Here is a 72,089-nt window from a genome sequence, read left to right as displayed (position 1 = left end):
TGCTACATTTTCTCAGTTTAAACATTTGATATGTCATCTATGTTGTATTCTGAATAAAATATTTAAATTTGAAACTTCCACATCATTGATCATTGCATTCTGTTTTTATTTACTAACTTTTTTGTAATTGGGTTTGTAGTAAGTATACAAATATCAGTATACTAGTAGTATACTTGTAGTTGTATTTTTTGGGAGTAAATTGGCCCACTTTCTAGTATATAAAAGTATACTTTTAAGTACATTTTAAGGTATAACAGTAGTAAACTTTAAGTACACAACTAGTTTACATTTATTTATTTTTAGTTTATACTGCAACTATACTAATAGGGAACTTCTAGGTATAGGGATTTTTTACTAATTAAATTATTTTTATTTTTAGTACACTTTTAAGTATAGTCTCAGTAAACTACAAATTTAGTATTTTATACTGCAAGTATACTGCAAGTTTTCTTTAAGTAAACTTTACATCATGCTTTAGGTTTACTACTATGTCCCTATTTGTATATATTTTCTTATATGAATATTTGAACATACAATCATCAAAAGAAAAGCAGGATATCTGCTTGTAAACAAATAAATTTTATTCTAGCTTCATGCATTCTTTTTTATAAAAACAAGAATATGGCTAAGTTTTATTAATAAAAAAATTAAGAAATAAACAACATTTTGAACAAAAAGCTGAGAAGACTATGAATTGGATTCATAATGATAATCAAAACGTAGATGTAGTTGAACCCCAAAGCTCTTCATGGGTCAACACTTTATTCAATAATGTTTATGTCTCATAGTCATGTTAGATTACATGCAGAAACATCTGTTGTTTTTGGTTTCTTCTTCTTGTGTTTTGGAAATTCTGTACAGAAGCGCCCCCTACAGTATAACAATGAAAACATAAATTCCTGGAGCATAAGTATACTGTAGCTCAAATATATTTAGAGTTGAATGTTATTTTGAGTATATTTCTGACTAGTATATAAAGCTATTTTTTTTAAAGTACATAAAAAGTAGACTAAAAGTATACTTTCCTATTTTTAAATAAATATAAAAAAATACTAACAGCACACTTGAATAAACTTATTTTTCGTAAGGGCATGTGTGCTATTACTTGAAAATTGTTAAATCGATAAAGTGTTTAAACAATACCTTTTCAACGAAAAGCAAAACAAAAACTAATACTTTTTTATGTGTTTTTGCCAATCATTTATGATAATTTCGGACCTGAAAACACAAACTTTTAAAAACGGGTTTCAACGTACAAGTTTTTGAAAACAAAATACTGTTGTTGTCTCGGTGAAAACTACAAAAACAAAAAATTGTGAAAGTGGAGACATCATGCAAACATATTATAAGTTCAACCAACTGCTGTTCTAACATGCAAATTTTAAAAAGCATTTTTAGCTGGTTTTTAGTTTTAGAACGTAGATTGTTTTGACATTTTAGTCATGTAAACATACCCTTACCTAAGAAGTAAAATTTAACAAAATGAAGTTTTTACGTTTAAAACAAGTTTTTCCTTTGAATTAAGTTTATTTTTCTTACCTCACTTAATTTTCTTTAACTATTAGATTTTTTTCAGAAAGCTTCTCATGCAAATGTATCTTGATTTAAGAATGTTTAGTTCTATTATTATTTAGGAATACTAAATAATAATAATAATAATAATAATAGTTTAGTACTTTTATTATTTAAGAATGTTTAGTGCAATATTACTTGTACTGGAAAGCAAGAATAAAATACTGAAAAACAAAACACACACACACACAAATAAATAAATAAATAAATAAATAAATAAACTTTTATTTGTGCAGTGTATTCCAAGTAACCTTACTTATTTATTTTGTATTTTTTTCCCCTTGTGGACCATAAAAAAGTTGAAATAGATTAAAATTGATGGATGTTGTCCTTTGCTGTCATGGAGGACACATGAAATGTATGTGGTCATATGCTTTTCTGATTCCCCCAAATGTGAATGAGTGATCAGATCACAAAACACATTATTTACACCTATATTTGCTACTTAAACACTCAGAAAACCATGACACAAATTTGTTGATTTGTTTGTTAATATGTTTGAATTTGCCTTTCTGTTTATTTCTGTTAATCATTCATATATTCATCTATTTCTGAAATACTAGAGATATAGTCAATTATTTTGTCTGGATGAGACTGATAAGATCAGAGATCTTGTCGGACACTTCAGGGTGGCAGCTACTCCACACGAACAGCACAAGCTTTGACATTGCATTTTACTCTTATTGCTGGTTCTCCTTCTGCTATTTTGCAATAAGAGTATCTCCACTACTTCCTCTGCATTTCTGCACCTCACCGCGACAGGATGGACCAATGCATAAATGTGAAGATTCTGAATGAGCCTTTTTAATAAATAGTCTTTCTGGGCAAAGGCTTGAAAGTTGCTCTCATCTTGAAAGATTTAGAAAACTTTCTTTTCTATTCAGTTCTGTTAACTCTTCAATATGAAATAATTAAATGAAAGGGCAAAGTCTGAGCAGCAGTATATTTTACTAGGAGTCCTAATGACGGATTCCATCAGTTCTGTGGATTTTCATTAGCTCCATGTCTCATCTGTTTGTGGGTTTACCCTACTTTCTATTGCCCTGAAGGTTTGAGTGATTATCTCTGTAGCAGCTAGTGACTAAATGCAAACCTGCTAACTCTAATTACTGTAATCCCACAGACAAAGGGATCACCTTCTCTCTCTCTTCCTATACTACACCCCAGTCTGTTCATACACAACAATAAGAAAACACTCAAAGCAGGTCTGAGACACATTGTTTGTCTTCTTGCAGCACCATACCTTTCTCAAAACCTCATCTTACCTTCATTTTTTCTTATATTCATAACATTTATTTTCCACATGAGGCAGATCAACGTTTTTACAATAAAGCCATGTTCTCCCACATGAAAGTTTCATGTTATGTGTGAGATGTGTGTGATGGTAACACAGAATTTTTGTTGGAAATTAAACTGCTGAAACTAAAGTTCCCCATGGATCAATAGTTGGACCATTTATGTTCAATCCTACTAGGCCAAATGATGGTAAACACCAACATTTTTGTCAAAACTATGCAAATGGGACCCAAACTAATTACCTATTTGTGTCATCAAGCAATTACAGTCCCGTTTCACCTGGCATTAACATCAGTCTTGAATGATCTGAAAGCGTTTACACTACAACTGCAAGGAAATGTTGACAACCTCTGTAAAATATATATATTCTTAAATTATTTCAAAACCCTACAGAGGACAAATAACCTGGAGAATGGGTGGATTTAAAAACTGATTTTATTTTTTTTACAGTATATCTTGGCTTTGTAGAGTGCTTTGAATTAAATTTGCGAATAAAATTTGCCATATAAATAGACCTGCATTGCCTAGACATTGTCATTTCCAAACAAAGATGTATATCATGGAAACTACAGTTTTTCTCTAAATATCATTTGTTGCATTATAAAATTAACTTTTTAAATAGAAACTTTCTTTTGAACATCTTGGTAGAAATCAGATAACCTTCTAAAACTGAATGAGTTTCACAGACATGAATGTACTATATATCTATTGTGCTGAATATTGATACATATACACATTGTGTTTTTGTTGTGTTTGAATGGTCCAGACTTTCATTATCGGTTCTGCATACCATTCAAAAGTTTTGTTTTTTTTTGGTTAAAAAAAAAAAAAAGAATCCTTTTATTCAGCAAGGATGCATTACATTTACCAAAAGTGAGAGTAAAGAATTCAAATACATTTCTTTTTAAAATAAACATTCATATTCATAAAAGAATACAAAAACAACAACAAACAATTATCATGGTTTCCACAAAGATATGAAACAACAGAACTGTTTTCATTAACTATTTCGTTTAGGGACCAATTCTCAATATGAACTTGTTGCTTATTAGCATGCACATTATTAGCATATTGGCTTTTTATTACTACTTATAAAACATATATTTATGCCTTTTCTGCATTGCCATATTCTACATCCTTAATATACCCCAATCTACCAAGGTGTAATCCTACCCCATACATAAACTTAAAAACTACCATACTAACTATTAATAAGCAGGAATTATGAGTTTATTGAGGTAAAAGTTTAACTTAATAGATAATAGTGAAAAATTAACCTTAAAAAAATCAACATATTAAGTTCGTTTTCGTTCTTCATTTGGGGGCAAAAATATGTTTAAAAAAGCTGAGCGACTGTGTACTGTTTTTGAACATTCTGACACACCCGCGCTGCTGGAGTCCCCCTAAACACAACAACGATGAAATGATGAAGTGTAGACAATCTAGGTGTGAGACTGGCACCAATGATCAGAATATTATAGACAAAAGAATAAAGATTAGCAGCAGTTCATAGTTAAGTATCACCTTTCCAATACAAAAGAATCATTCCATAATCAGTCCTTTATGAGAAGTGTGAATGGCTCATATAGTCTTAAAACTTTAGCATGATGTGGGGAAAAAATCAGTTTGTTCCTTTATTTTATTAGTATTCATTTATTATATTTAACTGGATACATTGTTACACCTTTTTATATTTTATGTGGTGTAATGATTTACTTTTGATATAAAAAAAAGGTTTATTATGGTGTGTTCGTTTGGCAATTCATTTATTGTAAATTTGCTTATTGAAAGAACAACAGCAGCAGCAGTATGGTGTAAAATGTATTTGAAACACATGTATTTGGTACTTGCTACCTTATATCTTTACTCTTTCCTTTCTTTCTTTTCATGGCTTTGGAAAACTTGTCTCAGGTGTTTCTCTGCATTGCTTTTTGCATAACTCCCGGTCATCGACACCAAGCTTCGTTGCTATTTCTTTCTAGGAACTAATGCTTTCTCTGAATCTTTAAAGTCTCTCCGCGAGTGATCGTACAGGTGCGGATATTTGTGCCAGCTCATCTATTCGACACTCCAGAGTATTAATGTTGCTAGTGACTAGGCCGGAGATATTGTTCTCTCTTGCCTGACCTCCGTTGAATGAGAAACGAACTGGGGGAAAATATTGCACGTCACGGGCCAATAGAAACTCAAAGGTGTTTAGGAGCTAAACAAACTCCCCCTGAAAGTTTGCTTTGTCAGGTGTTTCGAACTGCCGAAACGAACTCAGTTTTGGCCTGATTTTGATCAAAATTATGTCATATCAGTTGAATTTTCGATCTAGTTTGAAGTATATCGGGGCCTTTAGAATGATTTCTGCATATAAGCTCTCTTCTGCCTATAAACGTACATATGTGATTTACTGTGTGTGTACATTACTGTAAAGGTGCGGTTTATGATGTGAGTTTGTTTTGACGAGGCTGATGGTGAATTTTCTTTGGTGTCAGCAGCGGTGCGGTGAGTTAATGGATGTGGAGGTAATTCCTCGCCACCAACACTGGGACGGGGGCTTTACTCTGGGAAACAGGGTCACTTTCCTTCAGCATTTCTCCAGTTCAATAAACCTCTCTATTTGGAAAAAATGCCTCATGGAAATGAAAGGGAAAATGTCCCATGGAATAGCCGGCGGCTCTCCAGTCCACAGTTGGAAAACACATTAGGTGATGAAGGGAATGTCTTTGACGACAGTACACATACTCTCTATACCTAACCTAACGGTCGAGAATCGAGTAATAGTTCATATCACCTGGTAAACGATTCAAGTCCACCACATTGTGGGCCAGTAGAATCAAGATCAGTTTCTACCCCAGCGTCAAATGGGAGCTGAACACTTCCAGGCAGACACAAACTGAAGGAATGCACCAATCAGGTCTGGCGTTTATACCTCAAGCGATACAGGTTTACATTCTCTGTATACGTTTACACTCTATATTACTCCGTGTGCTTACATTTCATTGCACTTTACTACTCTCCCATAGTGTGCAATACCTTATGCAGTACATGTGAAAGATCTGTGAAATACTTGACTGTTCACTACTAGTGCCATTGGTATACAAAACAACGCAACGTTTACTACTCTTCTGTTATATGACACAACTGTGCAATACAATACTCAATACTCCATATGGCTCTTGTATTTTATCCAACGCTATCTCACGACCAATTTGTATGTATTTTACGAGGTGGATAATTTGTATGGATTTGTACGATTTTTCTAGGCCGCAGTGACGGGTCGGTTTAGGGGCGGGGTTAAGTGTAGGTCATTCGTATAAATTCATATGAATTGTGCAACTCGTAAAATACATACAATTTAGCACAAATCATATGAATTTGTATGAATGAGGTCATACAAATTAGCCACCTTGTAAAATATGTACGAATTGCCGTGAGATCAGGCTGATTTTTCCCAGCACTATGCAGTAACTGGCTCATTTTGCACTATTGTCTTGACTGTACCTGTTTTGTTTGCATTGTTTAAGGTAATCTTACTTAGACTGTATATATTTAAATTAATTCCTTAAATTGTCTGTTTAGCTTGCCCTAAATTATATGTAAATGCACCCTAAGGCTGCTGTAATTTAACTGTACTCTGCAAAGTGAGAGACAATACAGACTCTTGAATAATAAAGAATTTTGAATGCCTTGCAAAAACCTAATTGAAAATAATCTTGGATAGAAGGATGCTTAGAAGGTGGCTGCCTATGTAGGCAATGAACAGAGCTAGTGTTTCCATCAGCACATGTCAACACTGAGACTACTGACCTGTACATAACCTGTACAAGAGCTGTGACGTTACATTTGACAAAATGATAGTTCCCTGCTCCTCAATCAGGCAGAAATACTCAGCAAGAGCGGCTCTATTTTTAGCAGACTCTAAAGGTTGACCCGTCTAAAGGTCTGGTTGCCCTAGGTGACTGCTGATGTCATATCCATGTCCAGCAGACTGTGGCTTTACACAAATGTCATCTCACACACACTCATATATGTTTATTGCTCACTGAGTGTGGTTGCTGTCGAGGCCTGACCTCCTGTAAAACCAGTGGAAATCACACACTGTGACCGTTCTGACGCAGTTCATCCCAAACTTTTCACTTTTCATTGACCGGTAAGTGTTCAAAATGTGTCATCCAGCCATAAGAAAACTCGGAAAACTGCAGGGTTTTTTCATTGCGGGTCTTAAGTCCCTATGTTTGATTCTGCCGAAGACGTTTTAATGCTGAACAGCATCCATTGGTAATATATTATGCATCGTCTTCTTAACATCGTTAGAATAAATCTATTGGTGGAGTTTATAATAAAATCAAGAGAAACCCTACTGGTGTATGTAATAATACATATTTTACACTTATTTTTATTTTATTTTATTATTATTTAACTATTAGTTGTTCCATATAGTTAAACCAAATAGTACACCAGTTATCCACGACATCTTTTTTTGGCATTTTTATTGGATGCTGAAATGGACTTGCAATGTTGGCTATCAGTATTTATGTTTGTTTGTCCAAGGGAGTCTATATTTGGCACAAGTAAATATTGTCACGTTCTTTACTTAGCCTATGTTTCATATATATATATATATATATATATATATATATATATATATATGTTTGGCAATGGGATTCTGTTTTTGGCACATGTAAACTTTGTCACATACTGTACCTTACTTCCATAATAATAATAATAATAATAATAATAATAATAATAATAATAATAATAAAAAGATTAACTGGGGGAGAAAAAAGATGCAGAAAGTGGTGCAGATATCATATAAAAAAATAAATACAAAAATAAAACAATTAGATAATACAGTATCCTTTTAAAGGCAGTTTTGGCACAATTTATTGGACAAAAGTGGCTTTGTTTTTTTGGTCCATGCAAGTCCCACACATTTCTCCTCTCTTGACTCTTTGATCAAACTCTCTAATGTTATGTGCTGGAAACTGGGTCCAAAGGCAGAGAGGTGTTCAGAAAATAAAGACATTCTGCATTCAGTACATTTCTTTCTTTTTCTTATTTTCCCTTTTTTTTATTGAGGACAACATGTCAATTCTTTGTTCAACTGAACACAAATTTATGCACAAAAGCAGCAGCTAAAAAAAAATAACGACATGTAGCAGCTTGAACAACGAACGAGAATGCTGAATGACAATTAAATTCACTAATACAATAAGAAAAGCAAGCATAATGTGTGTTTGTCCTAAAAATATGTTTTTACAAGATATTTGAACATTAAGTGTTTGGCATCATTCGAAAAATACCAAGATAGGAGCTCAGACTTCACAGAGCGAGTCACATCACGCTGCCAAAAAATCCACAGGATACCGTCAAAATGTTAAGACAAACTAGAGTGTGAGTGAGAACCACAGACATATAAAATACTGAAAGAAAGGAGACCTGTGAGAACATCATGATCAGTACAGAATCGTTAAAAACTAACGTTACTGCAAATTCTGCTTGATGTCAATCACTTCAACAACCATGTTTTATAGCAGTAATGAATTTATTAGAATTGTATCCACTGATGTTTTTAAAGGGGTCATATTATGAAGAGTCACCTTCTGCTTTATTTTTTTAGATAACACATTTTGATGTATTTTCTCAGGATTTCCAAAAATTGTGTTTGTGAGAAGCTAAAAAAAAAACTAACTCATTAAATTGCTGAATCAAAATAAATTATTAACTAGTAAGTCATAAAATTTTGGAAATTTAGGAATACAATTAAGCAAATATGAATCTCACACAGTGTTATAGCTTGTTAATCATATTTTAATATAACTATTCAGTCATGCAAGCTTGATTTATGGAAAACAATGCCTGATCGAGGTCACATGACTGAAATGCTGTATTTAAATATTATTCACAAGCTATAGCAATGTATGCCATTCATCTATTTTTGTTCAAATAAAAATAAAGCACTTCAAAAAAAGATTTGTTTGTTTACCTGCATTTAACGAAACGCATAACTGAGAACCGTGAACATGCAAATGTTTTATTATTATTATTGTAATCATTTAAAAATATTACCTTAAAATCTCAGAAATTTACTTCAAGTAAATATTTTAGGTAAAAGGAGTTTGGCTGACAAATATGTTTGGGAATTCCTGCACTATATAAACAAACGTAAACTTTTAGAAATCCAGGCTTGCTTCCCAGTCCAAAAATAACATTCATTTAAACTAAACATCCATGACTTTCTGAAAGCACACAGAAGAAACATTATTTACACATCAATGAAGTCCTCAAACTCACAAAAAGTATGTCATTAAAATAATCGGCTGTTAAATTTTTATTGGACCTGACAGCAAACCCAAACTCTTTAGAGGTCCTTTACATCTAAAGATCAGAGAGAGACTAAAAATGGTGCTGAAAGTTCAATTTGAAACTAAAACATTATGAGTTGATGTAAAAAAAAGTATGATATGACCCCCTTAAAATCTCATTCATGCTTTGCAAATGCAATCTTATTTCTGCTTATTTAATCTTCATAATCCCCGACTGTCTACAGCTGAGTGCACCTTCAGTTGCATGCTGTGATATGAGCAATACTGGAAACTCATCTGCAAAGTTTGCATTCCAGTAAAGCAAACTGATCTGTGCTTCTCTGTCCTATAAAAACCTTGTGTCTGTTCAGCCAAATTGCCCAAGTAATGAAATAAGCTGTACTGATTAAAAGACATTTGTAGAAGTAGATAAACCCCTTCACCAGCTGCACCCATCTCTCCAGCCCTCCCTCTTTCCCTCGCTCTCGTCTGCGTCTCGCTTTCCTCTTCCCTCTCCTCTCAAGTCTCTTTGTCAAGGCTAAACATATATGCCATGGGCCCTCCTGCTTCCTTCCGCAGGGCTATTAATCAAGAACAGGTTAACACTCTGTTGACACTTGGGTGAACGCGGGGTCAGGTTCAGCCGGCGGAGCGCAGGAACACAGCGGCTTTTACTTCGGCAGGAGCTGATGAATTCCCTGCTTGGATGTTACAGCAAACAGCGTCCCACCATCAGAGGTTTCTGCAAATACCTTTCCTCTAGAAAGTCTTTGTTCTTGTCCGCAAAACAGGTCTTTTCTTAGTTTGTGGGCCGTATGCTGACACGCATGTGCCCTCAACTCTCACCTGGATCATGTGGTCTGCTGGAAAGCCTGTGCAAAAGTCAACCTAACTAAAAGATGGCTTCTCAAAGCTGTGGATTCTGCTCAGAAACAATAAATTAAGTGTTCAATTAATAGACAGAGACTGAACTGCAAGCAGACGTGACACTTACATTGGTTGTAAATCAGCACACATCATGTACATTCACAAGCTTTAAATTCCCTTTGTCGTGTTTCGTGATTTTGAGGTTGCTTTGCTCACCTCAGTGTACTGCATTGACGTTAGGCACTTCGAATGCATTCACGTACAAATATAGACAGCACTATCACATCAGCTGATAGTCTGGATATATATATATAAAAAAATCTATCTAAATATCTTTGGTTCGTACAAACTGTAAGGGTTGTAGATTTTGACTTTTCCCCTCACTCAGGGAGTCTTCGTAAAAGGTTCTTAGCGATACACTGGTTTCCATTTGGACTAAAGGGTGCAACTGCAGCTTTCCTAAACCTTGCACTTCCCTTCTCATGCATCTAATGACTGGGATTCAACATGTCAACCAGTCAGAAACACACTTGAGAATGATAAGTAAGTGTAAAACCTCACGATCAGTCGAGAATTAGGCCAGGCAGTGCAGAAGTTGCCTTCCAAACTCATTTGAGAAAACAGACAAACCCCATTCATTTCACTCAAGCAGAGTTGCACATTGGGGAAGTGGACAGTCACACTCAGGGTCAATTGTGAAACAAATTCAACAATGCAATGATTCAGCTCATCTTATTGGCGTTCAGTTGCACGGTAGCCATGTGGAGTAGGTTTGCTGATGGCAGGTAAAGACTGGCTGGACTTGGGCAATGTAATAATTGCTAAAGTTACCATCTGCTACATAAGGAGCAGGCTGGTAATAGCAAGTGACGTTGGCCACGTTGGGTATGACGTTCTGCTCGGCCAACACGCGCACCGCTAGCATGGCGATCAGCCCAAGGGCCTGCCTCCGCTCGTGTCCCATCAGACACACCGTGCTCTCGTTCACCACCCCGTGCAGCGTCGTCAGATAATCGTACTTGCGGTCCTCCAAGCCCACAAAGTGGTTCTGGAGATAAGACTCCAGCTTGCGCTGCTGTTCGCTGATGTCCGAGAAGTCGATGAAGAAGCGGGAGCACATGTAGCGCTGGAGAGACTTCATCTCCGACTCGGAGGCGGCTCGGAAACCCCTGACCAGAAGATGGCAGTATTTCAGGAGGCCGCCTCCTCGGATCTCCTCTGGGTTCCTCGTGCAGATCACCTTGTTGCGCAAATGGTCCAGCGCCGTGGCGAAGTCTCCGTACACGCTCTCGCCGATGATGGTGGGGTGAAACGTTTCGGCCATGGGGTTCTCAGAGCACTCGTAGAAAAGCAGCAGAGAGTCCAGCTTAATCTGGAAAGAATCGACGCTAAACTCGAACTGCCGGCGCAAGGAGTCCACGAACTTGAGCTCCACGTTTTTGCCCCGGTTGTTGGAGAGAGAGATGAGACTCCAGCGGTCCGCATCATTGCACACTTTCACCATCTTCTGCACATATGCTTCCTGCAAAATAACACAAGGGACTGTTTCAGCATTTCATTAAAATAAAAATGCTTTCAAATGCATATCTGTTTGCCATATCAGTTCTCCATCATTACCTGTCGCAGGAGATCTAAGAGGCTGAGAACGCTCGATCGGCTTTAATCTGCTTTAGAGCAATCCTCTTAACTGACAGAAAACCAACATTTCACCAGCCTATCAGTTAACTACTCTAACTGCATTTCTACTGAATGTCACTGGAGGCTAAAGGAAAGATCTTCAATAACACACTGATTGAGAAATCACAAATAAACACATGGCATGTTAAGTCAAGCAGTGGCAGCTGTGTCCTCCAGTGTGACATGCTGTACTTCATATTTACTAAGTATTTTAATAAACACCACTTTCTTATGAATTACTGTTAAATATTCAGTTTAAACTGGTTATTCATAGGTCTTCTGATAAATAATAAATGTTGGCCTCTCGAAACTGATGTAAAGTCGCTGTTTACTATTCTGCTTGCAGAAATACAAACCATTAATGTGTGTACAAATGTAAAATATTAAACCTTACAATTAGAAACAGAATAAAATATGAAAATAATTTTGATTATTAAGATGGCAAAAAAAAAAAAACTTTGCATAAATATAACATGAATAAGACTATTCCATTATTTATAAGGCATGTTATGTTTAGTGTTGCACTGATTTTTTATTCATTACTGTACAAGAAGAGCATAACTTAATTCTATATAGAAAACATTGTAAAAATAAACATTTGGCACTCTTATGAGACTCAATATCTCACTGTAAATGTGATTAAATCCGCAAAGAAAACAGTTTGAACCTGTAAAGTCCACTACCCTCGTGAATCTCAGCACTCACCTTCAGGGTCAGTGGGGTGATTTTCTCTTTATTGACCCCATCAGGTAAGAAGTCCAGCAGACAGTCCAGCACGATGTTCTTGACGATCTGGAACTCCGTCTCTCCCTTCAGGTCCACGCGGAATATGAGGTCCAGGTCCTTATAGCCGAGCCCGCTGTCCCCGTGCAGGACGTGACTGGCGGCGGATCCGTTGAGACGCACGTCCCGCACATGGATGCGCTGCTCCCGCATGCGGCTCCGCACCGCCGTCACGATCCGCCGGGGCTTCATCTGCAGCGTCGGGAAGTTTCCTCGGCCGTGGATCGGGATGCTCTCGGTCAGGATGAGGTCCAGCCGCTGGACCTGCTCCCAGCTCAGCACGCTGAAGTTCGCGCTGTCCGTGTTTGAGTCTGAAACTCGTCTGATCGCGCGGTCCTCTTCAGCCATGGTCGCGTCTGCTGGAGGAGTCGGAGGGACGAGCACATGCACGCGCGAGCGAGCGAGAGATCTACTGCCTGGAGATGTTTCGAGGAGAGCTGAGGAGACGCATAATGCGCTTCACACGCAGTGTTAATTTCGTTGACGAAGACTATGACGAAAAATATTCGTCAACTAACCTTTTTCACGGACGAAAACTAAATAAAAACTAAATAAAAAGTCAGATATGATGACGAAAAACGTGACGAAATATAACTGACACTTTAGTCAACGAATAAAAATGAGACGAAAATATATGGGAGGGACGAATGGAGAAGAGATCCAATCAGAGCGAATCTTTGAGGGTAGGTTGATCTATGCAGAAGCAGCCGAGCCATTTTAAAAAGCCGCGGCAAATGCAAGCGCAACAGCTAAACAAAGCAGCAGTTACACAGAAAAGAGAACAAAGATGAGTTTGCAGAAATTAGCACAGTTTCGAGGACATTTTCATAACAGTTAAGTTGTTTACACAGGGAACTACACTGCAACCTTTTGAAATGCCATTGCGACCCAAATTTTTATGGGGTCGTAAATGTATCACTGATTATTTTTGTACCTACTTATGTGTAATGCTATGTTTTAATATGAGCATTTATTAAAACAGAAATGTGTATTTTAAGAATACGTTTTATAACGTGCTCCAACCAAGCATTCAACACATCAAGTTGGCTTCAGCCCCGCGATGCGGGAAAGTTGAACTGAGCAGCTGGTTACTCGCGCAACACTGAACCGAGCTCTCATTCAGGACGTTTGCGTCCTCCTGCACCTGAACGAACAAATACAAATCGCATTTTAAATAAACATAAGAAAAAGAGCGAAAAGTGAAAGAGCTCAATTCAGCAGCGTGGTGTTCTGGTGTTCAGGGAGCAAGCAGAGACGCGTCTCAAAGTCTTCTTGCTTTTGGACCGACAACAAATACATACTAAATATGTCGAAATACCCGTCTTGGAAAGTGTGTTCGAAAAAGTCGGTAGTTATGTCTTCAGTGAAAGTAAAGCGTTGGAAAGAAATCGGATGCGTATCTTTATAATAGATGCATTTGTCTCTTAAAGTGACCGCGCCTAATTTACTAGCTCTGCTGTCAGTGTCTTTAATGTATGAAAATGAAAGTAAATCACTCACTGCTCTTGATTGAATTACTTTGTAGTTTTAACAAGAATTTATCCAAAGTCAATCCGAAAATCAGATAGAATAGATTATATTGTTTTACTAGTGACTAAAAAAAAAAAAAAAAAAAATTATTAGGGACCTGAGCATGTTTTGCTTAAGTGTTTCTTTCTTTCATTTCTAATGCAACCTTTTCACACCACAGACTGAACCAAATTAAGCATTGCATCAGACATTATCAAGATGAATTTGTTGTTCTGACACAGTTTAACCCTGAGTTATTGTCATATTTTATTACCAATTTCTAAACTACAGCAAATAAACTGTGATATTGAAGAAACGTTGAAGGTGTCTGAATACATTTTGGTTTGATTGTGTATTTTATTTTACAGTGAAGACTATGCAGTGCTATTTTAAATGAACAAACACAAACTTAAAAAAAATGTAAACTTTGTGTAAATAGCACAAATAAAGAAATAGAATGAACATACAATACAAATATAATATAGGTGGTTGTCTATTTCAATAATACTGTACTTCATCTTGAAAGAATGTCATATGCATTGCATATCATTCAGGACGAATGCATATCTTTTTCAGAGAGCATGTATATTTTTCATTGAGAGCAGGCCTTATGTTTATTTTATAAATACCATTCCATAACAGACTGATGGAAACATTTAGTCAAGTCAACTAAGTTGACTTTGTTCTACTAAAAAAAAACTAGACTAAGACTAAAACTCTTATGATATTTAGTCGACTAAAACTAGACTAAGACTAAAACATTTCAGATGACTAAAATGTGACTAAAACTAAATGGTGTGTTATTCAAAAGACTAAGACTAAGACTAAATCCGAATTTGCTGTCAAAATTAACACTGGGTACACGGGGCCAGTGAACTGGAGACTCACTGAGGTCTGAGCTGACTCTGTCTGTCTGTCTGAGGACCGGACCGTCATCCGTCCGTGCGCGCACGCAGTGCTGGAGAGAGTAGTGTGTGTAGGATGACAGCAGAAGAGCAGTGCTGAAGCTTTCTGTGCGCCTCAGGTCACGCCTATCACACACACACACACACACACACACACGACTAGTCTCTCTACACGCTGTGACTCACATTTAGGCATTTAGCACACATGAACGATACATGATGATACTGAAATAATTATACTGACAAGCATTTATGCTCAACTAAATGTCGTTTTGTATGTGTCACGTTTGTAATATGAAGTTGCAATTTAATAATACTTGAATATATTTCATATATTTTAATATAAATAATAGATTTTAAAATATATTTACTATAACTGTACTACTGAAAGCATACTGCAGTAAAAAGCACTTTGCAGGTGATTTAGTGGCCTATGTTAGTCAACACATCAAAGTTTACTCTTTATGACAAGATTATTAAAACAATGCTTTAAAATGTACTTTAGAGTAAAACATCATTTGATATTATTACAAACTGCACTTCTTTAAAAGTGTACTTAAGTTTGTTAAGAAGCATATGAATGTGTCTCTCCTTATGTACACTTAAGTGACCTTTATTTCATAGATAGATAGATAGATATGTATTGTGCAAAAACAGTAATGTTATTAATCTTATATCAAGTATTCATCAATAGCACATCTGCATGTGACAGGAAATATAATGCAAGCCGATATGTTGCGATGTAGACTAAATGAGGTCAACATCAGGAAGTTTGGGGTCTTTTATTGCCCTCTAGAGACGTGATAGAAAAGTGTCTTGAAGCACAAATGACTGGATCTGCGTCTGCCACAGCTGCACGTCTGTTAGTTTGCACATGAACACTTTTCTGCTTCATCTGCACTGCAGCTTGTCTTTATCAAGTCGAGGGTTTAGCCAATAACACAAAACTCTTCACAAGCTCATGCTGTTTTATTTTAGGGTTTGATCTTCTATTCTCTTAAACATAGTTTCCAAAAGTTTTTGGTAACACTTTATATTAACTTTCATTAATAAATCATTAACAAGCATTAACAAGCATTGATTACGGTTCTTCATGGAACCATCAATGCCAATAAAAAGTCTCTCATCGCTGTAATGTTTACTGAGCATTCATTTGTAAAACAGCAGCATTGCCTCGTCCAGACTTCCTAACCTTTGCTGACTGAGGGCCGTCTGTGTTCAGCTCATCACAGAGCGGGGCAGCTGTCAGTCAGGATTCATCAGCGCACACAAAGCCCTGCGTCACTGCACTCACCCAGCCCTTTAAATCTGTTTCATCCCATTTAGGTTAACACAGGCTAAACCCTATGAACAAGAGCAGTAGACCTACAGCAGAAGAGATGAATGAAATAACACATAACCTGTACCTGATCACTGACCCATATTCATATCTGGATTCATCTGCACACTCAAGCGCTACTGGTGAAGTGTTTTGTTTATTGCACCTAAGATGTTTCTGACTTAAAAAACTAAAAAAGGAATTTTATATTATTGTAATAATAGTCAAATACAATCTTCTAGTACAGGTTTACCTTTACATTTCCAGATTTCTGGAAACGGAAGAGTTTGATTTCGTGCTTCAGATTATTCACTTGGCATGATCTCCACTGAGGAAAAATCAAAAGGTAAATTGGAGAAGCCGGCCACAACTGATCAATTTGAAGGCATTCAGCATCTTCCAGTTGCATTCTTTTTTCCCCATCACAGATAATTTACCATGTGTCCACAGGATGTCCAGTCAGTATCTGGTGTGAGCACCATCTGCCTCACGCAGTGCAGCACATCTCCTTCATATAGAGTTGATCAGGTCATTGATTGTGGCCTGTGGGATGTTGGTCCACTCCTCTTCAGTGGCCGTGCTAAGTTGCTGGAACACACTGTCGTATACGCCAAACCAGGCTGGTCTCAGATGATCTTGGAGGTGAAGACGCTGGATGTGGAGGTCCTGGGCTGGTGTGGTTACATGTGGTCTGCGGTTGGATGTACTACCAAATTCCTTGAAACACCTTTGGAGACAGCTTATGGTAGAGAAATTAACATTCAATTCATGGGCAACAGCTCTGGTGGACATTTCTGCAGTCAGCATGCTAATAACACGCTCCCTCAAAACTTGCGACATCTGTGGCATTGTGCTGTGTGGTAAAACTGCACATTTTAGAGTGCCCTTTTGTGTTCAGCTGAAGACACAACTGTGCAAAACTCATGCCGTCTAATCAGCATCTTGATATGACACGCCTGTGAGGGGGATGGATTATCTCCGCAAAGGAGAAGTGCTCACTAACACAGATTTAGACAGATTTGTGAACAATATTTAAGAGAAATAAGCCTTTTGTGTACATGGAAAATGACTTATCTTTGAGTTCAGCTCATGAAAAATGGGGGCAAAAACAAAAGTGTTGCCTTTATAATTTTGTTCAGTGTACAATCACCAGAATAAGCTAAACATAGGCTATAAACAAACTACACTACAGTCACATGACTTCAACATCAGCACTGTCGAGCAATTATTATTATTATTATAATTATTATTATTATTATTACAATATCTTGAGCTTGTGGTCAACACAGACCTTATTTCAGAAATTTAAACCAATAAATAAAAACAAAACAAAAAAATACTAATTTGGAGTTTTTGGCATACAAAAATATCATCCCTTCAGCTCACTACTGGCAAAAAGAAAATCCGTGTTTGGATGAATGGGGGATGAGACCCTCAAACAATGAATAAATCAATTTTTATTTAAGCCTTAAGACCATTTTAAGGGTCAGAAAAATCAACTTAACTCAAAAGGAAAACATGTTTCATTCCCCATCGACATGTTTGTTCTTATTTTTAATAAACTCACTTAGTGTTGTTCAGTTTCTCAGAAACCAAGACTTCATTTGTTCAAAATGCATCTTTATGAATTTAAGACTTTATGCTCAAATTTAATGCCTTTTTTATGCCTTATTCTTTTGAAAGGTGGATTAAGACTTAAGACCTGCAGCAACTCTAAACACAAAATAATACCATGGTATAGACCAACGCTACTTTTGCGTCATTGAAGGGTAACGCCCCTTTTTGGGGGAAAATAAACGGATTCCTGATACAGAACTTGCTCCAGGGACCTTTTGTTTTTCATTGTTTCTGATGTGTACAGGCTTGTCAGACACAATTACAAACAGATATTGTTTAGTCCTAGCCTGCGAATATTTTAAACGTAAAATCAGTTAACAGCCAAGGTACCATGCCTAATGACAGTTAGGGCCCTATCTTGCACCCAGCGCAATTGACTTTGTACACCGACGCATGTGTCATTCCTATTTTGCACCTGCGCAAAGCGCGCTTTTCCCTCCACAGAAGCACGTCGCTAAACTAGTGAATGAACTTGCGCTCCCTGGGCGGTTCAGCGCAAAAAAGGAGGCGTGTTCCGGCGCAAACAATCCCTGGTGCTATTTTGCTGTTCCATTGTGGAGGGAAAAGCGCGCTTTGCGCAGGTGCAAAATAGGAATGACACATGCGTCGGTGTACAAAGTCAATTGCGCTGGGTGCAAGATAGGGCCCCTAGTCTAAAGTCAGTGGCGCGTTGCGCGTTGTTCCTTATGCTATTTTAAGGGCGCATGCTTGACCATAATGTATAGCGTGCACAACGCGCATACACTTTGCTCATGTTATTTACACAGATGCAACAGTTATTTTTGCAAATTATAAATTGTTACACTAAAAAAATATGAACACATGAGATGACGGAAATCATTGTGGTGTGTCACGAAGATGTGAAAAAAATAGGCATAAATCTAGCTTACAAATTATTCAGGCTAATTGTAGTAATTAAGGATCAGACATGTTTGAGGTCATATGTATATAAGGACATCTGGTTTGTCCGTCAAGAACCAGAAAAAAAAATCAATGAAACAATTGTGGCTATTTCCTCCCACGCCTGTTTAACCGACGCTATTTTGGGTGGGTTTCTCCCATCCCCATACAACACAGCTTCTCTGTCTTTCACTGCTCTTACAAGAACATCGGTCTCCTCGGCTGTGAACCGCTCCTGGCGTGCGCCTGGTAAATACGCCATAATAATAGCAATCCATAATGGAACTTGCGCACCTGCTTTTAAAGGGAATGTTGGATGACGCTCCGATTGGTTTATTTCACGTTACGCCCAAACCACACCTATGAATAATGAAGCTACTTCAGACCAACCCATTTTAGATTTGCGCCGGGCGCAAGAGCCATTTATCCCGCCGGGAAAATAGCAACAGCGCCGAGACCCGCCCACAAACTTACTTGCGCTTCGTGCTTTGACACTTGCGTTTCAGATCGTTAAAATAGGGCCCTTAATGTTACTAGCAGCTTCGTATTTCTAACGACAACAAAACTGTCAATAGCTTAAATCAAGTGAAATATGATCCAAGTAAACCACCGACTCCTCTTGACATGGCCTCTATGTCTAGTTTATCATACTGTGAGTGTGTTTAATGACAAAAAAATAGGCTACTTGGTGATTCCACGAGATAATGGTAACGTTAGATGTCCATATTTGGCCACTGCGTGGGGTTATGAATCCAGTTTTTCAGAGGAAACCTCTGTAAACACCGTGTCCAGTAGCTTCATTAAATACCTCTCATGGTCCTCGACCCACAAAGAGAGTGTGTATGTTTGTGCAATTTTTGCTATCAAGAAATTAGAGCGAGTTCTGTATCAGGGGAATCCGTTTGTTTTCCCCAAAAAGGGGCGTTAACCTTCGATGATGCAAAAGTAGCGTTGGTCTATTGCAATGGTAAATGTCCAAAAATCCCTTGCATGGTCCTGACCGCTCACCCACTCTAGAGGCATAAGCACATCTGAAAGTGAGCTGCAGTGTTCAGTAAGTGACTCGGATCGGGCCGGGCCAGGAGTCTGATGTGTCCAGAGGAGAGCTGTGGATCTCAGGCAGTAAACAGCTCATTTACTGTGACAGGCCACATCTGCGCTGAGAAACACATCCTAATAAACAAAGAGACTGAGATTACAACTGACACGTTCACAAATCAAACTAAGTGTGCAAATGTGTTTGCTTGCTGAACTCTTGTTTATGCTATGTTCACTCTCTACAGTACATGAAATAATCACCACGGCTGTCAGCTATCAGCTGCTATCGACACAGCAGGGGACTGAGCATGATGTCTGTTTGAGGAAATAACATGCTGAACACACGAGTTCATGCATGCACTTTTATGGGTTCAGAGAGTGAAATGTGTGGCCTGTCTGTATAAGCCTCATTAAAAGCTTCACCAGAAATCATTAGTCACAGAGCGCAGTGTTTACAATCAAGTTAAATTTAACTTCTCATTTCTTCAGAAACCCACACTGTTGCATGAGCTCTGCAGAAACAGAATTAGAGATAAATAAAGATGTCTGTTGTATTTATATTCAGTCACTTTATGTGATTTTAGTAGATTGATATCTGATCATAAAAATGATCACAGTTTGATCACTTACACCACTTCATGATGGTGTTTGATTGGATAAAGCCAAAGTGAATAAACCGTTTAAATATATATTTAGAAGTTAAATTGCAGCAACCGGTAGCATGACAACATCTAAACAAAACATGATTAAATTTTTTTATTTAAAATTGACCTTTTGTGATAATTGATGGAATGTGATTTTTTTTTTTATATTTCAATGTATCTTGTTTAATACTCTATCCGATATTTTAAGTATGATAGCAAGACTGTCAATAAAATTATTTCATTTTCTGCAAAACCAAATAAAATAATAAAAGGTTTGGTTAATTTCCATTTATCCAAGGGTATGTCCTGGAGAAAAGTAAATCTGTTCTAGGTTTGGTGAAGAGCAGCGTGTTTCCCAGCGCAGCATCATCAGTCCTCACCCAGCCACACGTGCTGGTCTTCTCAGAAATCTCTTTCTCACTACACACTATCCTGTCTGCGTAATGAATCCGATCTAGCGTCGAGCGGCACGTGCGCGGAGGAACCCCCATGAGGTCAAACGTGTGGGAGATCGCTGATGTCACTGAAAGGGTAAAGCACGTTCTGGGCACGCTCAGAATACTCTCCACTCGTAGTCTTAATTATTCAGAGCAGTTGACTAACAAGAATCTGATAATCCACACTGCTGCCAAACGAGATCAGAGCAGCCGGGGCATCTGGGTAAACCGCTACACCAGAAACCTCGACTCCAAAGTCTCTTCGTAACTCTTGTCCTTGTAAAATCAGAAGTAACAAGTGACTTGTGAGCGACTGTGACTCAATTTGAATGAAATTATTATGCTTATGTAATGCATATAAAATAATGGCAAATGCATAAATAACAAAAGCAATAATATTGCAAACAAGATTATTTAATAATATTATTAAATAGTCGAATTTAGAAGTTTCACTGGAGTAAGACCACCTTATGGATTCGGATTTCTGACACAGGCAAACATTTAAAATTAAAACACCTAACAAACACACAGCTTTCATCTTCACAAGACATTAACTGATGGACTGGAATGCTGTGGATTATTGTGATGTTTTTATCATCTGTTTGGACTCATTCTGACGGCACCCATTCACTGCAGAGCATCTACTGATGAGACACTGATGCAATGCTACATTTCTACAAACCTGATGAAGAAACAAACTCATCCTAATCTTGGATGACATGAGTGTGAAGACATTTTCTGCTAATTTTATGATTTTTGGGCAAACTATTCATGTAATGATAATAATAATTTAATAAAACCACTGACCAATGTGTTTAGAACAACTGATTAAGCTCGAAACGACATTATATACATAAGCGGGGTACAATTTTCCATGAGAAATTTAGGAATGCATTTTGCCATCATAAAATCTCAGAGCAAACAAATATGAACATTTGATATACTGTAGCTATCAATTAAACACTAAGAACATCAGTAGATCTAAATATTTTGTTTCCATTTGCTTCTCCAAGACTGTAGTGAACAGATTTCTAAAAATATTTTTTAACATGTCAGATGTTTGTATCCCCCTGAAAATGCTGATTTTGATCTGTTTCTAACATACAATAGCATAAATTTGACAATATATTGAGCTTATACAGTTTTATGGTGTAATTAAAACGATTGAATTCAGCTAGCAACTCTTTTACCAGTTCTGATATTATTATTATTATTATTTTGTTATAAATTTTGAGGTCAGTGTTCACCATTTATTATTTAAAAAATGCAATAAAAACAGTAAAATTTTTACATTTGTATTACAATTTAAAATAATTGTTCTGTGTGAATCTTGAAAATATGCTGATTTACTGCTCAAAAAACATTTCTGATTATTATCAATGTTGAACACAGCTGTGCTGCTGTTTTTTACGGAAATACATTTAGTTTTCAGGTTTCTTTGCTAAAAAGGAAAGTTCAAAAGAACCGCATTTATTTGTAATAATAAATGTATTTACTGTCACTTTTGATCAATTTAATGCAACCTTAATGAATAAATTCAGTAAAAAAAAACTTTTGAGCAGTAGTGTTAGTGTACTTTGGATGTTTAAATTGAGGTATGTAGTCATTAAACCGTAAAAACTGTTTAGCATTGTGTGAAGTATATTTAATACTATTAAGACGTGTCCCAACTTTAATAACAGGGTTGAAAGTGTCTTCTATATCCAGTAAGCTAGCAGGGCATCATCGCTCCTCTGACTAATTCAGTCAAGTAAGAGTTTATGATTCACCTCACAGCGTGTCTGGCAGATGCTTGAACTGGACGCTCACAGTAATTACTGCACATTAGGACCCTTAACCATCATGCACTTATTTCTGAAGCGGTCATCTGATGCACTCTGCTAACGGCTACTTTTTCATACTCTGATGACTGTATCAAATGCACGGAGACAGCTTTGTTCAACCGGAAAGGACCGACTGCTTAATCAAATCACACCAAACATCAAATTCATTAGGACAGGCTTGAGATGACTGCATGAGCGCAAATTTGACAAATGAAAGAGAGCTGACATCACTCAAGTAACGCCACTGGAGACACGTTCTGCTCTGACCCCGACCACTGTAAAAACACTGAGTCAACGGCTCTGCTGAACCAGACAGAGGAGATCAACCAGGCCTCATTCTGAATCAGTCCTTCTGCAGTCCTGTCCACCTCTACATATATATATATATAAAAACTATTAAAACCATCACATTGTAGTCAATTAGTAGTTCTGCCATTGAGATAACTAGGGGGAAAAAATGTCCCAATGATCCTGAATGATGCTTTTAGTTGAAACGCCCCCTATAGACAGATTTGGGAGCAAATTGGTGCACATCCTCAAATTGAACTGTTCTCTATGTGTATCAAGTTTCATTATGTTTGGACTTTGTATGGAGCAAAAACAGGCTCAAAAACTCAAAATGGATAACACCAGATTGTTTAATTTGCTTATGTCTTCACATCGCTTTGATAAATCAAAACTCTTAAATCTAAATAAATAAATAAATGTCCCAGGGATAAACAAAAACAGGACTTCTTGTAGGGCCTGGCTACAGGAAAAGTTTTTAATTTTATATAATAATAATCTCTTATGGTTCCAGCATTATGAATTAGAAAAACAAATGTCCCTAGTATAGTGCCACCTAGTGTCTAACAAAAATTGTTTATAGCAATTTTGAGGTTTAAGGGTTTGGCAAACTTGAGTGTTTGAATGTATAAACCAATGAATAAAAAATAAAAACAAGGTCCTAAATAATTTGATATGGTCTTGAAAGAGACATAGTGTTGAAGTTATGCTAGAATGGTGAAAAATTAAAAGCTAATTTGTAATATATTTTATTGTATTATTAACCTTTGGCAAGTTAATATGCAATAACTGTAACCGGGTTAACTACCACTTTAAGAGATGCAGATAAACACAAAACATAACCGCTGATGCTCACATTCATCTCTTTATCACACGCCACTTGTCATAACATTAAGCAAAGATGACTTTTTTTTTTTTTTTATCTGCCGCACCGATCATATTCTGCTAGTGACAAACATAAACTATCATTACATTGTACACCAAATGAGAAAGTTATTGTTGTTAATTGTAGGAGGAAGCAAAATATAAAATGCAGCTTCTTTTATTGTTGCACTTGATTTGTGAGCAACTAATAAAGGCTCCATTGCTTTTCACGGCTGACTGGATTTACAAGGTGTGAGTTTGCTCTCCATAACACAATCTAGCTGTGAGATGCAGTTCACCTCACCACTGCATCGTATAATAATGATTAAAAAAACATGTAGCAACTCTAAGCTGACAAATAGTTTACACTTCATATTCCAGTCTTTTCTCAAGAGAAAATGAACAGGGAAAAAAGCATACAGAAAGTTAAAGCAAGCAGTCAAAGAAGAAGAGTGTGCTTACTGCAGAATAAGGTGATGAAGACATGAGCGTGAAGTCATGAGTGTCTCTGTAAGCTCACATCAGCAGCAGTGTTTGCTCCAGGTGGGGATGGAGACTGGGCCTTGGGTGGATCTCTCCACTGATATCAGCTCCTCTGGGGTATTACTGGCCTTGTGATGCAGTAACAGATCCTGAATGGCTCGTTCTTCAATCTATGATAAAGATGAGATGAACGGAAAAGAAGGGTCAAATGATTAACATCAGGAAAAGGAAAAAGTGTTATTTGCTTAATTTTACATTGTTATACTGTTTTCAGCCAAGTTTTAATGTTCTAATTCAATTTTTAACAGAAGTAATATCAATATCAGTGAATATTTTCCTCATACCTTAAGTGAATAAGTGTGCACATCTTAATCATTTTTCTTCTAAATGTTTTCAAATATACACCACCATTCAGAAGTTTGGGGTAAATAAGATATTTTAGCTAAATTTATAATTTTATTGGGCAAATATGCATTAAATTGATCAAAAGTGACAGTGAAGGCATTTATAATGTTACAAAACAATTTTGAAAAATAAAATGCATCAGTTTTCACAAAAATATTGTGCAGCACAACTGCGTTCAACATTGATAATAATCAGAAATGTTTCTTGAGCAGTAAATCATCATATTTTCATGATTTCTGGAGATCATGTGACACTGAAGACTGGAGGAATGATGCTGAAAATACAGCTGTGCATCACAGAAATACATTACACTTTAACATTCACAGAGAAAACAACTATTTGAAATTTTCAATAATATTTTATTCACACTTTTTATTGTAGTTTTAATCAGATAAATGCAGTCCTGGTGAGCAGAGGACACTTATTTTGAAAAATCTTACTGGCTCCAAAGTTTTAAATGGTAACGTATTTTCCCAAGAAGAAATGTTTGAAAGCAGTTTTGCAAAAGTTTGAAACACGTTTGATTAAAACAGCATGCCAGGTTACAGTCACTGTCTTGACCACTGACTGCATACACTAGACTTTTCATTTGGAAGAGAACAAGGTTCAGTGCTTACTGATACAAATGCTGAGTAACAACTTCTGAAGAGAAATAAGGAAGTAAGTTCAAATGCTTCAACTGACTTAAGCAGCAGGGACATGAATTTAAGATGGTTCCCATTCTACTGCTCCTTAAAGGAACAGTTCACCCAAAAATAAAAATCAGCCGAAACTGTCCTCAACCTCAGGCCATACAAGAGGAGTTTGTTTCTTCATCAGGTTTGTAGAAATGTAGCACTGCATCAGTGTCTCATCAGTGGATGCTCTGCAGTGAATGGGTGCCGTCAGAATGAGAGTCCAAACAGCTGATAAAAACATCATATTAATCCACAGCACTCCAGTCCATCAGTTAATGTCTTGTGAAAAGCTGCACGTAAGAAACAAATAAATCATTAAATAAGTCAACACATTTACACCGCTACATTCTCTATCCGTAATATCGCTTTCTCTAATTAAAAAGTCTTCTTGTCTGAATCAGGAGCGAAATATGCACAGATCAAGCAAAAACGGTCCAAAACAGCTCTAAACAAATATGTGACTGGGTTTTGATGTGAGAGACACCAGGAGATGGACTTTTGCACTTGAGGAAGCGTTATTATGCGTTATGGAAATGGTTTCAAGCTAAACACTTTAATTAAATTTTTCTTACAAAGACACAACTTCTTCAAAAGTCTTCAGAAGTCATTAACTGATGGACTGGAGTGCTGTGGATTATTGTGATGTTTTTATCAGACTCTCATTCTGACGGCACCCATTCACTGCAGAGCATCCATTGATGAGACACTGATGCTATGCTGCATTTCTCCAAACCTGATGAAGAAACAAACTCATCCTAATCTCAGATGATCCTGAGGGGGAGGACATTTACAGCACATTTTCATTTTTGGTCGAACCGTTCCTTTAATGATTCAGCTAATTCTTCTTTTAGTTGTTTTTAGGTTGAAAGAATGGGCAGTGTTGCATATTTTACTACATTGTTTGGTTTACATCACTGGAGGAATGGAGACTCTCCAGAAATGTTCACAGAACTGAAAGTCATGAAATGACTCCAATAATGAGCACAAATTAAAAACTGATACACAACAAGGACACAAAACTAAAATAAAACACTTTCCACCTGAGAACAGCGATGCATGGTGAGTTTCTTCTCAGCACACGCTCGTGTGTTTGTGACAGAGTTTGCCCTTATCAAAAGAGATTACAATCACAGCCGTGCAGTGGAGCGCTGCTGATAAATATTCAGCCCTGTGCTTGAGCGCTGGAGTCATAAACACAGCCCAGTAGACAGCTAATGTGACAGACACCGAGACGGAGAGACGCCTGGCCACAGTCACACATCTGCAGGCTCAGGTCAGATCAGCTGACACATGCTGGAGAGAAACATCCTGAAGAACCTGCGGCTAGACGTCCTGGAGAGCACACTCTTAAATCACAACATAACAGTCTGAATCAGCTCAACTTCAGATGACACTGGGTTTGCATAATAAACACGGCGCACAAATCAGCCGCAATGCAATGCAACACATACCAAAAAGCCCAAATATGTTCCCTCTGGTTTCAAAAGTTGTCTTACAGAAGATGACTAAAAAAAAAAAAAAAAAAAAACAAACAAAAAAAAAAAAACATAGAAACTGGTAAATAAAGATAGTGTTTGATCTTATCAGCTATTTTCTTATTTTATTTTTACTTTTTTTTCCCTGTTGCATTAACAAAATAGTTTTTTTGTTTGTTTGTTTGTTTTAAGAGATTCAAAACTTTTATTCATCAAGGATTCATTAAAATGATTCAAAGTGAAAGTGAAGACATTCATAATGCTACAAAAGATAACCATTTCAAATAAATGCTGTTCTTTTGAACTTTCTATTCATCTGTGAATCCTGAAAAATAAAATTCATCACAGTTTACACAAAAATTGTGCAGCTTAACTGTGTTCAACATTGATAATAATCAGAAATGTTTCTTGAGCAGTAAATCAGTATATTTTCATGATTTCTGAAGATCATGTGACACTGAAGACTGGAGGAATGATGCTGAAAATACAGCTGCAAATCATAAAAATAAATTACACTTTACTATAAATTACTATTTTCTATTGTTATTTCAAACTGTCATAATTTAAGATCTTGCCGTATTTTTCAGCAAATAAATGCTTACCTAGCTCAAAGACATTGTGTGTTTTCAAAACTACTGATTTCCAAATTTAAATGAGATCACTGGGGAAACTGTGGAATGGCAATTTTCAATAATATACAAGGTTTTTATCTGTCTAGTTATATATAGGAACGAGTTCAGGGTCATTTCACTTGTTGCAGAACTAAGCACATACCATTTCTTTGAGAAAACAACACAAAGGAAAAAAGTAACATCAGCCAAAACTCACAAAACACAGCAGCATGTCAGCAGATGTCCTGTCTCATAACTGAAGCATTACAGCGCCACCTGCTGGAACATACAGATAAAGCAGGACCAGAATAACACACAAGAGCTCTGATCCAAACCTAGTGAGCGTCTACAGAAGAGGAGATGTAAGACATCTCAAAGGGAGGCACCTTATGTGAAAACACGCAGCCAGTTTGTTATGAGCAGAACCTGTTTCATCCAGCGAGCAGTTTCATCCTGCAGCCCGATTCTACACAGACAGCTAGATATTATTTAGACCACTTCTGAGCCATAAACAATTTTAACCAAAGTGTGTTAGGGTGTACTCACACTAGCCAGTTTGAACCGTGCCCGAGGTGCGTTTGACCACCAAAGCGCGGTTCGTTTGACTAATGTGAGTGCTCCGAATCGTGCCCGGGCACGGCTCGATTAGCCGGCCCTGGCCCGCTTGGAAGAGGTGGGCCAGGGCACGGTTCAGTTGGACTCGGCCGCGGTTCGCATGCAGTGTGAGCGCTAACCGTGCCGGAGCACGGAAAAGGACGTGTTGCATCACGGTTTTGCGACGCTCCAAAACCAACATGGCAGGGAAAGGGTCGCTTTGGTCTACGGCAGAGGTGCAAAATGCATAAAAAACTAAAAACTGCAAAGTCCTTGCTGCACTTCAGCTGGTACCTTGCAAACATCCTCATACGAGCAGCACGATTACGTGAAAATTTTCGCGCCACTAAGGCGACACATCTGTTTAACAACAGGCTGTGGACCAAACAACACAAAATTATCCACAAAGAAAACAGAGCGATGCACTCCATTGTGTTCAGAGAGCGCCGCTCTTCCTGTTTATCCCGAAACCGTCGCACCATAATGACGTAAGCGTGCTCCGGCACGAATGCTGAAACCCTATATGTGAGTGCAGGCCAGAGGGGGAGTGGGGAGGGGGGACAATCGTACTCGGGCCCGGTTCATGGCAACCGTGCCTAGTGTGAGTACACCCTTAGACATTTCATGAAGACCCTTAAGAAGCATACCAGCTTGTAGAAAATGAGCATCCGATGACCCCTTTAAATTGTCCAGCCAAGCTAAATTAAACGTCTGCCAAATCTTGAACAATATTTTGTGTCTAATCCTGACACAAGTCTTATGTGGCAAGCAGCTGTGTGATAAGAGAGATAAAGTAGATCCAGCCAATCATATTTAGATCAGATCTGAATATGTTTCCAGCTCAGTGTGTCATCTGCATCAGGCGTTGAGTGAACAGAGACGGTGCACTGAACGAGATGTTCCTCACCCTGCTGGTTTCTCCAGGAGAAGCAGGAGGAGGCCGGGGACTGATGAACACTAAACCAGACAAAGATAACAGCTCTGCCAAAGCCACCCTTAAACTAGGACACCTGAACTAATTTCCCTTATGTAAAGTGACCATATTGTTCATGTATGCATTTATGTTTCACCTTTTATTCTATTTGTTGATGGACTTTTACATTTTAATGCTGAAAACTGAAATGAAATTGTTAGCAATAATTAGATGTGTTATTTAACGCATAAGGGAATCATCATGGTATACTATTTATACAACTTGTTAAATGTTACAATGCATTAGTATCAAGATTATTATTGTTACCTAAAAATAAAACCATATATCAGTGGGTATAGAAAATTATACCCCCCTCCCCTTTAAAATAAGGCTATTTTGTTGCTTTGTAGCCAGCCGTATTTACTAAGAGCAACTTTTTCAACCTTTTTCTCCTTCATCCACTGTGTGGATCAATTTTCATTTGATTAGGATAAATTAAATTAATGTTTTATGCCTTCATCTGATTACTAGAAAAACAACAGGTTTAAAATACAGGCCTGTGGTTCTTCATTTCTTTTTATTAATTCACCATTTGTAAACTGATGTTTACTGTTCATTCTTTAGAAATATCAATAGCATTTGTATTAAAACTATATTCACTGAATGTAATAATAAAAATAACGTCGATAATAAGTCGATCCCCAGCCCTAATCACTTCATTTGTGAGACATAATGGAATAAGGCTCTCACCAGGTCTTGACAGGTTTGAGCGGAGGAAGAGACGTGACATGCTCTCTGTGTTGCCCTCACTGAGCCATCATCATCTTCCTCTGCCTCTGAGACATCTTACTGGGGATGACCGAGACCTTAGTGCTGCTGCTGGGGTTAATAAGAGCGATAAGCAGAGAATAGAGTAAAAAAAACAATGCACTGTAAATAAGCGTCTAAAGCAGCTGAACTACCGTGATGGCAGACTGGGACTCCTGTCTGTTCAGAGAGTCAGCCTCCTTCTCCAGGATGGCCCTGAGGTCCAGGACAGGAGCTGGGCTACAGACACTGAACACATTCAGATTCACAGCCATACCACTCAAGAGCATCCTCTGTGAGAGCAGATCAGTCACCTGGCTTTGACTGCAGGCATGGGTTCAGGTGCGGACGAATGAGTGAACAGGGGTGTCAGGAGGAGTCTTCAGCCCTGTCAGGCCACGTCTCTCATCCTACACACATGAACAGTTCATGCATCAGCGAAAATCCTGTCATCATTTACTCAGACACAATGTGATAGGAGTTCTCAGGTGGGAGCAATGGATGCTCTTTTATTTCATTTTAGTGCAAAAACTCCAGTCCACAAAATCCACAAAGCAAAGCTATTTGAACTAAAACAGTGTTGAATCTAAATACAAAATACACACTATCATAAGTGTGTTTATTTATTTATGTTTTAAAGAAATTAGTTTTATAAAGCAAGGATGAATTAAACTGAAAGTGACGGCAAAGACATTTGCATTGTTAAAAAACGTTCTATTACAAAGTTTTCAACTTCTGTATAAAAAAAACAAACAAAAAAAAAAAACATGCATCACAGTTTTTACAACTGTTTTCAACACTTTTTGCAGATAATCAGTATATCAGAATGATTTCTGAAAACTGGAAATTTAGCTGCGCATCACAGAAATAAATTACATTTAATCAGCATATTCACACAGAAAAGTTATTTCAAATTGAAATTTCATATTTTCATTTTTTTTATCAAATAAATGCAGTCTACAAGAATGTTACTACTCTATCTTTACATTTAAAATACATAAATAAATAGGAGTACAGTATATTATATATTAAACAAAAAATAATATCTTAATGTATAAAAAGTAAAGAAACACTAAAAAGTAAAAATGATTTTGAAATAAATTTGAATTAAATATTACTATAGCTGTTGTTTTCTTCTGTTGTTGACGTGATGAGCTCCGGCAGACACTCCACTGAACGAGCTGAACCTGAGGAACAGATCCAGCCCAAACTAGTACAACTACTGGAACAATAGAAATACCATAATAATTCATTTCTGTTTTGTGATCATCACATGATTTTCAGTGCACTGTGGTACAGAGCTCATTTTGATCAGTGGTTCTGAACTTCTGACTTGAAGTTCCCCCATTTTATCCAACACAATATTTGAAAGCTACTCTTGCGATCTATAATATTTCCTCTGGTATGTTCTGCTGCAAGGACAGGTGCTTCTCAATAAATCAGAATGTCATGGAAAAGTTCATTTATTTCAGTAATTCAACTCAAATTGTGAAAGTCTTTGGTTCTTTTAGTTGTGATTATTTTAGCTCACATTTAGCAAAAACCCACCAATTCATGATATCAACAAATTAGATTACTTCTTAAGACAAATAAAGACATTTAGTGAATTGTTGGCCTTCTGGAAAGTATGTTTATTCACTGTACATGTGCTCAATACTTGGTAGAGGCTCCTATTGCTTTAATTACTGCCTCAATTCAGCTTGGTATGGAGGTGATGAGTTTGTGGCTCTGCTGAGATGGTCTGGAAGCCCAGGTTTCTTTAACAGTGGCCTTCAGATCATCTGCATTTTTTGGTCTCTTGTTTCTCCTCTTCCTCTTGACAATAGCTCATAGATTCTCTCTGGGGTTCAGGTCTGAGGAGTTTCTGGCCAGTCAAGCACACCAACACCATGGTCATTTAACCAACTTTTGGTGGTTTTGGCAGTGTGTGCATGAGCCAAATCCTGCTGGAACATGAAATCAACATCTTCAAAAAGCTGGTCCGCATGAACTGCTCCAAGATTTCTTGGTAAACAGATGCAGTGACTTTAGTTTTCAAAAAACACAATGGACCAACACCAGCAGATGACATTGCACCCAAATCATCACAGACTGTGGAAACACTGGACTTCAAGATACTTGGGCTATGAGCTTCTCCAGCCTTCCTCCAGACTCTAGGACCTTGGTTTCCAAATGAAATACAAAACTTGCTCTCATCTGAAAACAGGACTTTGTACCACTGGGTAACAGTCCAGTTCTTCTTCTCCTTAGCCCAGGTAAGATGCCTCTTGTTCACTGGTCCATCTCAAGGAGACCACCCAGGGATCTGATAATCTAAACTCCTGAGTATAAGTGATAGTGAGAGTGCTGCTCTGGTCAAACTCAGTGAACGGGAGAGTTTGATCTGCAGCGTGAGGAGCTGACCTGCAGGGGACGGGCTCTGGATCACATCAGACAGATTGTACCCCCCGCCGGGGCTTCCTCTTAGCCCTCATCTTGGCCTTCTTCAGCAGGCTATCGCAAGACTGAACACAGAGAGCACTCTGAATACAGCTGGACAGTACTTTATATTTATATTATAGTCTTTCAGCAGGTAGATCTCACACCTGGAGTGATCAGCATCACAGCCGCTCTTACGGTCCACAGCCGAGTCCCACTCTCGTCCTCATAGCCGCTGAGATCCGGAGCGTCTGCGTATGGCGTGATGAGACGTCTCTGCATGGCTGGGATCTGTCAGAGGAGTCTGATGTCAGGATCTCTCAGCAGAGCTTCAATGAAGCAGACGAGAGCCATGATTTAGACTTACCATCCTCCTGTACGAATCTGTCAGATCTGCTCAGGATCTCTGACAGACAGAGAGACGGACAGACACATGAGCAACTGCTGTTCAAACATTTGGGGATTTTCTTTTTAATGAATCCTTTTAATCAGCAAGGATGCATTGCATTGAGCAAAAGTGACAATTAAGCAGTAAATCATCATATCAGAATGATTTCTGAAGATAATGTGACACTGAACACTGGAGGAATGATGCTGAAAATACAGCTGTGCATCACAGAAATATATTACAGTTTAACACAGAAAACACTTCTTTTAAATTGTAATAATATCAGTTTTTAATGCATTTTTGATTAAATAAATGCAGCCATGGTGAGAAGAGGAAACCTTTTGTTGTGATTCATACCAATAGAACTGTTTTGATAGGGCTTCTCTATTATGGATAAAATCATAATTCTGATTATTGTGGCTCCTAAAAAACCACAACTTTTCTTATCTTAGTCTTTGTCATGGACTTAGCACACAGTGTAACTACAGAAAAGTCAAGTTTTAAATAGGAAAAATATAGAAGCTCTTTGGTCATTTTTGAGCGAGATGCTAACAGTCATGCTATCAGATTAAATGATCTATGTTAATCTAAGATAAAAGTGCTACCGCTAGACACGGGAATCAGATGAATGGATTTGAAAATGTTAAAACTCAACTGTGTAACTCTAGGGGAGTTGGAAAATGATACTGTTTTCAAAAAAGTGGAGTGTTCCTTTAACACGATTATGATTCGGCCACATGACCAGAACTTTATATAACTGATTTATTTAAAGATATTGGTATATATCAAATATATATATATATTCTATAAATTAGGTTGCTTTGACATCTAGATTTTAGAGACATATAGAGAAAGTTTACAATTCTCAGTACCACAGCAGAATACTAGGGTCACTAACTTTAGTAATAAACATACATACATTAAAAAAAATCCTCAAATTATTGAAAATATTTAAACAGACAGGTAATGAAAAAAAAAATCAAATAAAGCAAAGGACAAATACAATAGAAAAAATATATATACAAATGGAACGAAAAGCGCTTTAAGTTTTTATTTCAAGTCTAAAGTATTCAATAAACTATTACAGAAATGTAATAACTGAATGTAGCATAACATAAAACAGCATAGTCTTCCCTTGTTTCTTATTAAAGCTACAAAAGTCCTTCAGTCAAGAGCAGTGAGTGATTTTCTCTCTGTCTTACGTTAGATTGATATTAAGCAGACAGTCAGCAGCAGGACTATTAGGCTGCTGTCACTTTAAGAGCTGCATGGTTCTAATTCAGTTATGCACGTATTTTCATTCTCAATCGTTTACGGTCAATTACAGAACCAACAATGGTTTATGAGAATAATCACTAAGTGCTGCATTTTGACACATTTTTGCATGCACTTGACAGTTTAGGTTTAGTAAAAGTTGACTTCACATATCTGTGTTCTGCTCCGTCTCAGAACATGCAAAGAAATCCTCATGAGGAACAGCACAATTTATCTTTCGTGCTTTTATATAAAAAATATATATATATATATATATATATATATATATATATATATATATATATATATATATATATATAACATATCATTACTGAACACAGATTTTGAGGAATGTTGGTGACCAGACAGCTGAGGCTAGCCACTGACTTTCACAGTATAAAAAAAGACTATGAAAGTGAACTGGCTACAGTCAACTCAAACAGGTCTGGAACAACTTGAAAAAACTCCAGCAACTCTGCAGCGTTCTTCAGCGTCACTGCACACAACACATGGACAAAATCAGCTCATCTGGGCGTCTGGTTTGCACTGCCACATTATGGACTATGCATGTTATATTATATGCAATGGAATAATAACAATAAGTGAAGTGAAAGATAAAAGTTCAATTATTATTACTTTTCCATACTATTCAAAATATCAAGTTGCAGTCGTCTTGAAATATGTCAAACAGTGTGTGTAATATACTACTGTTCAAAAGTTTAGGGTCAGAAAGGTTTTTTTTTTTTTTTAACAAGGTTGCATAAATTGATCTACAGTGACAGTAAAGACATTAATAATGATAAAAAAAATATATTTCAAATAAAAATGCTTTCATTTTGAACTTTGTACTCAAATCCTGAAATCAAATTCATACTGTGCAGCAGAACTGTTTCAACATTGATAATAATCAGAAGACATTCACATCAACACAACACTTCCAGTTCAGAGAGACAGCTTGTGTCATTTCAACACACACCATGTATAAGAAGATAAGATAATGCACACTTTGTTTCTTACGTGAAACACGCACAAAGAATGACTTAGATGCTAAATGAAGATAAATAGGGACGGTCAAGCTCTAAAGGACCATAAGAATTAAGGATTTTTAGCAAGAAACTTTAGTTTCAGTCTCACAAAGAAAAGAAAAAAAGTCTGAGTTTTACGTTTTCTAGTCATTTGCAACTATCACTGAAGTAAATGAAGTGCCCACAGATGGCCAAAATCCCTCTGAGAATCGGTAATTATCTAATGTTGAGTTTAGTCAGGGTAGAGAGGTATACAATACCAAAGGTGTTTTTGAACTGAAATGTCACCAAAGCTGCTTTAAAAAATACAGTAGAAACTGCAAAAACATGAAATATTTCATTTTAAAATAACACTTTTCTGTAATAAATATACAGAGTACACACGCATATATTATGCAAAGAAAAACTTTTATTTTGGATGTGATTAATCGTTTGACAGCACTAGATTTATGTCTATAGATTTTAAGTTAGATTTAACTAAGAAAATTTGCCTTGGCATTTAGCAGAAATAAATCAAGTTTGGGTTATATATTCAGTTAGTGTTTAATTTCAAATAATGAAAATGTTTGTCTTTAGTTTTTACCCTTAAACTTTTTAACAGCAGTCTATTCATTAATAAACTGGGGAGCCATGATTTGCCTGTCCAATAAAAAAATGGAGCAAAGATGTATATTCAGTGCTTCATCAGTGAATCTGAATGAATATTTCCCTCCTGATTCAGTAAAACCAGACTTTTTACTGAAGACAACGTTATTATAGATTATGGACACCTATTTTGTCTTCTCCAGACATTAACTGATGGACTGCTGTGGATTATTGTGATGTTTTTATCAGCTGTTTAATTCTGGCGGCACCCATTCACTGCAGAGCATCTACTGGTGAGCAAGTGATGCAATGATCTCCAAATCCATTCCTATTAAGAAACAAACTCATCTACATTTTGGATGGCTCGAGGGTGAGGACTTGTTCAGCTAATTTTCAATTTTTCTTCAACTACTTCTTCAACATAACAAGCAAACTCTCAGGGGCGGAGGTGTGGCAATATGGAAAAAGTCCGTGCCAGGTCTTTTACCCTACCCGTAATTAGGAGGAGGTATGGAAAATGGATATATAAGGAGGACAAAACGGAAGCAGGGTGTGTGAAAAAAAAAAAAAAAAAAAAAAAAAAAGAAAATCTGAGTGTTACCTGACGGCTCCATGACTGCGGCTGCTGCAGCTTATTGTGCGGGATTTGTGGGTGAGCATAGACCGGGTGCGATCCGAAGAAGATTGGTTTCGCATGACGGCCGGTCGCAACCTATCTGCATATCGGCGCGACAGATGAACCCAGTTCACTTGCTGCAGGTACTTTAAGATTTTAGCACCTTACGTAAAGTCACATCGGACATTCAAACGTCCTAACTTTTGTTTCCCCATAACATTGTTTATGCAGCAGCTGGCTGGACGCCCCTAACGCAGACTGATTCGTGCCGCTGATTTTACGCGCACGCTCACACACACACACACACACACACCCGCTCAATCAACGGGATTAATATGGGTTTTGTGTAAACTTGGACTACGACTTTTTTTTTGTCTTTTCTTTGTTTTTTTGTTTGGTTTAAGAATTTAAGGACTGTTATTTCCTTATTTTCCTTTATTGTACTTTTTCCTTTTTTCGTTATTTTCCTTCTAAACAAAAAGTGTCAAAATGAAGGGAAGTGAAACATTGTAATTTTGTTTGTGTTTTTTTTTATTATTTTTTGAATAACATCTTTTGACCTGAGAAAAAACTGAATCTGGTTGTGAGTGTTATTTAAAAGGTTGTGTTTTTGTGTGGCTGGTACATTGTGTATCTGGTGGGTTTTAGTTGGGCTCTATCTTGAGTTATCTGGGAACCTAAAAACGAAAATAGTATAGATTGACTTGACAAATTTTGGTCTTGTCTGGCGCCCGAAAAAATATTTAATTTTAACTAACTGGGAAAAAAAAAAGAAAAAAACCTAGTTAGGTCTAACTGGAGGCCCGCCACCGCTACATAAGTGGCGCCCAACGTGGGGAACAGGGACGTGAACCATATATATGTATAAAACTTTGGCTTGAACCCTAGAAGTGTGAAATTGTGAACTGCAGAGTTCTACTGCTTCAGCATTGTTAACACTTTAAAGTTCTGTGGTTTATGTACATATGTATATAAAGGTGTTTTTGAGAAGAAACATTCAAGTAATTTTGTGAAACCTGAGAACTGTGAAAAGTTTTTTTTGAAAACTAAAGAGGTTTGTTAAATTGATACCTCCTGGTGTTAATTTTGAAATCTTGTGGGGTGAGATTGTTATAATGAAACAAACCAAGTGGGGGTAATTCATTGTATGTAACTTTATTTTTTATTTATACATTTGAGTGACATTGCACCACACTTTACATATTAAACCAACACGCATTACAAGTATGGCCACTACCCCACCTTCCCCTTCGACGTCAGTGGAGATTGAACCCCCCCCAGATATAGCAACTCCAGTATGGCCTCCTGCGCACCTAAGATCCGTTCCTTCATCTCATGTTCCAACTTTTCATTTTATGCCAACTCAGTTCAGCAGTCCCCATCCCAGGTCTCAGGTGCAATTTTCCTCCCTACCTCCAGGTGGCACTGCCTCAGTTGAATCTGCTCCTATGCAGTTGTGCACAAGTGCATCCAATGAAGCTTCACCTCCTTCCTCAGCACAGCATGACCTCCCTGGTTACCTCCCTACTCCTGGAAGGGAAATTCACCATCTCACTGCTCATGTGCAAGGAAATTGGGACACGTTACTTGAACATATGCGAACTCATGAGAAAACTGTTGGTGAACTTACCCAAGAACTTAAAACAACGTCTGCACACCAGGACACCTTGATTGCTCAACTTGCTAATAAATTGGAGCACCACCAGCAACAAGTGTTCATGTGCATGTCTAGAAATAAAGAAGATATTAAGGGAGAAATTGATCAACTTGTAAAAGCCGTGAAAATTGACATTTCTAATGAACTTCATAAAGCCCAAACTACTTTTGTGTCTGAGGTGAGGTTTATGATGGAACAACTTCAAGGGGAGCTCCAACAGGATATCAAAACCTACTTAGTAACTCTTCAGAGGAATCATGACCAAATGTCTACAGAGCTCACCCAGTGCACTCAAAGCACCAAAACCCTATGTACAGGTATACAAGATCTACAAACTGAAATGGAACGAAAATTCAACAATCTAGACACACAAATGGCTGGTTTACAAATGAAAGAACAATCATCACCATCGTCCTCTGACATTGATCTACCTGCAGTGCATGCAGCACCGCCTCCCATGGTAAAGACTGACCATCTTAAGCTCACATTTCCTATGTTTGGTAGACAGTCGGATGATGCTGACCCATTGCTGTATCTCACCCGGTGCCAAGACTTCCTAGCGCTGCATCCTCTTACCGATGCTGACATCTTGGCCACTTTCCGCTCTGTCCTTTATGGCACCGCCCGGGACTGGTGGGAAGTAGCACGGTCATCTGTAAGTACATGGGATGAATTTCAAACTGCTTTTCTTTCTGCTTTCCTTTCAGAGGACTATGAGGACGAACTAGCAGAAAGAGTCAGAACGAGAACACAAGGTGAAAGGGAAAGTATAAGAGACTTCGCCTTTACTTACAGAGCTCTTTGTAAGAGATGGAAGCCCACCATAACCGACAGCGAACTGGTAAAAATGATTTTAAAGAATATTAAGCCATACCTCACTAGCCCGCTACGCAGTAGAGTAAATAATGTTGACGAACTGGTGAGATTAGGCCAACAGCTTGAAAGAGACTTCGAACAGCAACAGCAGTATGAAGGACGAATGGGTCTCAAGCAACACATGTCTATGCCCCAAAAACCCATTTCCAATCGGCTAGGAGAGAAAGAGAAACCACCTTTAGTACAGTGTTGGCGATGTAAAGGACATCACTCACCTGGACACTGTCCTCACTTTGTCTCTGCTCAGTCACTTCAAACCAATCGATCCCACTCCGCTAGCAGTAAGCAGACAACATTTCCAGCTCCCAAAGCTGGCGGTCCGCTTATCAATCACTCTGTTTCTGCCACGTTTACCAAAAAGACCCCAAAAACATGTAAGAATACACCACCTCCTGCAGCTGTGCCGCAACAATTAGTTGTACCCCTGAGTATTGCTACCTGGAAGGGGAAAGCCATTGTTGATACGGGTGCAAGTTACACTCTTCTTCATGAGAATCTTTGTAAAGAGCTCGGTGTACAAAGACTTCTTCCATGGACCCGAGGTCCTCTTTACTTGGCGAATGGAGAAGCAGAAATTCCATTAGGATGGGTAAATATACCAGTCACTCTTCATCACAAAGTTTTCAACATACCTGCTGCTGTTCTTCCTGCTAAAGCTCTAGCCTATGCTGTGGTACTAGGTTTGGACTTCATTTTCTCCAGTGGACTCCAAATCTATGTGGCAGACCAAAAATACTCCTTTAAGAGCAATCCAAAGGAGGATTTTCCCTTCCAGCCTGGAAATGCCAGTGCACCAGCTATCTATTCCCAACCTCAAAAGGAAAAGAAAGAAAGTAAAAGTTCCAGTCTATTTTTACTGAGTTCTGTTCCCCCTCCGCAAAATGTCCTATGTTTATCGCCAGCTAATCCTGATGAGAAAACCCTAATTAATACTGTTGTAAGTGCTGCCGACTTACCTCCTGAAGACAAGCAACAGCTACGTCAGATTCTGGAGTCCAACCCGCAAATCTGCACACTTCGTCTGGGACGGACTAAAGTCCTTGAGCATCACATCTATACCACCCACCAAGTGCCTATCAAGCAGCGACCATATCGCACAAACCCTGCCAAGCAGGCTGTCATAAAAGAACAGTTGGAGGAGATGTTGGCTGCAGGTATTGTGGAACCGTCACATTCTGGATGGGCCTCTCCTGTCGTCTTGGTTCCCAAAAAAGACGGAAGCCTCAGGTTTTGTGTGGATTACCGAAAGGTTAATGCCAGTACAGAGAATGATGCATATCCTCTGCCCAACATTACTGAAATCTTGGAATCTCTTGCTGGAGCGTCCATTTTTTCCACCATTGATCTTAACAGTGGATATTGGCAGGTAAGCATGGATCAGGAAAGTAAACAAAAGACTGCTTTCATTACCCACTCAGGTCTGTTCCAGTTTAATGTAATGCCCTTTGGGTTAAAAAATGCCCCTGCCACTTTTCAGAGATTAATGGAGTGTGTACTCGGAGAATTGCGTGGAAGCATTTGTTTTGTCTACATTGATGACATAATTATTTACTCTCCATCTGTAGCCCAGCATTTCTTGGACATTCAGGCTGTTCTTCACAAGCTGGAATTAGCTGGCCTAACAATTAACCTGAAAAAAAGTAAGTTCTGTCTACCAGAAATAACATTTCTAGGACATGTTGTCAACACCAAAGGAGTGTCTGCAGACCCAAGCAAAGTAGAAGCCATACAGTCTTATCCCGTGCCTACCAACATCAAAGAAGTCCAGCGTTTTTTGGGATTAGCTGGGTGGTACCACCGGTTTGTACCAAACTTCTCTAGAATTGCTGAACCTCTGAATGCACTGAAAAAAAAGGGATGTACATTTCACTGGTCTGTACAATGTCAAAAGGTTTTTGAACATCTGAAATCTTGTCTTACCTCTCCTCCCATCCTCAGCCATCCTGACTTACAGTTTCCTTTCACAGTCTACACAGATGCCAGCGACACAGGTTTAGGTGCTGTGTTGACTCAGAAAAAGGAACAGGGAATGGAACAGGTAATTGCGTATGCCAGCAGAACCTTGACCAAAGCAGAAATCAATTATTCTACTACAGAGAAGGAATGCTTGGCTGTAATCTGGGCTCTCGAGAAATGGCAGCACTACTTGGAGTACAAACTGTTCACAGTAATCACAGACCACTCAGCACTACAGTGGGTAATGTCTTCAACAAAGACTACAAGTCGTCTCATTAGATGGGCCTTGCGACTTCAGAAATATGATTTTGTTGTTGAATATCGAAAAGGGAAATTGAATATGGCACCTGATGCTCTGTCTCGAATGCACACCAGTTGTAGCCTTTACACCAGCCAACAGGAGAAGCCAGAACTTCCGATGTCTCCTGCTGACATCTGGGATGAGCAGCACAAAGATCCTGAGATCATAAGCATACTTCAAGCCTTAGCAGATAATGACTCTACTCTAACAGACCAGTATGAAGTACTGGAGGATACTCTCTACCACAAAACTCACCGGTCAAACAAAGAAGTTCATTACAGAGTGTACATTCCTGATAGCCTTGTATCATCCATTCTACATCACTATCACTCAAATCCCTGGAGCGGCCATGTGGGTATTTATAAGACCTATAAGCGTATCTATGATGTCGCATTCTGGCCTGGCATGTGGATGGATGTCAAGCAATACGTTAAAAGATGCATTAAATGCCAGACGTTAAAAGGAGGAAATCGGAAACCTGCAGGAAGACTACAACAAACTGTCACTACCCATCCCAATGAAATGATTGGTGTAGACATTATGGGACCTCTGCCTCGGAGCACTCAGCAAAATGAATACCTCTTGGTCTTCGTAGACTATTATTCCCGTTGGGTGGAACTTTTTCCTATGCGCAACGCAAATGCTCAGTCTGTTGCATTACTTCTACGGAGAGAAATTCTGACCCGATGGGGGGTGCCGGACTTCATCCTATCGGACAGAGGTGTTCAGTTTGTGTCCTCATTGTTTCGGGAACTGTGTCAAAAGTGGAGTGTAAAACCAAAACTAACAACATCATATCATCCACAAACAAATATGACTGAAAGAATTAATCGCACCCTTAAGTGTATGATCTCTGCCTATGTGGACAACAACCACAAAAAATGGGACCAGTACTTACCAGAACTCCGTTTTGCCATCAACTCTGCTGTTCAGGAAACTATTGGAATGACCCCTGCAGAGCTTCATTTGGGGAGGAAGCTACAAAGCCCCATGGACAAATTGCTGCATGGCACTAATCTTACTCCGGACTGTCCATCCTATGACACAGTTCATCATCTTGCTGAACTCCAAACCAAGGCTATGGAATGCAGTAAAAAAGCACAACAGAGACAACTCAGAAATTATAACAAGAACAGACGAGACGTTACTTATAAAGAAAAAGACCGTGTGTGGATGAGAAATTTTCCACAGTCTAGTGCTCAACATCACTTCACCGCTAAACTGGCACAAAAATGGAAAGGCCCTTACCGTATTTTGAAACAGGTGGGACCAGTGAACTATCGCATATCGCTGGAATCCACAGGTGAGGATGTTCGCACAGTGCATGTATGCAACATTAAACCATGTTTTCCCACTGCCGCAGAGCTGGAATTCCAGGAAAAGAGGAGAATCCTTGAAATTTTCAATGAATCTTCTGAAGAGGAGGAGTTTTTTGGATTTTAATCTTTACTTACTACTTTTTCTCAACCATAGGTTGTCTTCTCCAGGGGGGGGGAGTGTGGCAATATGGAAAAAGTCCGTGCCAGGTCTTTTACCCTACCCGTAATTAGGAGGAGGTATGGAAAATGGATATATAAGGAGGACAAAACGGAAGCAGGGTGTGTGAAAAAAAAAAAAAAAAAGAAAATCTGAGTGTTACCTGACGGCTCCATGACTGCGGCTGCTGCAGCTTATTGTGCGGGATTTGTGGGTGAGCATAGACCGGGTGCGATCCGAAGAAGATTGGTTTCGCATGACGGCCGGTCGCAACCTATCTGCATATCGGCGCGACAGATGAACCCAGTTCACTTGCTGCAGGTACTTTAAGATTTTAGCACCTTACGTAAAGTCACATCGGACATTCAAACGTCCTAACTTTTGTTTCCCCATAACATTGTTTATGCAGCAGCTGGCTGGACGCCCCTAACGCAGACTGATTCGTGCCGCTGATTTTACGCGCACGCTCACACACACACACACACACACACACACACACACACCCGCTCAATCAACGGGATTAATATGGGTTTTGTGTAAACTTGGACTACGACTTTTTTTTTGTCTTTTCTTTGTTTTTTTGTTTGGTTTAAGAATTTAAGGACTGTTATTTCCTTATTTTCCTTTATTGTACTTTTTCCTTTTTTCGTTATTTTCCTTCTAAACAAAAAGTGTCAAAATGAAGGGAAGTGAAACATTGTAATTTTGTTTGTGTTTTTTTTTATTATTTTTTGAATAACATCTTTTGACCTGAGAAAAAACTGAATCTGGTTGTGAGTGTTATTTAAAAGTATGTGTTTTTGTGTGGCTGGTACATTGTGTATCTGGTGGGTTTTAGTTGGGCTCTATCTTGAGTTATCTGGGAACCTAAAAACGAAAATAGTATAGATTGACTTGACAAATTTTGGTCTTGTCTGGCGCCCGAAAAAATATTTAATTTTAACTAACTGGGAAAAAAAAAAGAAAAAAACCTAGTTAGGTCTAACTGGAGGCCCGCCACCGCTACAGAGGGTTCATTCAGAGAGCATCTCACCGTGCCCAGTTTTTAGGCGACACCCTGCAGCATCTTCACTGGGTCTTGTCCAGGTTCACTGTCATTACTGGTTTTCCCTTTTTTTCCCAGACTTAAGTGTTTTTGGCTTTGGGCTTGTCTGCATCCTCCGCAGTCTTAGCAGGAAGAGAGCGGTACACGTCAGAGCGAGGGATGATGGGCCGGGTCCCATGAACCAGCATCTCACAGGAGTCTGTATAGATGAAGTGAAGCTCTTTCTCCAGCATCTCAGGAGGAACCTTCTCCAGGACCAGCAGATCACAGCCCACCGCCCTTCTCCTTTCTTCACCTCTCCATCTTCCACACACCCTCTTAACAGTCCTCCAGGAGGAGCGCTTTACAGAAGAAGTCCGACCGCGTGACAGGATGTATTTGTCTCACGTCATGGATGCTGTCCGTCTCATCGGCTTCGGTCAGGAGGCGCAGGAAGTGCTGGGAGAACATGGACACAGAAGCGGAGGGAACTTCATACAAGCTGAAGAACAGAGAGAAGAAATGATAACACAAGTAGGCTGAAAATATCCTGAAAATTGGAAACAAAATACAGGAACTGAATGATTTTTTTTCTTAAAATGTTATTCCATTAATAGTTCTTGAATGCAGTGTTATGTTATTATAATTGAGATACTATAATAGTTTTTATTTATTTAAAAAAGAAAAATCTGAGAAAAATGAGAAATGTTGCTTTGGCATCTAATGTATTTTATTTATAATGTTTTAATGTTTGTTTGTATTTCAGGAAACGTTTTTTTATGGTTTCAGTTTCAGTTAACTGTGTTAATCCTGCTTGAAAGGTAGCATTCACCACTGTTGTAGACATAACATAATTGGCTTTTGTAGACTTTTTTTTTTAAGCAGCAGAGCTACAAAGCTAAAAAGACCAGGTGTAAATGCCCATAGAAAGGTGTTCAAGATGGACTGATCACACAAACCACATGAGGAGATGGATGGAGATGCATTTCAGACACAACTGAACAAGTGTAAATGCATCTGATAACCACATATATAAATGTGTTTCTCCCCAAGATAATAAAAAGAAAAAGGCAGAGCATGGGATTGACGTTTTGATTTATATGTGTTTTGCAGCGACACTTTTAGGTCAAGTATATATACAACAGTTTTAACAAACTGGATCAATAAGAACACATAAAGTGACATGTACATAGACTCTTATATAGGCTCTTTCTCAGGGCGATATCGGCCATGAAGACCTGTCTGCTGTACGCCCAGTGAAACGGCTTCACTGACGTGCACACTGAGCGCCTGAATGATCAGAGAAAGAAAGCAGGAATATGAATAGAAAAAATAAGGCCTCCTGAATTCTGAAATTGTGTTTTGTTTTATTTATTCTTACTTCTTTTTTTCTGTATTCTCTATATTGTTTTTCTGGATTTCATTGTTAAATTAAATGTTCATGTCTAAGTAATTAAAATCTTGAAATCTTGAAACTGATAGATAAGAGCTTTATTCCTCAGCTGTGATCGTAAATCCTGGCATGTTTTCCTCAAAAACCTTATTTTCTTTGCCACTGAAGAAAGAAGGACCTGAAAATTATGAGTTTTTTTTTTTTATGGCTCTAAGAAATCTATTACATTTTTTCCTGTAATCCATTTGTTTTTTGGTTTTAATATTTCTGCATTTCTTTCAAATTACATACTTTTTATATTACATTTTAATAATCAGAAACCATGCCTAATCAATTTAATTCAGAATCCAAACTGCATTTATTTAATAATTAATCCTATTTTTACAAATACAAGGATCTTTTTTCCACAGAACTCTGTGTTGGCTGTTGCAATTCTTCTGAAATTATAATTTAATACATATATACTATCAAAAATGGTGGTAATCAAATTAAGATAAACATTAATTTAATTAATCCTGAAATGTAATCTAAAATTAATTCCATTTGCTTTTCTTATAAAAAAAAAAGTGTTAAAAGTGTAAACTTTTATTTTGGAAGTTTGTAGAAGTTTGAACCTTTTGTCAAACAAATAAGCCACATGATTAGAGGGACCAGGGTTTGTTCAAACCCTTTATGAGCAATAGCAAAAATGATGGTGTTTGGTAAGGCAGGCATGTAATAAGCAGATGGAGTGACAAGCTGTAAAGATACTCTGGCATATTACCAGACATTTAGGCATATGTTCTTGGCAGACCAAATGCCAGCATCAAATTAAGAAGCTTTTATTATAGAAAAACTTGTTTGTTTGTTTGTTTATATATATATATATATATATATATATATATATATATATATATATATATATATATATATATATATATATATATATATATATATACAGTATTGTTCAAAATAATAGCAGTACAATGTGACTAACCAGAATAATCAAGGTTTTTAGTATATTTTTTATTGCTACGTGGCAAACAAGTTACCAGTAGGTTCAGTAGATTGTCAGAAAACAAACAAGACCCAGCATTCATGATATGCACGCTCTTAAGGCTGTGCAATTGGGCAATTAGTTGAAAGGGGTGTGTTCAAAAAAATAGCAGTGTCTACCTTTGACTGTACAAACTCAAAACTATTTTGTACAAACATTTTTTTTTTCTGGGATTTAGCAATCCTGTGAATCACTAAACTAATATTTAGTTGTATGACCACAGTTTTTTAAAACTGCTTGACATCTGTGTGGCATGGAGTCAACCAACTTGTGGCACCTCTCAGCTGTTATTCCACTCCATGATTCTTTAACAACATTCATTCACATTTCTTGGTTTTGCTTCAGAAACAGCATTTTTGATATCACCCCACAAGTTCTCAATTGGATTAAGGTCTGGAGATTGGGCTGGCCACTCCATAACATTAATTTTGTTGGTTTGGAACCAAGACTTTGCCTGTTTACTAGTGTGTTTTGGGTCATTGTCTTGTTGAAACAACCGTTTCAAGGGCATGTCCTCTTCAGCATAGGGCAACATGACCTCTTCAAGTATTTTAACATGTGCAAACTGATCCATGATCCCTGGTATGCGATAAATAGGCCCAACACCATAGTAGGAGAAACATGCCCATATCATGATGCTTGCACCTCCATGCTTCACTGTCTTCACTGTGTACTGTGGCTTGAATTCAGAGTTTGGGGGTCGTCTCACAAACTGCCTGTGGCCCTTGGACCCAAAAAGAACAATTTTACTCTCATCAGTCCACAAAATGTTCCTCCATTTCTCTTTAGGCCAGTTGATGTGTTCTTTGGCAAATTGTAACCTCTTCTGCACATGCCTTTTTTTTAACAGAGGGACTTTGCGGGGGATTCTTGAAAATAGATTAGCTTCACACAGACGTCTTCTAACTGTCACAGTACTTACAGGTAACTCCAGACTGTCTTTGATCATCCTGGAGGTGATCATTGGCTGAGCCTTTGCCATTCTGGTTATTCTTCTATCCATTTTGATGGTTGTCTTCCGTTTTCTTCCACGTCTCTCTGGTTTTGCTCTCCATTTTAAGGCATTGGAGATCATTTTAGCTGAACAGCCTATCATTTTTTGCACCTCTTTATAGGTTTTCCCCTCTCTAATCAACTTTTTAATCAAAGTACGCTGTTCTTCTGAACAATGTCTTAAACGACCCATTTTCCTCAGCTTTCAAATGCATGTTCAACAAGTGTTGGCTTCATCCTTAAATAGGGGCCACCTGATTTACACCTGTTTCTTCACAAAATTGATGACCTCAGTGATTGAATGCCACACTGCTATTTTTTTGAACACACCCCTTTCAACTAATTCAACTAATTGCCCAATTGCACAGCCTTAAGAGCGTACATATCATGAATGCTGGGTCTCATTTGTTTTCTGAGAATCTACTGAACCTACTGGTAACTTGTTTGCCATGTAGCAATAAAAAAAATATACGAAAAACCTTGATTATTCTGGTTAGTCACATTGTACTGCTATTATTTTGAACAATACTGTATATATATATATATATATATATATATATATATATATATATATATATATATATATATATATATATATATATATATATATATATATATGAAAGCACACTTGTATTTATGCTGTGAAAATGCTAAATCGTTAAGCATGACTAAATCCAACTTGGACCCCTTCCACTAACAGGACTGCTCCAGCTGATAGCCTTTTACAAGGCACGTACAGATCCACAAGACTGAACATCTTGATTAGACAGACTTTATAACCAGATAGCTGGAAATCATGTGTATTATGGGGGAAAAACATCAGCAATAAAAATGAAACACTATTCAGAAACTTTATAAGTAGCTAAAATGGTTAAGCTCCTACCTTTCAGATTGCTACCACTTCATTTGTGTAAATGAAAATCTGCCTGACCCAACAAAATATGGTGTGCCACAAGGCTCGGTCTCAGGCCCTTTGTTGTTCTTGTACTTTCAGTGATAATATAAGGAAACACAGCATTAGATTTAACTGTGATGTACACCACAAACATATTTATACTTATTACAGTTCAGATGAAAGATTTCCATGATGGAGAAAAGTCACTTCAATGTGCTAACTTGTGATTAACATAAGCAATTTTGATCAAATTATTTTATAAAAAAGCTTTTACAGCTACAGAGAAAAGTTAGAAATGTTGCTTTAAGTAGCTATATTCATATAACTGTGAGACTGATGGGGTGTTCACTTGAGCACTGATGTTCCCCCATGAATATTATGACAGTATCTTCACTTGACTGTCAAGAAATAGACTCTCCCTCTCAGTAAAAGAACAGATATTTTTAAAACAAGCAGTGTGACGATCCCTCATGAGCATTTTTTAGGAAGAAACAGGTATCAGATCAGTTGATTATGGGAACAGCTTAATGATCCTAGCTTATCTTCAAGGTATTCTTGAGCAATATTTTGATCCTATTACTGTTTCTGATTTGTATGTGTAATTATGAAACTGAAGTTTAGATCAGTGTTGCATATAACTCACCCTTCCAGCTTCATCTAGAGCCAAAATCACCAGCTTCTCTCCTCCACCATCATGCAGGAGCGGAGTATCAATACGATGATCCAAACTACCACCGCTCAACAGAACTTTCTTCAGGTCTAGCTGCATTGAAAAACAACACAAGGACAGTGTTAGCAGCAGCTTTGTCTTCAACCAAAGCTGTGAATTGAAAAATTATAATACTGCATTAAACATTTGCGAATAAAGCACTATTTCCATTTCATGTGTTTAAGAGAACAAAATCATCACTTCCTAGGGAATTGGCAGTGTGTCAGTAATAAAGTGTTTCATTTACAGCTGCAGCTTCTCAGTGACTTCATAGTGGTGCAACTCACATCATTCACAGTCGAGGAATTAGTGAAGGAGACAGAGCAGAGCTTGAATATCAGCACAGGATTGCACTGGGTATTGTGCATAATTCTACTATTTCATGCAGATTCCACTCTTACAATGCCTGTGCTTTTAAGTCTTGCCAGTTTAACTATTCCAGCAACTTTAAGCAATTTAAGTGCAAAAAGACACGAAAGAGACTCAATACAGTACTTGCACGCTTTATTATAGAGTCACTGCTACGGTCCAAAAACAGAGGAAAATGACAGCTGAATAACTTATGCTGCATTAACCCTTGTAGTAAGCCTAAAACTGACATTTCCTGTAAACTTGTTCCTCAAATCTGATTGGTTGATTGGGATGTTGTTCCAGGATCATCAAGGATGTCGATCAAGGAACGTGTTGTACTTGGTGAAATCACATTCACCCTCTTATAGACTGTTTTCAGTGCACCCACACCTAAAGCACACGCACATTAAGTCACCTCTGAAACCAAGTGCGACTACAGAATTGAGTTGTCTTACACCTTATTGCATGTAAACAGCCACATACAGTTACACATACAGTTACAGTTATTTTACAGTTGAGTTCAGTTTCAGCAGTAATTCTGTACCTAAATATTAGTGTTAGACCTACCTGGAAAATGTAAAAGTACTGTAAATTTCCTTTGTATCTTGTTTTTTGTTGCTTGTGCTATTTCTTTTAATTTAAGTATTTGTTCTTATTTGATCACTTACTGTTTACAGTCCTGCCACCACAGCTGGAAAAATGAAATGCAGAAGAAATGACAAACAAACATTGTCATGTTATCTAGCATTTGGATGTCTGGCACAATTCTGAGAGACGACGAAATTAAATCAAAGAACTTTGATGACAGACTTTGGCTCAGGCATTTCAGAATGACTAAAACAATATTTTAGATGATGTGCAATGAGATCAGTTTTCTGGTTAGACTGAACAAAGTAGATCAGACTCGACTCAAGTCAAGATAATGACTCAAGTCTCCTACATGTAACTCCATTCACTTGGATGCCAGTTTCTTGCACTGATAATCTCTCACTGTCAGCAGGTAAATATCTCCCTTTTCGGTCACGCACAGAGTGATGGTCACATCCCGTGGTGCAGAGCGGACACCTGTCGAGGAACCGTCACGCACTTCTCTCCATCGGGCTCCAGCAGGTAACCTGAATGTATCACAATGGTTGGACCACAAGTTTTCATATGGGAAGAGGCAAATGAAGCAGACACTCTGATGAAATTGCATGAAGAGGATTTGCAAAACACCTGAGAGACTTTAGATCAGTTAAACAACCTGTTAGTTTGTATGTGATAAACAGATCTGGGTGCTTGAGCAGCTTACCAAGCTGGCCACCATTCAATCCTACGGTATACACCGCATCTCGAGTCCAAAGAACAGTGTGGAACCTGCCAGCTGCAACACCAATCACCGACCCCCTTTCAGGGACTTAGAGGTGACCTGTGGTCAATTGAAATTAACACAAAAACTGAGATTACCTACAGCTCAAGGTACAGATGCCTCAAAATTTCTGCAAACAAAAAATATTCGTCAAAAAAGCAATGTTCGGTTTTGGAAGAAACAGTATTGGATTGCTGTAATCATTCACAGCAAGGTTAAACTACAGAACAACATGTAAACATGTATTTAATGTATGTCATGAAACCAAGTTATTACAGAACACAAGACTTCAGCAATAAATTGGAGTAGAAACATATTTCTGTTATTAAAAATTGCCTTATGTGCAATTTAAATGTTTGTACAACTCTTTTATATGAGAGATTATTATTAAATACAATTGATTCATTAATGTAATACTAAATAAAATGTATTTTCGGCCAGGTGAATCCAGAATTTTCGGCTTTGGCCCAGAATGATTTTGGTGCATCACTAGTTTTGACCAAGCTGTCCGACCTGTCAGAACAACAGTGTGATCTCGGGCCGCTGCGATCTGAGAGCAGTGTTGGGACAAAAGCCCCTACACCATCCGGGGAATCTTTGATATGAATGTGGACACCAAGACTTAGAAAGACAGCAGATGCAGAAACATATGCGTCAACCCACACCGAAGTGTGTCACCAAATCTCCAAAGATAAAACAATAATAATAGCACTTTTAAAACTCAAAACAAAGATTGGTGTGATAGAACTGAGGTCAAAGGCTACATGACAATTATTATTTTATATAATTTTTTTGGCTCAGTAAGTCCATCTTTTGAGCCCAATGCTGCATTTATTTGATCAAAAATACAGTAAAAACAGCAAAATTGTGAAATATTATTACAATTTATAATAACCGTTTACTATGAGAATATATATTACACTGTAATTTATTTCTGTGATGTGCAGCTGTATTTCCAGCATCATTCCTCCGGTCTTCAGTGTCACATGATCTTCAGAAATCATGATAATATGATGCTTTACTGCTCAAGAAACATCTCTGACAGAAACATTTGTGTGTGTGTGTGTGTGTGTGTGTGCAAAATGTGCTGAATTTTGAGGATAAATTCTTTGATGAATAGAAAGTTTTCTATTCTATGAAGTTTTATTTGAAATAGTAAAGTTTTATAACATTATAAATGTCTTTACTGTCACTTTTTATTCATTAACTGCATCACTGCTTAATAAAATGATAAATTTCTTGCAAAAAGAAAGAAAGAAAGAAAGAAAGAAAGAAAGAAAGAAAGAAAGAAAGAAAATATTCTTACTGACCCCAAACCTTTAAATAGTAATGTTAGTGGATCAGCAGAAAGAAACTAACCCATAAATGTGTTTTTTAGGACTTCATCTTAAGATTCTGTGTTACCCAGAAAGTCATTAAACATTTGATCAAGATCATTAAGTTTACTTGAGAGATAAAATCATACACACTACTCAGTCACTGAGTGATTTGGCTGCTTTAGATTTAGACACAAGCTTCGAGACACGCTGGTCAAGTCACTGAAAAACACCAAAGCAAGAGGCATCAGCAAAACGAAAGACAGCCCCCCAAAATATCTCTTTATCAGAACCGGTTTCACTCTTCAGGGCCATTTTTGCAAAGACATCTAACACAACAACATTTAGGCATCTTTGGTGTAGCAAATACTTTAGAGGCCACTTTAAATATGCTATCAGTGGTCGATTAAGAAATGAGACTTGGACAGAATGACTGCAGGCCAGAAACAACCAGCTGCGTTCTGCTCATCACAAGGGCTTGACTTTGACAGCCCTGCCCTTTCCCTGCAAAGCATGCCAGCTCTGGATCGGCTCGGAGTCGAGGGCTGCCAAGGTCAACATCATCACTAATTTAACACTCTCTTTAAGGCTGAAACTGTAGCAAGAGATGTTCTGTAAAGCGTCCAAACTGCCCTGACGGGCTGCCATACGCAAGCATTCGCAGCGCTTATTTAATCTGCTGCTGTTCTCCCTGAATGAATATTTTAATATTTAACTGAAAGCATCTGCAGAACAGCGTGGCGTGACACAATGCACTCTCTGTCCGTGTAAGGGGGCATTGGAGAGCCCATGAAAGCGTCAGGAAACAAGATCCGGCATCACAATGAGCATTGTAGAATTAAAGGCCTGCCCTGCACTTCAGAAATTAATTAGCCGAATGCAAGTACACACACCGACTGAACAATGAAAAATTAAATGCATTGCTGAAGTGTCTTCTCAAGGGTAAGATGCATCTCTATAAGCTTTCCATCATCCTGAACGGCTGACAGATTTGGCTTAATACACTCATTTTGATCACCCCTTAACAACTCGGGCTACTCTTTCCAAAAACGCCCAAATCCCAAGGGAAAGGCTGACAATGGGATCATGCAATGCTACTGGATCACATTTCCCACCCACATATGAGCGCATGTTGGTTATCCATCCAAAATGCAAATGAGTCCCCACTATGACCACGGAAAAATGGAAACTTATACAGCATTAAAGCATGATGTTGGCATCTTTCAGGGTCAGGTAAGCCAAAGCAGTTCCAACACAAGAACATCGTTTTCATCCTGGAGGGCATTCTCAAGAACAATTTACAAAGAGGTCCCAGTTTCTGGGATGGTTTGCAGGGACCCTTGGAGATGTTTGTTTTGAAGGAGGTTCCCTGTGGGTCCTCTGTTTTTACCCTCCTCTCTTGATGTCACACGTAACCCTGGAGAGTTTTAGGCCCCGCTTGCTCACACAAACCTCGGGGAATTGCACTGCAGATGAGGATTTCATAACACTATGTGCATCATCAGCAGAAATTAATCCAAATAAATGTTAAATGAAGAAAGTTAGTAGTGACCACATTAAAAATATTATCAACAAAAGCTTTTGAAGATGAAAACCTGCAGTAAAAAAAAATAAAAAAAATAAAAAAAAATTAACTATTCTCCAAGTTAGTAGCATTTATTAGATCTGTGTGGTTATTTTATTCTTTATGGGACTTTTTCTAATATGTTTTTTTTTTTTTTTTTCTGTAATTATATTTTTTTTTATATTTGCGGTTTCTTTGTATTTTTTGAAAATGTACAGCATGTTGTTGGTACACTTAGAAATGAATTTTGATTGAAGTCAAGGCTGTAACCTTGTCTTGAACGTGCTTAAATAAAGAAGTAGAATAGCGAGTAAATAGTGAGGGATAATATAGCAAGTAATCAGTTTGAACTTTTTGTAAATAATATTTAAACACCTGTACCTTTATTGGTATGACTAATACGTCAAAAATGCAAAACATTTATTGTTTTGTCACATTCATTTAGGAATTACATGAATCATGTAAATGATAACAGAACGACCATATTTAAAAATCAAGTAAGTTTTATCTCTGAATATTTCTGCTGGTTGTTCAACATTTCTACATTAAAACAGCTGTCAAATATAAAATGATTTGCACCTTCAATCTTACATCGCTTTCTTTCAAGGTTAAAAATGATGCTCTGTGCTGGAGGTCTCGCTCTGCTCCTGTAAACGGTAAACCCCGCCCACTTTCATTTGATTGGTCATCTTAATCGTTTTGACATTGACGAGTGCTGTCAGACCGCTCAGGCACACCAGACTGAACATGATACTTTTAAACCTTTTTTTCATCCTAACAACAAACAAAGCACTGTGTAATGTAGTGCAGCGGAGCAGAGCAAGAATTTCAATTATTGGGGGGGAATTGCTCCCCTCAGTATCTATGGTGGTTACGGCCCTGACTAAACTGAACATAAACTAATGCTTAAAAGAAACCCTAAACAACATTTACCTGCTTCACATAGATCCTAGACCTTGAAAACAGGACCACGATCTCAGGATGGTGTCTGCTCTCCTGGTTTGCGTGTCCCAGACTAAAATTTGTGTTGCTTCCCCAAGTGTACACTTCAGTGGGGTCTTCGATGAGATCCGATCAACAAACCGAGTTATGTGCTTGTGTACAGTCTGGTACAATCATAGATATTAATCCATATTTACCAGTGTTTCTGAACACTACATGAGCTGTGTGGTCCTTAATGGTGAGGTCTAGGGCCGAAAGACCCTCCTTGTCCTGGATGGACAGTGCTTCACCACGCTAGGACACAAACATATAAACAATCAAACAAACCAATAAACCAATGGAATGGGGAGGAGAAGATAAAGCTGTTCTGCTGACTCACGTTTCACAGTCCACTGGGTTTCAAGATCTGCAGCACAGTAGTATTCTGACTCGTGTATCAACCAGGCCAGTTACTCAGGCAGTAATTATGCTTGCTGGAAGTCTCTTTGCATCCCGAAAGCAATCGCTAAGCTAAGTGGTCTGTGGACGGCTAAGGATCAAAAAATGTTCATCCAATCATATCCCTATGGTCAGAGGGCTACGATAGACTGTCTGGCCCGTTCGCACACACGTGATACTTCATCAGCGCGCTCTATTGCGTGATTACAGACCAAGCGAGAATGGAAGGCTTTATTATAATATTATGTTCTTTGTACTGTAATGTTTTTTCACCGCTAAATGAAAAGTGATGTAAACTGACAGTGCTGCACTCAACCCTGTAACGAGGCCGTCTCTCACCGTGTCACTGGTTAGCCTCTCTGTGGGCGTTCATGTGTTTTGGAGGAGGCGTGGCTTTGGAGAGTGATTTGAAGGGAAGGTAGGATCTTATGCATGGTATTGCCACTCTGAAATCACCTACTGTACTCTACCTTTAATAAGGAATTATTTGCTCATTTGGAGATCACTAACCCATATATATATATATATATATATATATATATATATATATATATATATATATTTTTTTTTTTTTTTTATAATTGAAGTGTGTAGTTCCTGTGCCTCTAGCAGCACCAACATAATTCCCAATTTAATTTTGCGATTTTGTGCGCGTCATTTAACTTTTTTTTTTAATAACAGCATTTATTTAAAATATTAATCTTTTGAAATGTATTTACTGTCACTTTTGATCAATAAAAGTAAAAACTGTTTTCAACGCTGATAATAATCAGAAATGTTCCTTGAGCAGTAAATGATCATATTATTCTGACTGGAGGACTGAAGACTGGAGGAATGATGCTGAAAATACAGCTGAACATCACAGAAATAAATCACTGTACATTAACATATTCACATATAAAACAGTTATTTCAAAAAATAAGAATATTTCACAGTATTACTGTTTTTATTGTATTTCCGATCAAATAATCCAGCCTTGGTGAGCAGAAGAGACTTCTTTCAAACCTTTGGCCAGAGGTGTATATCAATGGCCATCAGTCACCCTTCTCTCTAAACATTATATTGGCAATGGTCAATGAAAAACTCACAGGAGTCTCACCTCGGTGAGCCCCATGAGGCAGTGATTTGTCCATATAAAGCGCTGCGATGCAGTGTGGTCCACCCAGACTCCTTGTCCTTCGCCAGCATGTCTGCATGTTTGTTGTCCAGGAGCCACTGAAGCAGGTCACACTTCCCAGAGAGGCCACGAGGTGCAGAGCCGTGTGTCCAAACTCGTCCCGCAGGGAGGATGCATTGTGACAGTGGACAGACAGGAAGCCCTGCAGACGGCCCCCCCGAACTAGGGTGTGAAGGCGAAGCCTGTCCTTTCAAGAGTCCATCAACTTTGAGGGGAAAGGCTCCTTCCACCAAAAACGCTCCTCTGTTTAAGCCTCCATAATTGCAAGAGGTGCCTGGAAAGAAAGCAAGACACATTAATATCAACTTCACTACACAACATTCCTACCAAAATGGCAATTAAACAACAAAATTTACCCGATCAAACAAAGTGCTTCTGTTGTGTCTTTATTCATGACTAGACTAGGCTAAAAATGTAAATAAAGCACTCAGATTAGCTCTAATTTAATCATACAAAATTATCAGTAACATAATTGGATGTTTCTTTAATAATGGACACTTTGTAGACTTCTTCTTGAAATAGACCGAAAAATAAACAAGCCGAGAGAGAGAGAGAGAGAGAGAGAGAGAGAGAGAGAGAGAGAGAGAGAGAGAGAGAGATAAAGCATCAGTTTTAGATGATTGAATGTTCAAGCCAGTTTTTATGTTACCTTCAAAAATCAAAAAAGGTGAGATACATGTTATTTAATTCAATGCTAAATATGGCTACACCTTTCAGTCTGAATGCATCAGTTTCTGGATTCTGGATCAGTTTATCTAAAATTAAAAACTTTAAACGAATTATGCTCAACTAATTGAGCAGATAATTAGTTGAAAGCGTTTGTTTACATCTCTCCCACTGGATGTGATGTGAGTCAGGGACATAACACTGACACTCAAGCTAAACTCACTGATCAAGCTGTAATATCTAGAGGAAATAATCGAATCATGATGACACGAGTGAATATGTAATGAAGTCTGTACTGTTGAGTGACTGACACATCGTGTTTCTGAACCATAGTGGGCTGAACTGTGTTCTCAAGCTCTGCCGGATTAATATCGCTCCCTCACCTGACGCTAGATGAACGAAAAGGTAATGTTTGTGTTTTCCCCAACGCGGCAGATCCACAGAAACATCTTTAAAGCTGATGTTTTTGCAGTTAATATGTTGCAGCAGAGACAGTCGGTTAAGTAATGCTGGAACGGGGAGACGCACGAGTAAAACGAATTCTGATTGGTCAATCAGACAATCATCCTCACATTTCATTGGACAGTTCGATTTGCAGACTAGTATCGTTATTTGTCATGGGACGGCTCGGCGAGTAAAAATAAATATTTCACAGTTTGCGCTTGTGACACAAACATACGTCTAATTTTAATGAAAGCACTCAAGTTAGTTATGATAATCGCAGAAGGCTTGTTTGATGGACTCCGCTGTAAGCCGGTTGCTAGTGTCATGACGAGTTGGTAAGGGAGTCCCGTCTCTTGCGTCAGCGCAGTGCGGATGGGGCTTACGGGGCATACCTTACACATGAGTCACATGACGGATAGATAGATAGATAGATAGATAGATAGATAGATAGATAGATAGATAGATAGATAGATAGATAGATAGATAGATAGATAGATAGATAGATAGATAGATAGATAGATAGATAGATAGATAGATAGATAGATAGATAGATAGATAGCTTGTGTTAATGCAATGTCAACAATGGAGAATCCAAGTGGAATCTTTAAGTTTGTAAACGAACGTGGAAAATATTTTGTATGCCTGGTTGTAAAAAGGAAATATATTTTAGTTTACTCTTGCAGGAACAATTATATATATATATATATATATATATATATATATATATATATATATATATATATATATATATATATATATATATATATATATATACACACACACACTCTTACACAGAGTGAAACATCATCATTCGTATACCTTTATTAAATACCTAATAGAAGTTTGTCCTTATGTGGTTTATCGGTTGTGTCATGTTTATAATGTTTTATAGCAAGAATGTGTTACTACTTGTTTATTTACCTGAACATTCCCGTAAATATATTCCCGTATATATATATATACACACACACACTTACACAGAGTGAAACATCATCATTCGTATACCTTTATTAAATACCTAATAGAAGTTTGTCCTTATGTGGTTTATCGGTTGTGTCATGTTTATAATGTTTTATAGCAAGAATGTGTTACTACTTGTTTATTTACCTGAACATTCCCGTAAAAGAATGTGTCATTAGGAAAACTGGACAACTGTGCTGGATCTGTGTGTGTCGTGTGTGGTCCTCGACGCCCCCCGCATGATCAGAATGGTAGAGTCCGGTGAACAGCGCTCAGCGTGGATCGAGCGACCGGTGGGGGTGGGGGGAACCATTCACAGCGAGCAGCGCGAGCAGCGCGAGGATGGACAGTGAGATGCCCGTGACATGCCGAGCCAAAGACACGACTAATCACACATTTATGGGTTCGTGGATCTACAGTGTCTTTTTTAAATATCAGGAACTTTAACAGAACGGACTTTATTTTATTTTTTTGACAAGATTTGATCAAAGGATTGGACACTACTTTTTGGAAAAACTAATTTTTGTGTTCGGGACTTGAGAAAGAAGTGACGGAATCAGAATAAACGCTTCTCGGATATTTTGCTTTCTGTTGTCACCGGAAGCTTAGAGTCCAAGGAGGAATCCTGAATGAAAGAACAAAGAAGAAGATGTGAGAGTTTGTGTGAAACAGCCGCTTGAGAAGCGCGAGCACGTTCCTTTTATCTCTGTGGAGAAAAACAATTTCCGCCGTTTGATTTATATCGCTTCAGAATGTCCGATGTTGTATTACTGCATTTGCTTCAACTTCAGAGAAAACAAAAGAACATGTGTAACCTGATTCTCTGTGTTTTACTCTTCCTGACGTGTCCCTGCTCGACAATTTCTTCATGTCCTGCCCAGTGTTTGTGCGATGCCACGGTGGTGAACTGTGTCAGCCAAAACTTGAGATCCATCCCACAGCCCCTTCCAGAAAACATCACCGTGCTTAACATTAGTGGGAACGATATAAGGAAACTGAACAATGAATCTTTCCCCAGGCCGCTGGAACATTTAACACACCTTTATGTGTCTGGAAGCCAAGTGGAGGAATTAGACTCCATGGTGTTTAAAAACTTGCCAAGTCTGCGTTTACTTGACCTCAGCAACAACAGGATTTCACAGTTCAGCGTTGAGGCTTTACCTCAAGACAACAAGATTGAGGTTCTAAACCTCAGCAAATCCTTACGCAATCACTCCTACATCGGCGAGTTTGCAGATCTTTTCAATCACAGCCTGCCCAAAGTTTCTCATCTCGATTTATCCAGTAATGACCTGGTGCTCCTTCCAGAAGGCATATTCACAGGTTTGTTGGACCTCACTGTTTTGGATTTGAGGAACAACTCCATTGTTACATTCAGTAATAATACATTTTTGAATCAGGCACTTAAAGAGTTGGACTTACGAGACAATGCATTGAAAGTCCTGCCCAACGTGACCCTAGAGAAGCTCAGTTCGTTCCCTGATTTGCGAGTCAGACTCGCAGGAAACCCCTGGCGCTGTGATTGCAATATTGAGGAAATGTTGATTTGGTTGGCCAAACATGAGTTTGTGGTAGACATATTAAACCTAACCTGTTCTGACCCGGCAGAACTAAAAAATGTCCCACTTTCACACCTGGAACAATCACAGCTCTCGTGCTGGAGTAACGCAGGAGATGCGATGAACCGTGCGCTGGAGCCCTCCTATGTGTTCTTGGGGATGGTTCTTGCCCTCATTGGGGTCATCTTCCTTCTGGTCCTTTACCTTAACAGGAAAGGGATCAAGAAATGGATCTACAATATCCGTGACGCGTGCAGAGATCATATGGAGGGATACCATTACAGATATGAGATCAACTCTGACCCACAGCTGGCCAACCTCAGCCTCAACTCCGATGTGTGAAGAGACACATTTGGAGAACTGGCTTGTACAACTAGCATGCAATGATCAGACGCTAGCTTTGCATGAATACATATATAACTCTAGAGGTTTGCAGTGACATGCATTCTTTTTCGTCAGATAGGACTATAACTGGATTCTGTAAGCATCCACCCTGTTATGCTCGCTGCAGGCTCACTCATATATGCTGGTGTGTTGCTATAATGTTGTTAATGTTAACGCATGAATCAAGAACATCAAGTGCATACGTGACGAAAATTCATATTTCCCATTTTTATAAAAGCACAATGCATGGGACTGTGGAGGGAGTCTGTTGTTTTCTGATGAAATCTGAATTTACAGAGTAGCCCATCCTTTTGCAAAATAACAGAACAAACTGTAATGTTATTTTTTATAACATAGTTAATTTTTTCTGCAAAAAAAACTATTTAAACTGCGATGCATGTTTTTATCTATTTTTTCATTGATGTAAAATGATGGCAATATCCACTTTTTTATGATGAGTTATTGGTTTACATTTGTTGGCTGGACATAGATCTCTCTTTTCTCGGGGATGCCCTGTTGAATTAAAGGTCTTGCACTGATCTTTTCTCTCCAGTCCAGTGATTTTACATTCAGAAATTATAATTACAAGAGACAAGAGATGTTTTATATGTGTATAATAATTTTAGTAATTTTCTTAATGATTGCTACTGATACAGACACTTTTTTAAATTAAAAATCAAAACTTGAATTGCTGCCTTTTAACATAATTAATCATTGGAGTACTACAGTTACAGCACAACGTGCATCATGCATATTTGATCAATTAAATAACTAATACCTTTAAACTAAGTATCAAGTTTTTTAAACTGAATATCTATCTCACACACAGCTGGTATCACACTCTGAAGAACAGTATGAATTTATTTTTCAAAGCTGTTTGTCATCCTTCAGGCCGTGAGGATAGACCACGGTAAAACAGGACCTACACCTACTCAAAGATGTGCATAACATTCAACAACATCTGTTAATTTTAAAAAGGCAGTCGCAGAGACATCCATGCACCATCAGTCATGACTGATCATTTCCAGAAACAGATTTAATAGCCAGCATTTAGTAGCTTGTTATCTATGATGTTTATGATTAAGAAACGCTGAAATCCAAATGGGCTTCTTAATGCATATCTCCTCGTCTCATCTCACATGTTATTCCAAAGAAAAGCAATTTGTCTTCATCATTTTTATTAAAGTGCAATCATTTTGCCATCTCTTTCAGCTGACGTCACATTTCCCTCCCATTTAAACCACCTTAACACCGAAAATGATCCTTGTTTTGTCTGCTGTAGAGTTATAGTGATTTGCATTTGAACCATATTCGAGGTTTGGATGTCATGACTTGATCTTTGACGAGGTCAATGGAGTTTACTATACATTATTAATTTAGCATTCAAGGAAAGTATCAGTATGTGCATTACTTGGGATTTGTTCTTGGCATCGCTGTCAGGCATGTACACATCCTCCAGAAAAAGGTAGGTAAAGATAATCTGGTTCACTTCTGAAAGTAAATACTTGAAACCACCAGACCAAAGCAATCAGCATTATGTGTCGACCAAGTGTTCACGTCTGTGTACGTGCACAGTATGTTTCTGGCCTGGTGTGTTTGCTTTATGATCTCATGTTTGTTTCTGGTTTATTCAGAATTGGTGTTTTTGAGTTACTACTACCAAGTTCTCTGGAAATCTTGCATGGTAAGCTTTTGTACCAGCACCATCAGCTCTGTTCAGCGGCTGGTTGACATCGTTGGCCTGCAGAGCAGGAGCTTGATGGTCGTACGAGATGCGGCTCTTTGTGTTGGGTTGAATCTGGCAGCCGATGACACTCCAAGGAATCGCCACACCTTCCCTAGAGGACGGGCCACGGTCGCCCCTCTCCAGGGAGGGAACACGTTTCCACGGCGACAATCTCGACCTCATGCGCTCGCTATGTGGCGGGTGACCCTCGGCAGACTTTTATTAACTAGCTCAGACATGCTTGGTAGGACAGGAGAACTTTTAAAAGGAGGGCCGTGATTTCACTTTGCCATTGCAGCCTCTTAATAACCCCTTGTGCATATTAAACCTGGACTCCAAATTAATTAGGTTATTTCCCAACTTGACATCTTTTGATCTGCTATTCATTTTTCCACGCAGAAAACTATTGGCAACTGATGTTTTAAGTGTTCTTTTATTTAGAATGCACAAGCGGGAATACATATCCTACAGCGCATGACTGACATTCACTTCAGGGCTTGCCTAGGCTTGTATCGCAGTGAAATGTTACAAAATCTGGTCCACACTGAAGCTTATTAACCCCACAGGAAGAGGACGTCTTCTCCCTGATACATTATGTAAGGTGACCAACCGTAGCCTATTGTGTTTTAATATATATATATATATAATTAATATATATATATATATATATATATATATATATATATATATATATATATATATATATATATATATATATATATATATATGAAGAGTGTAGTTAATGTGCATCATTAAACAGAATTGAATAAAACTTGTAAGCCTTTAGCCTTCATCTCTCTCAAACACTCCATAGTTTTGCTCTTACTTGCTTTTACCAATTAATATAATGATTACATGTAATAGACAACAACATAAATTTAATCTTAATAACGTTTCCCATACCCAAAAAACTATGTTATGTATTTACTGTGGTCATAGATAATGACTTTATAGACAATTTAGAGTTTAAAGTGATCATTTACTCATCTTCAGGTGTATCCTGTTAACTATTTGATAATCTTCATTCTTCAAAGTATCTTCTTCTTTAATCAGCTGCTAAAAGAAATATATTTGGAATAACTTAATGGTGAGTACATGATGATGGAAGTTTCTTTTCTGGATGAACAAAGCCTTTACAATCCATGTAGAACCACATTCCAGTATTCATTAAACCACATTCTCCATCTTAAAAGTAATGCTAAGTTATGAAGACTTATAGTACGTGTAGTTGTGTATTACTGGCTAGATGTCCTGCAGTCTCAAACGATTTGATGGTTCAAAACGCAGCTTTTAAAGTCCTTAGGAGATCATTTGATCTTCCTTTCCCCTCCTTCTTCTCCTTCATGAATGATTGATTTGCTCACTAGGAGCAGTAATGGATGATTCTACGAAGCTTTGAGAATTGTGGAAAGATGTTCATCCCTTCCTGCTGAGATTTATTAAATGACTGTTGCAATAAATGAAGACAAATATGAGTCGACAGCTTTGGCAGTCCAATGCGACCAGTTCTCTGGATTTCACCGGGATAACATGAGAACAAAATGAGACGTGTGCCTGCAGAAAGGAAAGAATGGCCTTCATTTATTCTGATAAAGCACTGTTCTCAAACCCTTAAATAATACCCTGAAAGAAAGAAAGGTCAACTCTAGCAGAACTGTAATTCCAAGCTGAAAGGGTTTGATTAATGATGATTGGAATGCACTTTTCATTTTTAGTGAGTGGGATGTCAATTCTGTTTCCAGCCTTCTGTTACCTGCACTTTTAAAACAAAATCTGGAGACATATTACCACAACTTAAATATAGCTGCAAATGCATGGTTGCAAGCTAAAATTGATTGATTTAATTCAAACTTTTAATTTGCAAGCATTATTTTTCCATACACAAATGTAATGTAAATACAATGTCTCTCTCTATATATAGGCCAAACAAATACATATGTTTATGTATGTGTAATACATTTTTGGGCATATATGCCATGTACATGTATATCCATCCACACATCAACACATGTTGATATTATATAAGAAAACATGAAATATGAACATTTCAATATTATATATATAAAAACATAAACATACTGATTTACAGTATGTATATATGTTGTTTTAATAAAGTTGCAAATATATATTGTTAACATATATGGTTTCTACATATAATACTATATAAAATAATAATATTATAAACATATCATTAGCATACAATTTTCTAGGGGTATTTTATTTATGTTATAAACTAATATCTACATCTACCCGGATAATGTACAAAGGCATTATCGCCTTAACATATATGGCAATTATACTCTTGATATAGGGTAAAATAAGCCATATATTACATTTCCATTTGGGCCGATGAGTTCAGTTGACATGATGATGTTGATCTTTACGGTTGGCCCATCTCACAAGAGCCCTCAACTCACTGTCAAGTACTGATAGCAACCACATTTCTGGTGTACTGTACGTCATGTCGTGGTATCTGAGGTTTCTATTTTTAATTTTGACTCGATTGCAAGATACCTACACGCTAACCTTTGAAGTGTGGTAGTGCATTGCATTACTTCACAGAGAAACGGTTTCCTGTGGAGATGCATTTACACACAAACCCTGTGTAATCCTGTCCGCTGGAAAGTAAATAAAAACAGATACCCCCCCCCCCCCCCCCCAACACACACACAGTCCTTCTCGAGTATTTTGACCTTGCCAGTGTTCTTCTTCCTAGTGCACCTTCATTAGGGATTTTGCACTTTTTACAGCTTATTGGATAAAATAACAGTTGGTGGTTCAAATACTGCTGAAATTCCATCTGACATAAAGAGAAAATTAAATCAACAAGCAGATTCAGATTTTTGAAACTTTGCAGAGCATATATTTTATCACCATACAAGATCAAGAAATAATGATGAAGGGTCACACTTTAGTTTGGGGACAAACTCTTACTGTTAACTCACAGTGAACTCTGACATTTGCTTCAATAAACTCCTAATTTGCTGGTTATTAATAGTTTGGTAGTTGTTAAATAAAGATTGTTCCTTGTGTTAATCTCCGTCGTCCCTAATAATTACCTAATGTATATTCAAACACCTATGTAAACTTGTTTCTTCTACGTAATGAATAAATAAATTAATATTTTTAATTTCAAAATTATGTTTTTTCTCCTTCTCAGAATTGCAAAATATAAACTCAGAATTCAGATTTTCTTTTACATCTCACTTTTACATCTTACAATTCAGATTTTTTGTTTCCATCACAAAAAAATAAATAAATGTTATTGTTAGTTTTTATCTCAGAATTCTGAGGGTATAATACCTAATTTGCTCATTTTTATTCTGCACTAGAAACAGGCTTATATGCATCCCACTTTAAAACAAACAAAAAACATTCATTTGATACAATAATTTCTACTAGAGATTTAAATTCTTTCTTCATTTGTAAGAAATTCAGTTTCTAAAAAAAATAATAATAATGTTTTCAATAGTTGGCATGGGGCTGCTAAAGCATAAATGGCTGATTAACACGGAGTATTGCTTTTTTTTCATAAAAGTGAAAAATTATACAAATAATCACATTTTGGTACTGCTCTGTGTGGCAGTCCTGACCCAACATTCACCATTATCCAGCTCAAGGATAATGGTGAAAGTTGGGTCAGGACTGCCACACACACACACACACACACACACGACTTCCCCAAAGTCAGGGGTAACTGCTATATTTTTGCATTTCCAAAAGACTGAAATAGTATATTCATGTGGCCCTTCTGCTGTTTGTGTTCAGACCAATTATATATAACACAGATTTGAGCAAGGTAAAAGTGTTTTTACGTACCCAATCTCATGGGAAAATGTAACTAGTTTACAAGGTGGCGATATGATTTGTAAGATGTAAATCATGAAAGCCTGTCCCTAATCTTTCCTCTAAACATAACTCTCATGGGGATGTAGCAGATTGTATACGGAAACATACGAATAAGAATTCATAAAATTAAACATATTTACAAACTAAAGACTGGTATGTTGCTACCTAAACCGCCTTTAGATCTAATCTAGTATATATTCCAAATGCCGCCCGCAGTTGGAATCAGCTTCCAGAAGAGATCAGATGTGCTAAAACATTAGCCAAAACTCATCTGTTTAGCTGTGCACTTATTGAATGAGCACTGTGTGATGTCCAAACTGATTGCACTATATTTTATGTATTGCACTGTATTTTATGTAAAATCATTTTCTATTTTTAAACTGTCTTAAATTCTTTTTAAATCAATGTTTAAATAATTTTCAAAGTTTTTAACTTGTTTTATGTTTGTGATTATTTTTCTTCATGATTTTTTTTTTACTTTCTGCGACCCACCGACGGTCTCGAGTCCCACGTGGGAGATGGAAGCGACGACAGTGAAGGACGAGAGAGGACCAGGCCTGGGCTTTTAGTTGTGTTTGCTTTTATTTTCGTGCATCAGTCGTCAGTGAGGGGCTGATGCGCTGTTTTGTGTTTATTTTGAAATATTAAAGTTTCATTTGGATTGTCCGCCGGTTCCCGCCTCCTTCTTCCCGATGATTATGGAGTTTATATTATTACAACTATGAATTACCATTGTGTACGAAATGTGCTATATAAATAAAGTTGCCTTGCCTAATATCAGAAATTTCAACGGCTGATACCAAGAAATTCAAATAAAATGAACATAATCCAGTGTTCTGTGAAGTTCTGTTTAATGTTTGTTTGCTAAAGATTTTACTCAAATTTGTAACAATATTGTAGTAGTCAATAGAAACATACGTTTCATGCCAGCTTTAAACTGTTTGCCACTGTGCCTTTAATGTGGCTTTTATTTAGATATATGTAAGAACTGTCATGCATAAATCCCTTTTTTATTTTTAGTTTTTTATTATTGACAGTGTGAGAACAGCTTGTAAATAAACTTAAAAAACAATTGCAGAGCTCTGATGCTTTCTTGGCTGCTGCTTTCTCACCGCTGTCATTTTTGTTGTGTGTTTATTTTGTTATTGAGAGAAGCCCTAAGCACATATTTATATGTTCATCTAAACATGTGGATGGTGTCTGGTTGGTTGTTAACTGTATATTGTTGCAAAGGTACTTCAAACTAACTTTTACTTATAAGCAAAGAACAAAAAAGAACTTCACTGTGAGTATATAGGTGCCTTGAATCACATTCAGTCTCTTGTTGGTGAAGTGTGCAAGAGTGCGAGCTCAAGCAGTTGATTGCCACAGTTAATTATAAGGGTTTCTGAACCCTACATATAGGCTAGTGTCTTTAAAGTCAAGTGCACACTACAAGACTCAAACTGGAAAACGTTGCACAAGAGCACCGCTGAACAGCAGGAAATGAGTGCATGAGGAAAGGCTTTGGGAAGTGGGAGTAACAACAACATCAGCAAGAAGAAAACATCGAACTGCACATCTCCCCGAGCACTGTGTCATTCACATTTTCACCTCATTTTTCTTCTTCTTATGTTTCCTGCTCAGAGCAAAAAAGAAAAAAAAAGAAAAAAGAAAACAATCATGAAAACAACAACCGCAAGCCTTTCTTCCCTGTTGTCTGTTGGCATGTTGTCAAGAATCGGCTCTGTTGTTGCTGTTTGTGTGAGAGTGTATTCAGTGATTATTAGAGTACGTGTGCCTGTGTCTATCCACATCCTCCTCGCTGTGTCTGGATGTGTAAATCTGGGCCGTCGCAGGGTAATGTTTAGTTTTCTGATATCAGAATACCAAGCTGTTTTGGCAGCTTAGTTTTTAATGAACTTTTTGGACGGTATTTAGTGCTGAAATTAGTTGTTTTATGTAAATTTAATTCAGTGTTATATTTTTCTTAACATTTGTAAAACAAAATGTTTGTATGTATTTAGATTTTTTTTTTTTTGATTTATAGATATTTTTTTAAATATTTTAGAATATTTTTATGATATTTTAGATATATTTATATATTCTGTTTTCAATTTTATTTTATTTTTTTTAAATGGTGTTTAGTTTTAGTTCATTATAATAACCCTGATTTGATTCCTCATATTATGAGCACCTAAAATCAACCATTAATTATGTTGCAAAAAGTGTCTCTAACAAACATACCAGTTATTACTATATCTGCTAGGCAAGTGTTAATTTTTGCCCTGCCTATATTTAATAACTAGTGTAAAGAAGTGTAAAGAACAAATGTTTTGCACCATGAGTAATGAGTTGGTTGAACTCATAAAGAAAAGAGCGTCACGACACACGTTATTAAACATCTGGTAATGAGATGTGCATCAGTGGTGCATGAGAGAGAGAGAGTAATGATCACACACGGCCCAAACAGAGACACTCGCTCTGATGTACATTCCCACCACATATTAGACTTATCTTTAAGATAGGTTTGAGCTCTCTGTCCTGGAGACACACAGCGGTTTACTCAGCCTGACCCTGTCGACAGGGAAATAAAGCAGTGTGTGGGAGATTTACAACAAACTGCTTTTAATTACTTCAAGGTCTCGAGTCCCACAGAGGAGATGGAAGGATATAAAACTGGAGCGACAATAGTGAAGGACGAGAGAGGACCAGGCCTGGGCCATTACTTTATGTTTTGCCTTTTATTTATGCGCACCAGTCATCTGTGAGGGGCTGGTGCGCTGTTTGGGGTTTATTTGTGATTATTAAAGTTTCTTTTGATTGTGCGCCGGTTCCCGCCTCCTTCTTCCGGATGAATATGGAGATTTTATTATTACACATATATTTAAATATGTATATCTAATATTTATAATTAATTTAATTTAAGCTTAATTTCAATTTCCAAACCAAAAACCAAAACACTGGAATCTCTGGAAATGTTCAAGTTTGAGTAAATGATGACAGGATGGTCATTTTTAGTTGAACATGTCCATTAAAATGCTTTCGCAGTAAATTCCCAAGTCATGCTGATCTAAGGATCGATAAAACAAGGGGCTCCAAAATGGTTTGCAATGTAATCTTGTTAGGATGCTTTTAAGCGGGACCCTTGCTGACTGTAATGGAGCGAGTAACGTGCGCCTGAGCTGTGGCATTACAACTAATGACTTCTCTCAGAATAAATCATTAGCTGGACTCAATCATTACTTTGCACTTGTTCAAGATCATGCTGTATTGAGAAAATGGATACCACTCTCTCAAATCATTAATTTGTCATTGGAGTTGATGGGGAGACTCTGTGCAATCAGCATGAATCCACTGAAGCTCTTTGACATGACATCTCTTCAGCTTGACAAGTTGCTCTGTCTTGAAGAGTTCTGGGTCTGTAAGACTCACAATCATCTGACATGATGTGTGTGTGTGTGTGTGTGAGTCACACTGGACAACTGCTCCATGCAATTTGAGCGTGTTTTGATACATTATCAGCCATCATCTGGTTGCAATCATACTCCCCTTCTGTAATGCATCTTGTAAATTACCTCCATCATGTGTGCCACAAGATAACGTCAAAATCAGAACTGAAAACCACCTGACCAGTACAAAGAGAGCGGCACATACTGTACTTCCAGATTCATTAACAGATACATAACTGATTGCTGTCAAGATGGACTTTTAATAAAGCTGGAACATGACCAAAAAAAAAAAAATTGTTCCCATAAACGTCAACACCCATAATGCACTTTTGATTTTGGCATCGTCCCTCTGTCAATCCAGATGGGGGAAAACAAAACAAGTTTAATCGGTGGTTTTTCAGATCACTAAGGCTGTCAAATATCCAACCTTCTGACACAAAATAGAGTGTTTTGCATTGGACTCATTGGACAAATAATTGGTGCAAGTGACTCAGAAGAAGCATGCCTACACTATATTGTTCATTTGTATCTACAACCGACACTGTGACAATACAAAGATGGTTGGAAATCGGCAGACTTGTCCTTTATTAAGCCCTAGAAGAACCAACAATATCAATATACACACTCAGAAAAACATTAAAAAATAAAGCAATAAGCCCCATGAAGCTGTGGTTTACAGTGAATTTATAACAGCTAAGGGGCGTTGTTAGGTACGATGTGAAGCAGAGTAACCAAAACCCCCTTAGCTGTTACCAATTCACTGTAAACCACTGTAACTGTTCATGGGATCCCAATCTCATCTGTGCTTTGTTGAGTACGCACAGAATTACGACATTGGTAACAGAGAGTTGCTGGGCATTAAGTAAGCATTGGAAGAGTGGCATCATTGGTTAGAGGGTTCGGGGGTTCCCTTTATTGTCTGGACCAATCATAAGAACCTTGAGTACATCAGGTCCGCTAAATGCCTTAACTCCAGGCAGGCTCACTGGGCACTATTTTTCAGCCATTTTTTATTTTTCCCTTTTCTACTGTCCAGGTTCTAAGAACATCAGACCCGATGCGCTGTCACTTATTTTTGATCATTCCGAACACCCGTTCTCTCTGCATTATACGCGAGAGACTCGTTGTCTCTACTCTCAATTGGGAAATCGAATTGAAAGTTCGTACAGCCTTAGAAGGGGTAAGGCCTCCACCTGGGTGTCCAGCGGGTCAGTTATTCGCGCCGGAGAGGTTACGTTCAGACGTTATTCATTGGGGTCATTGTTCCAATGTGGCTTGGTCATACAAGATTCCTGGTTAAACAACGTTCCATGGCTCTGGTAGCGTTCCATGGCTCGTGAAAGCCGAGATTACGTTTTGGCCTGTTCAGTCTGTGCTCGGGGTAAGACTTCTAATAGTGCACCAGGAGGTTGCTTCAACCGCTGTCTGTCCCTTCGAGACCCTGGTCCCACATCGCACTCGATTTCGTTACTGAATCTGAAGTCGCGGTCCCCTCTGCTCACGCCTTCATCCAGGGGTGTCATCGCCCCTGGAGAAGGGACTGAGAGACTCTTCTCCGGGTGGGAGCACGCACCAAGGCTAAGGCCGATTGGCACCAATCGAAGCCTCCCATCTACGTGGTTACTCAAAAAGTGTGGCTTTCTAACAAGAACCTGCTTATTTGGTAAATCGCATTCTGTACTTGAGTCGGAGGGGACGTGGATTCCAGTAGTTGGTGGACTGGGAAGGTTACAGTCTGGAGGAGAGCGGTTGGGCTCCTGCCAGGGACATATTGGATCATTCCCTTATTGATGCTTACCATCTACAGGTAAGATCGATGGAGAGCACCAGGAGGCGCTCTTAGGGGAGGGGTACTGTCATGGTTCATTGGAACATGATCTCATCTGTGCTTTGTTTTCCGTGTGTGTGTGAGCATATGAGCATGGGTAGTTTGCCACAATATATATAATGTGAGTTACTGTCCTGTGTTGTCAGATCCTTGGTGTTTGTCCTCTCCCTCCTGATCCTCGGCTCCTCCAGTTTTTGGATCTTCAGGTTTTCCGAGGTGGCTGCCCTTTTCGTCCCTGCGCTACAGAGACCTCAAGCCCTCAGCGAGCCTTGTTTTTTTTTTTTTTTTTTTGATCTATGTTTTGGCATCATCCAATAAACTGTTTGTTTCGAATACGTTCTTGAATCCTGTCTAGTTTCTTGTGACAACCACGGCTTCATGGGGCTTATTGCTTTTATAAGGGGTTATTCCATATATGTAGCAAGGTTTCACAAAATTAAGCTAATAAATTGTAATGATATCAATAAAAGCAGTATTCTTCCGCCAAACAATGTAGTTCCTCAGAATCAGCTGTGGTTGCAACAAAGTGTGGTAACCACAGGATTCAAAAATTAAATTACATTTAAATAACATTAAGCACTAACATCTGTCCCCTTTATTGAGAAAAACATAAAATAACACTTAAAGCTGCGGTAGGGAACTTTTGACGCTCTAGCGGTTAATAAACAGAACTGCTTGCACAAGAACATCGTAGCCGGAACTACTTCTCTCTGTTTATGTCTATGAAGAATCACAAAGGTACTGGGTTACTCCGCCGCGGTACCCCCGAAGCAATCTAAAATAGTCCGAATATAAACACTTATTATAGGTGCACCCTAGTGATTCAGGACAAGCTAAAAACACGGTTTGGAAAATGGATTCATGGTGTACTCGCTTATTATATACATTTTGAACACAAACAAAGTTACGGACCGCATCTCTGATTGGTTGTTTCTTACCGGGAGCGGTGTATTTCTGCAAATGGCAATAGGACACTGGGAGGAGCCAGTGGAGCTTGATTTTTTTCACAGATTATATGTCTCATATTCTACTGTCAGGACATAATGACAGGTTTAATTAATATGGAAAAAATATTTTTTTACAAAAGTTCCCTACAGCACCTTTAATCCCCAATTTACTCTCTTTATGCAGTCCCTTGCATTAAAATACAAAAACTTTTACACTGCTAGTAGTGCATTAAATGACTTTAATGCACAAAGAACCACTCAGTCAACATGTTTAACTCTTGAAGATGTGTGTGTGAAACTGTAAAAATCTATATTATGGACTAGCACACAAAACTTTATTAACTTCTCATGTGGTCCTCAGACTGAAAGATGAAATAAGGAAAACCATCTGATATGACTCTCTTAATGTTTATGCATGGCCAGTGTTTGTGCTTACAGAGAGCGGCCCATTTGAAGCATGCTCTAATTAAACAGTACATGCTGTCCTTTAACACTGAATGTAATACTGCCAAAGTGGCATGAAACCTGAGTGAGCAGTAGATAGCAGATGTGTGGTGCTCAACCATCACACTTCCCTTCATCACGCCGCTGATAGAGACAATGACTATTTCTCTGGTTACACTGCCTTTCTGAGTGTGTGTGTGTGTGGGGGGGGGGGGGGGGGGGGGTGATTTTGATGAGAGATGATTGATAAGCCTTTGTAAAATGAGTGACTTGACAAATGGACTCCTTTTTAGTCCAAAAAGGTCAAGAAGCACCAT

General features: G+C 38.0%; 2 protein-coding genes and 1 pseudogene across 2 annotated transcripts; 1 reads left to right on the top strand and 2 right to left on the bottom strand.

Moving 5' to 3' along the window:
- Positions 1 to 7,896: 7,896 nt before the first annotated feature.
- Positions 7,897 to 12,951, bottom strand: LOC128030013 (terminal nucleotidyltransferase 5A-like). Its single transcript, XM_052617473.1, has 2 exons — positions 12,414 to 12,951; positions 7,897 to 11,553 (listed from the first exon to the last, which is right to left on the bottom strand). Exons 1-2 carry the CDS (start codon positions 12,837 to 12,839, stop codon positions 10,774 to 10,776), a joined length of 1,206 nt encoding a protein of 401 aa, XP_052473433.1. The 5' UTR covers positions 12,840 to 12,951; the 3' UTR covers positions 7,897 to 10,773.
- A 28,939-nt stretch (positions 12,952 to 41,890) lies between these two features.
- Positions 41,891 to 50,401, bottom strand: LOC128030595 (inhibitor of Bruton tyrosine kinase-like; annotated as a pseudogene).
- A 7,371-nt stretch (positions 50,402 to 57,772) lies between these two features.
- LOC128030894 (trophoblast glycoprotein-like) lies at positions 57,773 to 60,086 on the top strand. Its single transcript, XM_052618972.1, has one exon. The coding sequence runs from the start codon at positions 58,357 to 58,359 to the stop codon at positions 59,503 to 59,505; it is 1,149 nt and encodes a 382-aa protein (XP_052474932.1). The 5' UTR covers positions 57,773 to 58,356; the 3' UTR covers positions 59,506 to 60,086.
- Positions 60,087 to 72,089: the final 12,003 nt, after the last annotated feature.

This window comes from Carassius gibelio, chromosome A16 (assembly GCF_023724105.1).
Source record: "Carassius gibelio isolate Cgi1373 ecotype wild population from Czech Republic chromosome A16, carGib1.2-hapl.c, whole genome shotgun sequence".
NCBI lineage: Eukaryota > Metazoa > Chordata > Actinopteri > Cypriniformes > Cyprinidae > Carassius > Carassius gibelio.
The sequence above is the reverse complement of the archived record's forward strand: the minus strand, read 5'-3'. Positions and strand labels throughout refer to the sequence as shown.

Bases quoted from the DNA above. Each gene is read 5' to 3' on its own strand.
- LOC128030013 (XM_052617473.1), bottom strand. From the start codon at position 12,839: ATGGCTGAAGAGGACCGCGCGATCAGACGAGTTTCAGACTCAAACACG. The intron at 11,554-12,413 runs GTGAGTGCTGAG...GTTATTTTGCAG, and splicing joins TCACCCCACTGACCCTGAAG to GAAGCATATGTGCAGAAGAT.
- LOC128030894 (XM_052618972.1), top strand. From the start codon at position 58,357: ATGTCCGATGTTGTATTACTGCATTTGCTTCAACTTCAGAGAAAACAA.